Below are 72,089 nucleotides of genomic sequence, written 5' to 3' on the forward strand. Positions count from 1 at the left end.
AGGGTATGAAACTGTTTATCTTGAATAAAAAGATTTTCTTAAAAAGGTCACTCTGCATTCAGACTAGGACTGTTTTTGTTCCAGAGCTTTCAATTTAAACATCCACCATTGTCTAATATGCTTTGAAAGGTCAAGACATAATGCTGTTTTAGGTTTTGCAAGCACATCAGACCACTTGTGGCTACCATACCGCACTTTAACTAGTTAATTTGTGGAAGCCACAGCTTGTAATTTCACCCATACCTGTCACTATATTATAGGAGGGTTAGCATGCACTAATTGTAGAGACTCCATGTGTTATGAACAAGAAACTAATTCCATTCCTCAAGCACACACAATATCCAGCAGCTCAGCACTAATAGGGTTAGATATGTGCCCTCCTTCTGCTCATTTTAGAGTTGTGCCCATCATCTATAGGCTATTCCAATATGCTCCGTTACAGAAGTGTTAAATTAATCTGTGTTGTTTGTAGATTTAGCATTTGCTAATAGGATGATTTTGTCTTCTTTGCATCATAAAACATTCCACCCCCTCCCTTTATTGCTCAACATTTTCTGTCATTTGTGCTTTATATTTATTAATTACTGATTTTAATGCAGATTTCTTAAACCATTTTCCCTTTGACTCTTACGTTTTGACGTCATTAAAAGTGCAGTGTTGTAAATGTACTTTTGTGTCCTCACAATTTCCTTTTCCTCAGGAGTGCTGGTGTCTGGGGACACACACTGACACACACATACACTCACCATAGTTTGCCATTGAGCTTAGACCCCAGCACATAACTCTTTTTGTTTTCAAACAAATGCAGTAATCTAATGAATGACCCCATCTTTGTGTTTTTGCAGTCATTAACAACGTTTAACATTTAATAGCCTGATGTCCCCACACGGTAATGTTTATGGTTATGATCAACATAATTTTCCTGGACTGTGCTATACTGCATGTGGTGTTGATGTGTAAGAGCACTAGCTTGTGCTAGCCGCTCAAGTGATTTTAAAGGGGAGGTGCTGCGCTGTCCAGGACGGGACACACGGGACCTGGCAGTAAATACTCACCCCTTTAATCAGCAGTTGTGTAGGTACAGTACACAGTCAATGGAGAAAAGCGTAGGTATACAAGCATTGGTGAGCTTCTACTATTCAATCTCTCCTTTAAGTTTCTTTTTCTCTCTCATTTTCTTTTGAAACTTCTTGCCTATGGATGCTTATAAATTTAAAAAAGAGAGAACAAGCTGATTGATTATTTTTTTTTTTTTTCTTTTTTCATCTGCAAAAGAATGAGATTCTTTGTTAGTTGTTGATGTGTTGTCTTTATATACCTGTTCTGTATGTATGTAAATTAATGCATAAATGAATGTCTGGATAAAATGTAGCAGGTTTTAAGTTGTGACTGAATACATCCGTGGGTGGGTTTTTTGGTCATTGTTGTATACGTATAGGTAAGCTTTAGACTTTTACATTTGATGCTGCAGATCGAAAATGTGAAATGTGGTGAGCGCTTGAATGCGGGTGAGAAAGATTGTGTGAATGTTGCTAGCTGGTACTTGGTTGTGCAAGTGTAGATGTGTTTGAGTGTTAAACTGGATGTATGGGGACTTGTTTTGGAGAATTTGATGGCCCGCCATAACATGTCACCGTGTCACCCCTTTAGGAGAAAGAAAAATCCAAACGAGAAGAGCTGGAGAGAATTTTGGAAGAAAACAACCGAAAAATTGCAGATGCACAGGCTAAGCTGGTTCGTATTTTACATATATTACATATGTAAAAAATATATATATAGTTTATGAAACATTTAACAAGACAAGCACGTATTTTAGACAACAATAAAAACAAAAACAAAGGTGAAACATAACAGTTTAGTGCATTTTTGGTTTCAAATATGTAGACTGGGGGGAAAAAAATAGTTAATGTTGAAGCTTTTAAAACATGCTCTCTTAGAAGAGGTGGTGGGGGGATGTTTGGTATGTCCACACTAAAAGCATCTATTGGTTATATATGACAGAGTTTCATGAGAAAACCTGAAAATATCTGGTAATTTAAAAATGGCAATTTACAGGCATGTCACTTCTAAATCCAAAAGCAATCTCTTTAGAATTATCATACAGTAATCACAATTGACTAAAAAAGGTAATGTACATTCATTGGACAAGGTGAGAAACCCAGCATGAACTCTTTTATTCAGAGTACCCTTATTTATACTAGCTAGTGGGTGAACATTGAATATCAAGTGCACTGATAATTGAAAGCTCTTGAGGAACAATTCTTTATTTATTTTGAGTATGCACAAAATGACTACCTCATTCTTGACAACACTTCTGTGGGGATACTCAAGATTTTGTTATTTTACATTTTAACATTTACATTACAACATCTTTCATTTGAATGATGTGGAAGTTCTATTACCATGAAAGTAGCACTCCATCGACATGGGCTTAAAATATGTTTGACCCATGGTTATCAATGTGCTTGGCACATATGAGCATTCAGTATGGGTGCTTTGCAATGCCAACCACATCTCCGTGTGACCTCTTTTTGTATCTTATCCATTTTTTTGAAACTATTGTTTCCAAAAGTATGTACGGGGACTCTGCGACCATTTTCCAAGGTAACCATAGTTTCCGCCAAAACATCCAGTTACTGCAATTATTGTTACCTTTATTTTCATATGGTATCACCTTGAAACTGTGTAAGAAGTATTTTCCTGAATAATACTAAGTTACCACAGTTTATTTTTGGGGGAAACTATGGGTTGCTATGGTACATGTTTGAAGGGGTTAGGAAGGGTTGAGGAAGCTCAGTGCTTCGTAATATGAGATATTTTATTCCAGTTCTAACCAGATGTAATTTATCAATTTTAACTTAGACTTTTTTATATATCAACAATTTGAGAGTGAGCATGTTTGAATGCATATTCAAATGTTTAATTTCAGTTGAATTCAGTGTAAGGATAGTATTTGTCCTAAAATAATTAGTCTATATCATAACAGTTTTAGTCTTAGAAAAGTGAATAAATTAATGGATACAGCAAATAGAGCATATTGCACAGTTTAGTTAGCATGGGTCCCAGGTAAACAAAATGTCTTATTTGGGCCCTGGGCTGAGCATTTTTAAAAATCCCTGCTCTAGAGCAAGTTTTAATTAGTGTAATTTTAACAGGTTTTACATAATGCATTAACTATACATTTTTCCCACAAAAATAACACCAACCCTTAATAATGTTATAAATTATTACAAAATGCAGGGAAATTTATTATATTTTGCCTCTTAAGATATTTGTTACAAAATGGTGCAGGTTATTACAAAATGTGGTGTTATTACATAATGTGTTTTTACAGCATGCCTTTGATTTGTTTCAGGCTGAGGATCAGCTACGTATAGTGGAAGAACAAAGGAAGATCCATGAGGAACGACTGAAACTTGAGCAGGAGAGGCAGAAACAACAGAAAGAGGAGCAGAAGATTATATTGGGGAAGGGCAAGTCCCGACCTCGCCTCTCCTTCACTCTCAAAGCTGTGGAGTGATTCTCTCCTCTTTCCTCTCTTCTTTCCTCTCCTCTTGTTGGATGTGTGCTTCATGTTGAAGTGAATCGGTTGGAGTCTCAAGGAGAGGTCTACCCTTTGTGCTGTTTTCCACAAAAAACTGCCCTCAGTAGATCTAGTGTAAAATGACCCCTTGAATCCTCACGCTTCAAAACTGGACTTACAGATCAGCTGCCATTTTGCTTTTTATCAGTGTGTTATATAGATATTTGACACTGTTATGCTGGGTGCACGTCCTTCAGAAACATCAGGCTTTTTTTTCTTTTTTTTTTTCTTTTTCAATGAGCAAAAAAAAAAATGAAATGTATGTATGAGTGTGTGGTCAGTTGGTCATTTTATGTCAGTGGTTTGGGAGCTCTCTTGGAACAAACTTTAAAATAAACCTGGAATTAACTTTAACCACTTTTTCTGTTCATAACATCCAGCTGTTGTAGATGTATTAAAAATTGTAAAATGTTGTTTAAATTGAGTTTGTTAGGGCTTATTTAATTGCGGTCTTATTCAAGACACCTCAAAACCTTGAAGAGCTCCTAAACTGCTGCTTTACACATTGTTCCTATAATCACTAATGATATGCGCTGCATTTATTGCATTGTAACTTAACTCAAATTTGTCTTTTTTGATACAACTCACTCATAATGCTCGAAGCGTAGAAAGGAATGTGCGACCAGCACTTGTTCAGCATTTTCAGTGCAAACATTTTAGTGGAAAAGGTTCAAATATGCAAGTCTTGTAATGTCTAGTGCTCTGTTGGTACCTTAAGGAAATCGGGAATCACAGGTAAGACTAGTTAGGGTGTGTATGCGAGCGAGCTTGTGTGGGTGTATGAGAGTATGCTAGAGGGTGGTATTCTCTTGTGGTAAATTTACCCCTTTTCTTGTGAACTGGGACATTTCGTGTGTTCACCAATAAATCCCATGAATGCAACTTTACCCGAGTCTTGTTTTTTGAGCCCTCTGTAAACCATAAAAGAGGTTGTTTAGAGCCCTAAGCTTATCTGTGAATTAATTGAACACATTTGTAATCATTAAAGTGAACACTTGCTTAATTTGACCACTTATTTTAATAATACAGATCCTACAACACTCCTGCCATGTTTTATGTGGTAGGATATGTAGTATTCAAATATAATATATTTCTAGTATATATTCAAATACCTTTAGTTTAATAATGGACACTAGGAAGAAACCCCAGATTCACGTCACCTTCCGAACATCATTTGTTTTAAACTGAAAATGCTGTCATAATTTATCGTGGAACACAAAAGGAGTACAAGGAAAATGGTGATCACTGGCTCTTAAGTTCAGATCAGATTTTGCATGGCTTTATTTTAAAATACATATATTAGGTCTGAACTTGAGTCCTGGTTCCATAGACAGACATTATTCAGATTAGCGCCTTATTTGATTTTTGATGGGAATGAAAACAAGGCTGTGAGAAATAGCTTTGCAGTCTAAAGGTCATAAATAACATCTAATTTTTTTTGGCTAAAATACACCAATCGGTACAACAGTAAAACCACATGCCTAATATTGTATAGGTCCCCCTCATGCCGCCGAAACAGCGCCAACCCACATCTCAGAATAGCATTCTAAGATTATATTCTCACCACAATTGTACAGAGCAGTTGTCTGAGTTACTGTAGACTTTGTCATTGCGAACCAGTCTGGCCATTGTCTGTTGCCCTCTCTCATCAACGAGGTGTTTCCATCCGCAGAACTGCCCCTCACTGAAAGTTTTTTGTTTTTGGCACCATTCGGAGTAAACTCTAGAGACTGTTGTGCATGAAAATTCCAGGAGATCCGCAGTTACAGAAATAGTCAAACCAGCCCAACTGGCACCAACAATCATGCCACGCTCCATATCACTGAGATCGCATTTCTTTCCCCATTCTGATGGTTGATGTGAACATTAACTGAAGCTCCTGACCCATATCTGCGTAATTTTATGCACTGAACTGCTGCCACACGACTGGGTGATTAGATAATCGCATGGATGATTGTTGGTGCCAGACGGTCTGGTTTGAGTATTTCTGTAACTGCTGATCTCCTGGGATTTTCATGCACAACAGTCTCTAGAATTTACTCCAAATGGTGCCAAAAAAAAAAAAAAAAAAACATCCAGTGAGAAGTTCTGTGGATGGAAACACCTTGTTGATGAGAGAGGTCACTACACAATAGAGGGGGGGGGACCTACACAATATATTAGGCAGGTGGTTTTAATGTTGTGGCTGATTGGTGTGTGTGTGTATGTGTGTGTGTGTGTGTGTGTGTGTGTGTGTGTGTGTATATATATAATGTGTGTGTGTGTTTTTTTTTTAATTATTTTTTTTTTAGGAAATATGTATTTGTACCAATGTTTCATCTGAACGATCAACAACGGAAACCCACTGAACAAACTCCGTCTATCCTTCACTGCCTCGTTTTCATTCCCGTCAAAAATGAAACAAGACACGACTTTAAATAAGGTTGTTAAAGTGTTCCCCTTTGGTTAGGACTGCCACCCTTTCAATAATAATATTTAATAAAAATTACAAAAAAGGATGTATTTGGCCTAAGATAATATCCCTGTAACTGAATTCCCTATTTTGAACTTCGTCACCTGTGTTCCTTTGGGTTGAAGATGTCACAACCAGTACTGGGCCTGTCTGTTGTGTTCTGATGTTTACGTTCGTTTATCACTAGACTCTGTCCTCGAGGTTACTTCTGACCGCTGTCTCAGGTTCTCAGGTGGCCTGTAAGACACTAATGGAAATGTTGGCAAACTCTTCTGTCACAGACGTGTGTTTTTTTGACAAGCCCGCATTATGCAGTCTTGCATGTGTTAGTCACTGTCAGTTTAAACAATGCTGCGCTGATGAACGACTGATCTAACACTGTTCGTATGTTAGCCAGGACAGGCATTATCATGACGAGGAAGACTGAACGACCCCTCCGCGCGCTGTTTTAGAATTATTGTATTGACATAAATACAAAGTGTAAAGCGCAACACGGTTATGATGCAGCGTATCTGTTCTGAGATTATAAGTAACGTTCGACCAAGTATGCGCTTACTTGACTGATGCCTACGCGTGTAGAGAGGCCAACACTTACGTGTGTTTTCTCTTAAATGTAATGTGTTTGATCACTCTATGCTCTGAGGGAGCCACGGCGTGAGATTATTCTTGCGCAACTGAATAAACATCGATTTGACCTGTGATTTCAAGAGTTGAGAGTTGCTCAGAGTTTATCTTAAAGGTGTGAATGGTTGTTTGTTTTTAATTTAAGTAGTGTCACTTAGGCATTGGGAACATTTAGAATGGGGCAAAAAAATAAAAATAAATAAATAATAAAAATAAAAAAATATCTTTTTTTTTTTTTTTTTTTTTTTAAAGGTCTCAGGACAGTCATGAAAATTACATGGTAACTCAAAAATTTGAGAAATAATAATAATAATAATAATAATAATAAAACAAAAAACTTTAGGACACTGGATATTTATTTTATTTTTTCGTTTTCCCTCTGTTTGTCTATGTGATTTATATGTATGCTGTTAATTATTTAATTCGAGTACATTTTAATTTTTCATAAATAATTTGCTGCTAACAGTACTTAGGTTTAATTAATTAATAAATATATATAAAAAATGTAATACGCTTTTCTTACTCTTACTAGTTTTAATAAAGTTACTGATGTTCGCATAGAAATAATAAAAAGGTAATTGAACATATAATATAAGCTAAAACGTTTGTTTATTTGCCAGGTCTTAACAACTCATCTTCTTTGGCTCTTATTAAGAACGCTCAGGAACTTGTCGTTTCCTTATTATTCCCGTAGGGAAGACTTTTTCTGGAGTTGTATTAGTTCGTCCTATTGTTTGCTTTTGTCTGGTAGTGTGGGAGCATTTTCAAAAAATCTAATAATTTATAGTTGTCAACGTCTGTTCAGCTGGTCTTTCCGCACATATGGGACTTTAGAAACAATTGTAATGCCCATTTTGTAAATCAAAAACAAAATGTAATACATTTATTTGATACCCAGACAGACAGACGTCGTTATTAGACAATTGGTCTATCTTTGATTAAGTTAGTAAAAAAAACACCCTCGTTAATGCATGGACCACAGGCAATCCCTCAGTATGTTTATTCAGCGTGTGGTGTCTTAATGATCGCTTCGATGTTGGATCTACTCGTTTGAAGATCTCATAAACCAGCAGAGCAATACACAGTGATAGCAGTAAATATGCGCTGATTCAGTTAAAGCCGTTGGAAAGTGTGAATGCTTTTCACACCATCTCTTCTTCACACTTACGTCGTAATTTAGTTTCAATTGTTGCTGTTTCCATAAGGGTGCACGTGCCGACAATACATTTCATGAAGTAATGCAGTTTTCCTGAAGTTAAATAGTTAAACAGACCAATTGAATTAGCAGTAATACCATACTATGTTATAATATAGTATATATCTGTATTGGTAATATATAGTGTTAAATGTTGATTATATTTATAGTTTATATTTATTTGCTGTAAAGTTTTACAGTTAAAGTGAGCCATATATTTTATTTTATAATTATTGTGTCTATACACTTATAATACGATGTTTTTTTTTTTTTTTTATATATAACTTATTTTCATCCGAGTTAAATTAGTGAGTTAATAAATAAGTTAATTTATTAATTTATAAATTAATGAGCCATTGCATTTCATTCCCAAGTCTGCGTTTTTGTGCATTTTAATTCTATATAGCAACTATAACATACCATAATGTCTGTTTTAAACACAAATTAAGACCTTAAAATGCTAAATTACTGTAATTAATATGTTATTAATTCTTAAACAAATAAAATAATACAGCAGCCTAACCAGAAAGCACTCACTTTGATGCATTCAGTGAAATCTAGATGACCGCTAGTGGGCGCTGTTGTCCGTTAAATGAATCCTTCACGCAGTCTGGAAGCGGCTTCGACCTCAACCTAAATACACCTCTTTATTTTAAGATGATTGGCCAAACGAGCTTTGTAAATGCCGTGGAACCTAGACAATAAAGTAATTATTTAAATAAAAGCTATATATCATAATTAAATTATAATTGAGAAAGAATAGTTTTCACACGTGATACTAATTATTTGGATGCACGTAGCATCTTTTTGCATCTAATTCTACATTATAAGTAGGCCTACGGGTTGCTGCTTTTCGTAGTAGTTAATGCAATAGTTGCGATTTCCCAAATATTTTTTGAAATGCAGAAATTGCATTAATCCCTAAGCATTTAAATCTGGATATACAATATTCTCTCATTACTCAACCAGTCGCCGGGCGACCGCTTGATTGACAGGTTTCTCTCCATCGCTACCTGTCCAATGAGACGCTAGGTGGGAGGAGTCAGCAAAAAAACTCGCCCTAACAAATATTCCGTCTCGTAGACGCTCACTGCTACTTGCAGTACAGACTCGCGTACAGCTCTAAGCAACCCTGCGATTCACGCGCACAGCATTTCAATCCGGACCTGAAGGGTTCGAGCCGCAGCTGTTCTCTGCTACAGTGCGGGTTCCACGGCGACCCATGAGAACTTTCATTTGACTTCATCATTTCTTTTTTATTTTCAGCCATTTGTCATTCTTATTTTTTCATTCATCCAATTATTGAATTCTTGCTCATCTTTTCCAAACTGCCTCATCCATTGTGGGAACTCTGGTCATTTTCCTTAATTGTCTGAACGGAATAGCTACCTCGAGACGAGCATTTGCTTCACGCATTTGGAATTGGTACCTGCTTGGCTTGTTATCCACACCGGGGGGATTAACTTCCATGTCTCCACGGACATCCACAACGGCGGCGACGACACGGGTCGCCTTCCTCTGAGGGGAATGTACGTTCTTCTCACGGCTGGTTGATCGGAGAGTGCTCCACTCTGTCATATATTTTACCGAATGAGAAACTGCCTGCTGTCCGCGGTGCTGCTATCTCTCACCTCGAGCGGGACTATTAGAGGAGTAGTTCTTCTCATCGGGATGGCTCACTGTTAACCGGGTTCATATTAAACAGTGTTTTCCTTTCTCTCCTGGAACGGGGATATTTAGTTTGTATTGTTATAATCAGCACTCCCTTTTTTTTTTTTTTTTTTTTTTTCTTTTCTTTTCTTTTACTTTTTTTTTTTTCCTTTTTTTTTTTCAAAGTAGAAATTCCCTTGAAACGGAATTTGACCGTAACGGTCATAACGGACCATGGGCGACTCTCTGTGGAGGTATTGCTTTGGAGTTTTATTCATCGCGTGCAAGGTGAACCTGTCCCGCGCGCTCATCCTCGACTCTGTATACTGGAACACGACGAATACCAAGTAAGTGCTCGAGCCCAGTCACATATAACCGTACCTCAACGTCTCCCCCTCTCCCCCAGACATTCAAATCCTGAAAGCGATTAATGTAGGTAGATATTTTACAGTAAAGCAGGATAAATGTGTTTGTACATTGCTAACGCGTTCATCCTGCCTTACTGTAAATGAAAAAGAACAGAAGGTGATGTGGTGCTTCGAGCACTATTAGAAAATGACGCGTTGTCTCCATTCACAGGGATTTTGGACGTTAAAAAAAAAAAAAAAAAAAAAATAGTCGCGTTTCCCAATAATTAAAAATCCACTGTGCTCTCTTATAAATTGGGGGGGGGGGGAATTCTTAGAAGTGAATTGTTTTGAATGGCCCCTCAGGACCGCAGGTCAATAACTCCGAGGAGATTTTTACGCACAATGGTTTCATGTATTTCACGGCACTTATTATTATTATTATTATTATTATTTGTATACATATTTGACACTTGTAATAAAACTACATTTGAGAAATTGGCTTTTGTGTTTATAGAGACACAAATGTTGTTAAGCAACCTGAAATCTCTAGCTATTTATGTTTTATTGAAAGGCTTAGGCCCCAAGTCCAATACCTCAGGAAATGTTTGTGTAATTCTCACTATCATCATCCTCTTACAGAAAACGAAATCTCAATATAGTTATTTTAGCATTTCCCTGGTAGATTTCACTGGTCTTGATTTACCTGTATTTTTTAGGCCTCTTTACCCCCCCCCCCCCCCCCCCCCCATTATCAAATGAACATTGAACATTGTAATTCTTTTTCTGAAAAAAACATCCAACAGTAGTCGCATTTAAACGGAGACTCATAACGTTGACTTTTTTATTTCTTGATATGTGGTATTTATTAATTTTTTCGATGCGAATTCAGTCGTGGACATTTGAAGATGAGCACACACATGTAGCCCATAGGCGTTCAATAATGCATTAGAAAACATCGAAACATCCACTAAATGCTGAAATTCAGAGAGCAGCCCAGAGCAGCAGTCAGTACAGATTTATGTATGCGAAACTCCAGCTCGTTTAATAATTCAGCTTTATCTCTCGACTCAACCCTTCTCTTTTACCTCATGCATGGGGCAAGGCCGGGTGTGCAGAATATACCGCATAACAGGTGTCCCGTGTTGATAATCATGGTCTTGATTACTCAGGTAATGGAGCTGCTATCTTAGCCCTCTCGCAGGTGTCACAAGCGTCCTTAAGTTAGTTAATTAATAAATGTGTGATTTCTCATAAAGGCGCTCTGCTCGCCACAGGAAGCTCTGGGATTGAATCTTTGTTGAAAGAATGCTCGGCCTACGTTACAGCGCTTTACGCGTAATACTTTTTCTCAGCTGTGAAAAAGCGCAAAACGTAATAACTTGAAAAGTAATTTTTAAAAAGTCGCCCACATTGCTCTGGGTCTAAATGATCTGAGGGAGCTGATGCTTTAAAGTAAAATACTGTAGTTTGGACGCACGAGGAAGGAAATTTGCGAATGTTCATCGTTGTATTTGTAAAATTTTGCCTTGAAAGGACAAACATAAAGAATATGACGTGTTGCATTGAGAAACCCAATGTTTTTTGTTTGTTTGTTTGTTTGTTTGTAAGTTTTTTTGCTGAATGTGCCCATGACCCTTGGCCTCCACTTACTTTTACATTATTCATATATCAGGGCTTGTTATATGGCCAATTTAGTACTCACAATTGCAATAATTAACATTATTAAAACATTTAAATATATTTGAATATGTGCATTTAACAGACGTGGATTGGATTGGTGAATCTTAATATATCACCAGCTATATATATATATATATATATATATATATATATATATATATATATATATATATATATATATATATATCTATCTCACTGTTTCAATCATTGTTTCTAATAATCCAAGAGATATCATTGAGTATTTTAGATGTCCAGTAATTTATAATAGATTTAAGTAAGCCGTGTCAGCCGCACTTTACATTAGTGCAATGTAATTATATGTAAGTACTGAGTAGAAGCTACTAAACCACTACATGTACTTAATATGTAATTATTTTGTAGAGCAGTTTGTAATTGTAGCTTGTTTTGTAATTTATTATATTAAGATGTGAAACGTGGACACTGAAATGTCAAGTGTTGCCACCCTGTCTATATATTGTGACATCTTCATTGGTAGAGACCCAGAGCGACCATGGAGTGACCTCTAACTGCCTGTCTCTCTATTATGTGTCACTGTAAATATGCGACACATGTTTGCTGTAGGCCAGTGGTTTCAACCATGGGGCCGGGACCCACTATGGGGCCTCAGCACATTTCCAAGGGGGCCTCAAATTGTCTTCAAGTTGATTTAAAATAAAAAGTATTAAAATAAGTTAAATAATTCAACTTAATTAAAATGTAAATAAATAAATAAATACTTTAAGATGTATGCCTACAAATTATAAACAGACTCTTTCTGAAACTTCTAGAATAAAAAATGATCTATGATTAATTATTTTAATCAGACGCATCTAGTTTCGGGTGAGGGGGCCTTCAAATATTGTCTTGGACAGTGGGGGTCCTTAGAGTCAAAAAGGTTGAGAACCACTGCTATAGGCCTCATTCTCCCTGGGCCAGTCGGCGTTCCATGGAATTTCCCACTGTGCACATTCCTGAAGTTTAGTTAGGGTGACGGGTTCAAATGTATGATTCTTGTTATCACAGGACCTAGAATGAAGGCACTGATAGCATTGTTATGGCTGGCAGCTGTATTTTTTCCTCATTTAAAGCTGTTTTCCACCTTTATCCAGTGTTATTATAGTTTTGGATTTTTAATTATTTTTTTATTTCTATTTTATATTCAATTTGTCATTACAATTTAGCTTAGTTTTCATTAGTTTTCACAGTTTGTCTGCAAGTTTTAGTTTAGTTTTCATTTTCTCAGTGTTTTTTTAGTTGCAGTTTAGTTTAGTTTTAGTTTTATTTTAGTTTTAGTATTTTTTATGGCTGCCAAAGATAAGCATTTACTGGTGTAATTTAAAAAGTCTAACATAATTACGGTTCTCTGGGCAGTCTTGTATTACGTCTATCTAGTGATATTTTCATGTTTAATGTGGAATATAAATGTTGCAAAAAATTTTAATATAGGGCGAATATGGGCAAAGTGACAAAATGCATTTAAGCTTGATCCACATTGTATCCATATGTATTTAATTAAATGATTACAAATCATTACTAAACTAATCTTTGGGGAGTAAACAATTAAAGGGATAGTTCTCAAATCATTTTCTCAACCTCATGCCATCCCAGATGTATATGAGTTACTTTCTTCTGCTGAACACAAATGAAGATTTTTAGGAGAATATCTCAGCTCTATAGGTCCATACAATGCAAGTCAATAGGGGCCAAAACTTTGAAGTTCCAAAAAGCACATAAAGGCAGCATAAAAGTTATGCATATGACTCCAGTGGTTAAATCCATATCTTTAGAAACAATATGATAGGTGTGAGTGAGAAACAGATCAATATTTAAGTCCCTTTTTACTGTAAATCTTGACATCAGCAATCTCCTTGATAATCATGATTTCAATCTCAGTTATATTTCCCAGTGCCATCTAGCACTCTGCGAATTGTACTAGGAAGTATAATCGAGCTTGAAATCATGATCGTTCCTGTAGACTACAATTGCAAGATGTACAGTGAAAAAGGAGTTACATTTTGGTCTGTTCTCACCCAAAAAAATTAGATTACTTCAGAAGACATGGATTAAACCACTGGAGTTTTATAGATGATGCTATGCTGCTTTTATGTGCTTTTTAGAGATTCAAGGTTTAGACCCCATTCACTTGCATTGTATTGATCTAAAGAGCTGAAATACTCTACTAAAAATCTACGTTTGTGTTCAGCTGAAGAAAGAAAGTCATACACATCTGGGATGGCATGAGTGTGAGTAAATGATAAGAGAGTTTTGGGTCAATGATCCCTTTTTCTTTTTGAGGTTTAAAATTTATGATTTTACTTTGTGATGTATGGCAGAACTCATTTCATGTCCACTGGTGTGAAAAGCAATGTTAAAGAAAATGACAGAAATTTGAAGTAAATCTAGTTAAGCTTATAAACAAGTAAACGTTACCTTAATGTAATGATGTGAAAGTGTAGAAGAAATTATAAAAATGTATTTAAAAAATATATATATATTTTCTAGAGAATATTTTTGATTTTGTCCCACTTTAACAGTAGGTCCTGCTGCTTAAACACACTTGGGATTTGGTCAAAAGAGGATCTTGAAAGGTTCTACTTCCCAGTATTGAATATTTCTTAATTTTTGCTTTTGACTAAGGTAGAAGACATCCTAAGCTTTCTTCAGTGTTAGGTTATGTGTCGTTTGGATCATAATTCAAAGTGTCAAGAAAAGAAACATTTCCATAATTGTCCCACTTTGCCCATATTTTCCATATTATGTCAAAAACTGAAACTAAAATGAATTTGAGATCATTTTTGTTTTATTTTAGTTAATTTTAGAGTTATTAAAAATGATAACTTGCTTGTTTGAAAAATGAAAATTAATGAAAAATTATTTTAGTTTTTTCCAATAATTTCAGTTTTGTTTTTATTTTAGTTAACGAAAATGATTTCAGTTAGTTTTCATTTTCGTTAACTATAATAACACTGCCTTTATCTCAACAAGATAAACAGGCAAAACTCTGAGATAAGACGTGGCAAGAATCTTTTCTTATTCAAATATGTTTTAAGGCATTTGCATATTTTCTTTCTTTCTTTCTTTCTTTGCGAAAACTTTGTGAGCATTTAGGCATATACAGTATGCCTTCTCTCTACTGTATCAGTTCATAGCTATATTTTGGGAGGAGCGCGTTTAAAATCAGTTCTCTACTCCCTATGGCCTGCTGTACATGATACAACACACTCCCATAAAACTGAATCGCTGTTTGTGTGACGCTCAAAAACCACACGTCTCTATTATCTTTTCCTCCCATTGCAAAAATGTGTGTCAATTTATTGCACACCACCATTTACCCTTCAACTACTTCACTTCTGATATATGAGGCAGGTACAAACTCCTTTCCCCTTTCTCTCTCCCTCTCTTTCTCGTGCCATTTTGTCTAAGGTGAAGAAACAAAAGCAGTCTGCTCTACACATTTTCAGTCAATGGAGATTCCCCCTCTCTTCATTAAGAGATTACATCTCTTAGCAGGGTTCTGACGGGAGCACATCCATGGCTTCATACACATGCAGATACAGCATGAATGAATGAGAACGAGTGGGCCATGAATAATAACTACCCCTCCCCCCATCTGCGTTTAGAGGCGAAGGAACGTGTGCTTCTAATAGACTGCCACTGAAAGGCTGTCATGAAGTAGATGCTTCTCATGGTGGGATTGTTTCTCAGCTGTGGGAGAGAAAAGGGACTGAGGGAAAATTATGAGGTCTAGCTGTACAGATGGAGTGTGCTAAACAGTAGTTGCATTTGTGTTGCTCTGAAAGGTGAGGAGGGCTCTGGGCTACATAGTTCAGGATTACAGAATGAATGAATGAGGGAAAGAAAGACACGATAGGGTGACAACAGTCAAGCATATAAAGGGTTAAGGCGCCTGTATGGTCACTTTGCCCTCTCACCCGGCACAGGTCTCAGCTGCAGAGCATGATGGAGTGATTAAACCGTGAGATGTCTGTTGCCTTCTTTTGTCCTCTGCATTATATCCATGTCTTTCTGTGCCCAGTGGATCTCCATATTGGTCAGATGATTGAAAGTCAAACGGCTTATGTTCCCTCCTCCCCAATGCGTCCATCCCTTGTGTTGTTTCAGAACTTTGGGTTAGAGCGCTGTGGTCCTATTGGGGAAGGATTAGGCTATTGATGTCACCGTGTTACGGCTCGGCCCACACAACAAAAGGCTGAGATTAACAGGGAAAAATAAGAGAGAGAAAGAGAGAGCGAGAGAGAGAGAGAGAGGAAAGGGAGCAGCCAGATGAAAGCTGATTGACACAAATGTATATACGGAGGCACCAGGGAGAGGGAGCAAGATATCTGAAAACAAGAAGAGCTGTTCCATGACTCGGTGACGGAGCTAAAACTCTGCTTTAGTTTTAGCATGTGCATCACAGAGAGTCCTAAAATTTACACTCATTAGCTGGTGTAAGCGAGTGTCTCTTTTCTAGGTCTTTTATGTCTGTGGCCAACAGTTTTAGTTAGATTACTTCTTTTTGAAGTACTTTAGCGTTTTTAGTAGTGTTGCCAAAAACAAATATTTCTATCTGAGAGTAAGTGAATGAGTCATTGTAGAAGACAATGACAAAAGACAAAACAGCTGTCCTGTGTGCAAGAGACATAGATAGTAAATGAAAGAATGTGGACCGCAAATAAAATTATGGAGAAACGTCCGCAAATAGCACAGTCAGGTCTTCGTAGATGTTGTGCACATGTTCTGACTGTTCTCTCTTGCACACACACTCTCTCAGACTTAATGGCTTCTCTGTGTGCAGCTGCAGTCTTGTTAACAGAATGAGTACTTGTGCAAACCCTCATTCTGTCATCCTTTTCTTTTTCACATTCACATGTCTCAGAATATTTACGAACACTGGGAGAGTTGCCGACGCTGAAGTTGGGGGGGTTAAAGTGTGTTTTTTACATGAGAATTAAAGCCATTTACAAACATAAGTGTGACCTCTGGCTTTATTTATTCAACCACCCCCCACTTTTACACCCGCACCCCTCCAAAACTAAAACTACCAAGGACTGGGTAACAGTGACTCCTGTAAAATACTGACACCGTAATCACTGCTTTAATAGCAGAATGTGTGTGTTTGTATGTAGGGGTTGTGGGGTGACCTTGAATACCCTGTGGTTTAGGATAATGACTGTCTGTGGGGATGTTAGTGAGCTAAAAGATATGTATCGTAACTGGCAGGCTGCATTTGCCCTCTCCATTTCTCTGCTCTGCGTCGTACCAATCTTGTTTGCCCTGCATTAAATGCAATTTTTTTTAAATGCATCTGCCATTTTTTTAATGGCTGATGCTGATATATAGAGATCAAGGTGGCAGAGATCAGATGTAACACCGATATAAGAAGGCATGCTCAGAAATGATGATATACATATTACAATGTCACTTAATGGAATTAGAATGTCTGAAATGAAAAAATGCAGTCAATGTATTTTTTAATTTCTAGTTTCTAGAAACATTTCTAAGCAAATGTTTAGCATTTAGCAGGAAAACGGAATTGCTAAGTCAGTCATTAGTTTGCAGATTTGTAGGTTTGTAGGAATATGTAAAACCTTTAAGGTGTGAACATGTTTGACTCAGATAATTTACCAGTCTCACCCGTTCTTTTCAATGAACCCTAAGCAAATATTTAAACTCACCACACACACACACGAACACACTGTTTGTCTGTTCTTGGCTTTTCAAATAAGCCTGCGTAAAGATAAGACATGAACGAGATAACGATCCAGTGTTCAGAGTTTTGATGCCGAGAATGGCTCGAGAGGATTTGTCTGACTAGATCTGTCCTACAGATAGTCCTGACAGCTTCCCTGCAGCACATCTACTGCACACACACTCCAGAGCAGTTTTCCCAGCTACTCTTGTTTTAGTCCCTCGAGGCGAATGACTGGGAGCGTCGCCTGATGCCATCCACAGAGCCACATTGCATGTGTGTTCGGTTGCAGCGTTTTTCCTCCGTATTTCCCATGACATCATTTTCTTATTGCAGCGCTGTTGTTTGAGCGCTTGGCATCAGAGACACTGACATTTGCCTTCATTCTTAATTCAGCCGTAAGTCAACACCTTTGTCTCATTCTAGTTGCGCCGCTTTGTTTTCATTTTCTCATAAAGGATCTCGAAAACACTCTGAATACCCATTTAGGCCGAAAGCAGTTTAAGACCACGTCAGTTACTCACCCACAGTTTCATTAACCAGCACAACTTGTTCAGAACCTGCTTTATTTTTCATAATCACTGCTAAATAATTGATTTGCCTCTTTTAATTATTGATCACTCCATGCTGTACCATCCAGCATATTTCTGATCCATAGAGTGGTGCAGATATGAATTATTAGCTGTGAAGTGTCTCACTCTCTCTTTCTGTCTCTCTTTCAAAGGTTTGTGCCAGGACAGGGTCTGGTGCTGTACCCACAGATCGGGGATAAGATGGACATAGTTTGCCCTCGTGTAGAGGGTGGCTCAATGGAAGGAGTGGAGTATTATAAACTCTATATGGTTCCCCGGGAACAGCTGGAGTCCTGTACAGTCACAAAGGCGGACACGCCTTTACTCAACTGCGTGAAACCGGACCAGGATGTCAAATTCACCCTCAAATTCCAGGAGTTCAGCCCAAACCTCTGGGGCTTGGAGTTCTTTAGGGGAAAAGACTACTACATTATCTGTGAGTATGAAAGGGGATGGGTGATTCTCATAAAACCTGTCAGGAAAATGTCCTCGTCCTATATTACTCCAAAATCAAAAGAAACAAAAAAAAATATTTTTATTTTGCATATAGCAAATTAAGCCTATTTTTAGGGCCATTTTACCCCAATTTTCGTTACCACAATGCAAAAAAGATTGTCATTACGAAATTCTCTTTACAGCAACGTGAAAAAAATGGTATATTATTTAAATTGTAAAGTATTTATACATTGTAGTAGTACTAACTTTAATTTTTATAATTTTAACAGCATATTTTTTACTTTAATACAGTAAAAAAATAATTATGTGACAGTAATGAAAATCATTATTGAATACAACGGGAATAATAAAAGTAAACCATCCGGACGTGTTATGGGATAGAGAATTGGGGAGCAAAATGTGCCTGAAGTGTCCTGAAAATAATGTCACGATGCAAAAATATTTACAAATCCTTTTCTTAATACGAAATGTTTTGTTCAATAATTCATAAATTCAATAATTTGGGGCTAAATATGCCCAGGACAGTGCAAGCCACAGTTCAAGACCACTAGATCACTTTGCTGCACTGTTCTGGCCAATTAGGTTAGCTTTGGTTTGTTTATGGTCAGATTTATGTGGTTTCGAGTAACGAGGCATATGCTGACATTGTGTCATAAAATACATTAGTTATGTTTTTGTGAGCTAGTTGCTGTGTTCACGGATGTAACTAATTATAGATTTATATCATAGTTGTTTGTTTATGTTGACTGAAATGGTAGTTCCAGAGTTACTGAAACAGAAAGTTTCTGTTTGTGAAGTGCGAGGGGCGTTTTACATTGAATGCATAAAACACAGCAAGCACAAATAACTTCTCATGTTCACGTTTGCAGTGTATCGTTTTGCATGTGGGTTGAGTTTTTGCATTTGCCAGCACAATATCTGCACACCTGGCCTCTACACACTTACACACAGACACATACAAGCTTCAGGCTCAAAGCAAGCTGTATAAACAAAGTTGGTTAGTTTGGAGAGGAGCAAAGGGATATAGCAAATGGAATAACTGAGACACACACACACATAAACAGAGGCTGCTTTGATGCACAGCGTCAATCTCATTCCCCTTCACTAAGTTATGAGCCGTTCTCTCTCTCTCTCACTTTTAGTGAGAGTTCACTTCTAGCATAAGGAGAAAATTCAATTTTGCAGTTCTGGGAAATTCGCTGTTTATTTTGTTCTCTCTCAGTTTCTCTTAAACGATTCTAATTTGTGGAGAGAAAAGTGAAATAGAGGAAAAGGAGGAGGAGAAAGAGAACTTAGTTCATTTTACTGCATTGTAAATGTTAATTGCCCTGTTGTACTGCTGGAATCATGTGTGTGTGTGTGTGTGTGTGTGTGTAGAGTTGTGAAGTGCAAAATTGTACAACTGCTGTGTGTGTGCAAGTCTGTGTTGGGGTAGTTTATTCAATAAGTCATTAATTAAAAAGTTTAATCCTAATAGCTCAATTTAATCACTCTGTCTTTATCAATTGGATCTGCTTAGAAAGCAATTAGATGATTTCATTGCCTTACAAACGTGTTCAGCAAGCCAAACCTATGTGTGTGTATGTGTGTGCTGGACAAACTTTCAAATGGCTTTCTCATTGTTCATCTGCCGTGTTTGTGTGTGTGAAGATGAGTTTGATGTGATCTTGTCTGACAGATTGCACTAGAGCCACAAGCTAGGAGAGAGAGAGAGATACATGATCTAAATATGGCGAGAGAGAAAAAGAGAGAGAGCGGAAATGTTTGGTAAAACTGAAAGAACACAAGCCAAAGAACTATGTGATAAAAAAAAATGGACAATGAGAAGTATTTTGTAAATCTTAAAGGTGCACTCATCAGTGGACTAGGAAAGCCATTTCTTTTTCTCTTCTTAAGTGTGCTCCCCCCTGATGATAGCCACCGTGTTAAAATCACATGACCAGCTGTGTCTTGCAGAGTTAATAAATGCTGATAGTCCAAGTCGACCATCGTATCATCCAGTGAAACATAATCAAAACATTCTTAGGGTACGTTTACACGACAACGATGTACTAAAAACGGAAAAGTTTTTCCTTTGCGTTTTTGAAAAGTTTCGCGTAAAGATGACAACGTTATCAAAACGATACCCGTTCACACTTATCCGTGAAAACGACTAAAAACACTGTATTATGCATGCCAGGCCAGTAGTTGGCGATGTCACTTTGTAAAGAAACACTACGCGGCTGCGCACAGCATTCTTCCACAGAGCGGTGAATACAAACAATGAAGCTGGCGATCGCTGGTCATAGTAGTGATGCAGTAAATCTACACTTTGCTGGAGAAGCGTCAATAAACTCAAAATCGTGAGCAGCACAAACACAGTCCTGTTTTGAATGTCTCGTGCAAGTACTGCGCGCATGCCTTCAAGAGCATGCCTATAGACTGAACTCTCAAGATTATTCAATAAACTCTGCTCATTTTTACCATCACTTCGTCTCCTGCTTTCTCCTGTATTCCACCTGCTGACTCTTGGGCTGGCAGGAGAGTAAGTTAACATAACAAGCTGTTGATGTTGACTGGTTCTGGATATCAGACAGAACTCTGAGATATGGATATCTTCTGACGGAGAGAGAGGTCTTGTGTACACTGGATCTAACATGCCTTTTCACTGCTTCATGTTTTCATATTCTAAGCATATCACTGAATACTGTACATTACATCACATCTCTGTCTATAGGCTATATACATAAGCGGTAAAGGTACATCAAATAAAAGTAAATAAATAAATAACATTTAAAATACAAATACATTTTTCCCATCTGAATCCATACATTAATTTCAAGATTTTCAAATTGCAGGTTCTACCTACTGTACAATGTTCACACTCTATAGAAAACACTCCAGATTAATAAATTGTTGATAATTGTTGTTTGCACAGACACCAGTATTCATATTGATAATTATACATCTCAAATTGATGCCGATCAAGCAATCATTCTTTATATAACACGTAATACCCGTGCGCATGACGTCATCATTTTCACAACCTTGCACTTTGAAACCCGTTTTCAAAAGTTTGCATTTTCAGGCCCCAAAACGCCGTTGTCGTGTAAACGAACAGCCAAAATACATAAAAAGTTTTCCGTTTTTAGTTGAAAACGTTGTCGTGTAAACGGCCCCTTAGAGTACCTTCCACTGGTAACAGCAGAAAGAGAACAAAATGCAAAGGAAGAATAGTGCTTAAAGAGCTGAAAGAGAGAGAGAATCTGTCCATCTGCAGTTTTAATTAGTGTTTCATTGGTTTTATTAAGGACTGAGATGAAAGGCTGGGCCCAGTTGCAAGAAACCCCTTAAGTTAAGAAAAACCTTAATTATAATTATAAGTGTATTGTCAGTAAAGCTTTTCTTAACTGATGGGGGTCCTTGCAACCTGGCCCTGTTCTTTAAGACAATCTACTGTCCTAATCTTATAGAACATGTTCACAAGGGTGTGTGTGTGTGTGTGTGTGTTTGTTTGCTGCTATTGGCAGAAACTCAACGGCCTTTAGCAGCTACAGTATGTATCAGCATGATATTGCAGAGCACAGTACCAGCATGTCAGTAGGCACTACCAGTGATGAGCATTTATTGCTTTAATGGGTGATTTATCACTTTTATAAGTGATTTATTACTGTAAACCATATTTTGTTTGTATTGTTGTATATATTGTATTCTATTTTCAATTTTCTAACTGTGTCCCTTTCTTTTATTTTATTAATTTCTTTATTTACGTCGCTATATTTCTTTTCGGTATCTGTATCTATTCTATCCATTTTCTGCACTACTCTGAGAGACACACGTAGAGGGAGAGACAGAAATTGTTTGCCTTTGGTCAAAGGCTTTTCGAGGTGCTGTGCCATATCTTATTAGAGAAGATGTGCAATGTTTTTGTGTGTGTATATACTGTTGTGTTTCAGCTCTCATTTTTGTCTTGAGCGCTGCTCACCACTCAGTGACCCTGATGCCATGTTGATCAGGTCAAACAACAGCTCATCACACTCATTCAGATTCAAATAGCATTACTACTGGTAAAAAAGCCTGACACTGCACAACGCATAAGTAATTTTATATACACTTCACTGAACACTATGGTCCTAATAAAGTGCCCAATGTTGTCTTCTGCTGTTGTAGCTCATCCGCCTAAAGGTTCGACATGTTGTGCCTTCTGAGATGCTATTCTGCTCACTACAATTTTACAGAGCAGTTACCTGAGTTACCTTAGCCTTTCTGTCAGCTTGAACCAGTCTGGCCATTCTCCATTGACCTTTCTCATTAACAAGGTGTTTCCATCCGCAGAACTGCCGCTCAGTGGATGTTTTTTTGTTTTTGTTTTTAGCACCATTCTGAGTAAACTCTAGAGTCTGTTGTGTGTGAAAATCTCAGGAGATCAGCAGTTTCAGAAATACTCAAACCAGCCCGTCTGGCACCAACAATCATGCCACGGTCTAAATCACTGAGATCACAATTTTTCCCCATTCTGATGGTTGATGTGAACATTACCTGAAGCTCCTGACCCGAATCTGCATGATTTTATGCATTGCACTGCTGCCACATGATTGACCAATTAGATAATCGCATGAACAAACAGGTGTACAGGTGTTCCTACTAATAAAGTGTTCAGTGTGTATACATTACACAGTATATATACAGTACATTACATTTACATTTATGCATTTGGCAGATAGTAAGAAATAGCTTTACAAGGTAACAAGGTTACCACTTTTTATGGTGTAGCTGCCCTTTTCTTGTGGCAGGAATGAGAATTGCCTTGTTTTTTAAGATGGAAATCTTTGTGATGGGTTGTGAAATAAATCCATTTGTGGGTTATCTGTCAGTATTGGGACTTTGTGTGTGCCTGTAACACAGATACACACTTAATAGTCTTTACCAGCTGGTCTGTCAATTCCAAGTCAAACACTCTAATTACATCTAAACTTCTGGTCGAATAGACAAGTTTTCACAAGGGCTTAATACATATTATTGTTTGTGTGTGAACGACTGAGTGTGTGTGTGTGTGTGTGTGTGTGTGTGTGTGTGGTTTGTTTGATTACAAGAAAGCTTTGAAGAAGTGGTTCAAAAATAGTTATCCTTTTCAAGTTTCAAAAAACACACATCTCATGTGACCATGACTACTGTTGACCTGGAATGTTCAGCTCATCATGTGATTATTATGTGTGTGTGTGTGTGTGTGTGTGTGTGTGTGTGTGTGTGTGTGTTTAGGCTCATTAATTTCATGACTTATGAAATGAACACTGAAGGAACACAAGCTTTTAAGGAGCTTTTGATGTAATGAGCTTGTCTTCTACTCAGCACTAAAAAGCCACAGGTCAGAGAAAGATAGAGAGATCAAGACAAACAGAGATTCAGATTGAGTGATGTCGCTGCTGCTGTCCCTAAAACAGAAAAAGATGAAAAGTAGAATAAGAGAAGCAGAGAGATGACAGACAGAGTAAAGGAAAGACACTGCCACATTCATGAACCCACATGGCACTGTCCTACAAACTCACTCACACTCTTTCTGCTTCATGAAAGTGTCAGAATTGGAAAAAGTGATGATGGGGGGATAGGCGCCTTATAGACTGCAACCCCCCAATCCCCCCCACCCTCTCTCTCTCTCTCTCTCTCTCTATATCTGCTTCTCTCTCTCTCTCTCTCTCTTGCTGTGAATGCAGGCCACATTGTTCTGGAAGCTGACCAGAAGTTAAGCCCTTGGCAGCTCGTTAGCTCTGTGTTACTGACCCAATAGACCGCAAGCCTGCTGGGCGTGGACACACACACATGCACACACACTCTTATGGCATTGCTGCATTGTTCGGTTAAAAGGCCACGTGGGACACGTGGGACCAGTGGCTAGAAAACTAATGATAGTTTGTTTAGCTACACTGATGATGGCATCTTAATTCAGTTCGTAGAGTTTGTAGACCGTTTGTGCTGATGAGTATATATTTTTTTTTTTTTGCGATTTTGTTTGTTATGTAAGCCTATAAAGGAGCCTACTGACATTCATTTCAATAGAGCGCATCAATGCCCGCCCATTCTTTTAGCCGTCTTGGTTCCAGAAGTGTTTTTTTGCATACATTTTTTTAATAGGGATTTTATAAAATCATTCATAAAAGTGTTCTTAGCCATGAACCATTGTAACCAGCTTACTTAAAAAGTATTTGACAGTCTGAAAAAAGTCAAAGGTAGGCCTACAAGAGTGTGTACATAAAGTCTTTTTAATGATGGAATGAACTACAATTCTACAAAGCATTGCAGATGGCGTAATTAAAAACGATGTAAATATATAAAACTTTTGATATTAAGTTGTTGATTCTAAGTATAGAATTATTATATTTTAAGTTAATTGAAAAATATTAAGATGCATACTAATATATAAGTAGTTTAAGAGTGTAGGAATGCCGACTCAATTATGTCATTCTCAGTGCGTCATGGAAGTGGGCGGCAGAGACTATTTAGTCCCGAGATTAAAATTATTGTATTAAAATGAAAGGGAGAAATTGGAATGCCCAAAATGGTGGATGTAGAAAAGAAAATCCCGCTTTACAGGTAAAAGAGCCAATTACCTTTTAGATACAGACATCGCCTGTCAATCAACCCGAGAACACGCATGTGCATTAACTGGACCAGTCTGATTTTAAAAATTTTTTTTTAGCTGTGATCTAAATGAAATAAGCATAATTTATGATACCATTGTTTTCAGATTTTACTGCTGATTTGAAATGTGTTTTTTATCATAATCTTGGCCAACCATGTTAGAGATTTCTGTCTTTCCCCATGTAAGTAGATAGGATCTGTACTTTTATGCCGCTTATATCCATAGAAAATAGCTGCCTGGGAGTGTTTCCAAAGATAAGGCATAAGGAGTGGACTAACTTGCCTTAAAAAGGGACCTTGGTGGGTGGTCACTGCTGGGATCTTTTGCTGCAATTCTCAGATAGATGGACCTTTCTCATTGATTGTGTAGTTCTTCACCACAAATTCTGCTAATAAACACTTTTTTGAAATAATGCAGACTGACAATGACTACAAGGAAGACAGTTTTTTAATTGTGCATTTTTTTCTTGCTCACTTGTTTCTTGATAGACATCTGCTGTGGCTAAATAGTTATGCACTCTTAAATGCGCCCTAAACCTCACATTCATTAATAGCACTCTCTGTGCCTTCTTTGTTAAATTATTAAAGCCCTCTGCTGGTGCTGAATGCCTCTGCTTCAACTGCGAACAAAATTGTCTTTTAATTATTCCTTTATTCCTTCTTATATCTTGGTGATATGTTAAAGTGCATCACTACATGTTCAGCGGGGGTTCTGGCCATCTTTCAACACAAAAACAAACACGATTTTGGCCAATACAAATTTCAAACAGTGGTCCATGTCAGACTTAAGTTTAAGAGCTATTTAAAGTTTGGTTACATGATTTATGAAGGTGCTGCACGAAGACTTGTTAAGATGCTTACCATTTTATAATGATTCATGAATATGCATTTGTTACATTAATTATGCAGTAACATCATCTAGATTGATCAAAGGTGGTAAATGAGATGTACAATCTCAGTTATGTATTTGCATACATAAAAGCAACACTTGCGTATATAGATGCTAAAGTTGTTTTTGTTGTAATTGTCTTCCAGCTACATCTAATGGAACAATGGAGGGGCTGGAGAATCAGGAAGGAGGGGTGTGTAAAACCAAGTCGATGAAAATTGTCATGAAGGTTGGACAAAGTGAGTAAGATTTTCTGCTAGTGTTTGTATGTGGGTGTGTAATAGCTGTTTTACTGTGCACATACATGAGGGTGTAGAACAATAGTATAACGGTTCAAGAGCCATGCAGACCTTCAGTGGACTCTGCACTGTAATTTATGATGATTATAACCAGTGACATCCACAGTAATTACCATAGCCCACACCTACCAACACGAGCTGGTGAATTTCTCGCTCTCTCACAAACACATGCTGAAGGTCACTGGATTAATCATGGCTGCCTGTGTTTTAATTAAGAACACACACATACGGGTGCTATCAGTCACAAATGCACATACACACTTTTATTTCCTAGAGCAGCATGAAAGTAATAGCTCTCCACATGGAAATACACAAACTCATATCAAAGTGATGAATGTGTTTCTTATCTGTGTTTTGCAGACCCCTCTGATCCCATTTTCCCCAAAGACTACCCCACCAGATACCCCCCCAAACATCCCGAAACAGGAGCCAAGGACACCAAATCGAATGAAGTACTTGACAAGCATGGTACGTCACATATTTTATCACTTAACACACCTGTGATTCATAGAGACCTAAATGTGTGATATGAGAGGCGTGCGAGGGGAGCGTCACCGATTCATCATCCTTTATACTTGTCTCTCTGTCTTTCTTTCTGGATTTTCATCCCTTTTTTTTTTTTTTTTTGCTTAGCAAATGACCCTCATCCTGTCACAATGGCCTGCACTCATAAACATATACACACACATATCTCTGATGCGTTCTCATAAAATCCTTCTGACAAGCAGCCATTAATGTGACAGAGCAAGATGGACACGCTGGATTTCGTTCATTGCTCTCTCTCTCTCTCTCTCTCTCTCTCTCTCTCTCTCTCTCTCTCACACACTCTCTCTCTCTTCTCTCTCACACTCTCTCTCTCTTCTCTCTCACTCACTCTCTTCCAACTAGAAGCATATGGCCATCAAAGTCATTTGAGTGTCTTAGGAAAAATAATCCACTTGTAAAAACTGCTCGGGTGTGAGTGTTAGCAGCTCATCCATTCCGCCCACCTCACACCGCCCAGAACAACTCTTTGGAGTCAAAGCCATACAAGGTTACTCTGTCCATATATTTCCATGTCCTCTGACTGTGCATAGATTCTGAGATGTTATCTGCTGAAATCTGAATTTGGCTTTGCCTTAATATGCTTTTTTGAAAGCTCAGGATGTATTTCGGAAAACATTTGAAGACACCTCTTCATTAACAAAACTCTTGCTAGGTTTTGAAATTAACACTAGACAGAATGACTATCTCCAACACAGTTATCAGCCGCAGATGCAGATAATCTCAAAATGGCCAAATGCCAACCCAATAATTGGCCTGGATGGGATCGGTCTATCAATAGTGTCACTTCGTCATATTCTAATGGATTTCTTTTTTTTGGTTTTTGTTTTCTTCTTAGATGCATCTCATCACGGAGAAGAAAAAGGAGAAGGAAATAAATCCTCCGTCATCGGCTCAGAGGTTGCTCTGTTTGCCTGCATCGCATCAGCCAGCATCATCGTCATCATTATCATCATCATGCTGGTTTTCTTCCTGCTGAAGTATCGAAGACGCCATCGCAAACACTCACCTCAGCATGCCACCACGCTGTCACTCAGCACGCTAGCCACGCCCAAACGAGGTGGTGGCAGCGGCAACAACAACGGCTCGGAGCCTAGTGACATCATCATCCCACTGCGGACTGCCGACAGTGTCTTCTGCCCACATTACGAGAAAGTGAGCGGTGATTACGGACACCCCGTTTACATCGTACAGGAAATGCCACCACAGAGCCCAGCGAATATCTATTATAAAGTGTGAAAACAGACATGCTTTATTTGTGACGTTTTAACTCTAACCCCCACAAGCCCCTCGATGACCCCCCTGTAGTGCGGGATTGAGCTCACCCTCATCCCGCCCCCTCGTGGCTGTCTTATTTTTTGTTCTTGTTTATTTTACGATATTCCTGATTATTTCTCTCAGTATAGATGTTGCTGATGGTGGAGTGAAGCTCCTGATTTGCTGCTCTTGCACCTGCAAAAACAAAACAAGCAAAATTGAAGAAAACAGATATCCCATTGGGGGATTGGCATGCACTATAACGGACGTTTAGGATACTATAGTGTGTTTATGAGGGAGTGTTTGTGAATCAGATGAGCAGGGGAGAGGGGGGTTGAGAGGGTGGTCATGAAAAGAGATTTTATTTCTCTTTTATTTCACTACATCATTCTCCCTTAAAGACACAACACGCTGAGATATTGGGAGAGAAGGAGATGGAGAAGAGAAGTGATGTAAGAATATGACAAAGCAAGAAGTACGTTGGGCATGGCTAATTGGCTGATCCATCACAAAAACAGGAAGTGAATGAATCAAATTGGTCACTGCTAAAGGAAGTGGATTTATCGAGGAAGCTGTCATCCACAATTCATTCGATGTTCAGAGCTTACTATAGGACATTTGAATGGACATAACCTGTTTTCGTGCATTCACTTGTACTGTTTCATTTACATTAAAACACTCCTCATTTCCCACCTCTTTCTCTTCTACAAAATGACTTTCACAATGTTTACTTGAAGTCTTTTTGTATGGTCATACGTCTTGCATTTCTTTCTGTTATTCCCAGTGCAGTCCACTTGCAAATTTGTTTGGTAGAAGACTTAATAGGTATCATCATAGAGATCCTTTTGTGCTGGTATAACGTGGTATGGGAGATTCAAACACATTTCATTTCGTGTATGTTAGCTGCCAAGGGCTGGAAGAAGGAGAGAGACAGTGCAGGAGAAAAAGAGAGGAATGTTAGGTGAAATGATCAATATTTTGGTACAGTTGTTGCTGTCCTGTTAACTGCTGGGAAGGTGGAGGACCCGCATGAACACTTTAGCAGCACTTTGAAAGCCTCATCAGCTCGCCCATGTGGAGTACACACTTAAGTACAACACATTTACAGTAAAGAAACAGACAGAGACAGCAGGAAACACATTTTAAAATAAGGCTTATTGAGCTGTGGTGAGATCTGTCATTTTTGAAGCAAAATGGCCACCTTCCCCATGCCCGTTTGCTAGAGATGCATGTCACTGCAAAGATTCCTGTTCCTGAAATACAAGTATTTCTGCCATCACGCATTCAAACACATGCTCATTTACCAGTGGCCAATGTGGGCCATTGATAGTTGATCTGGTGCCCTCCTTTTTGCTCAAAAGCACATGGATGTCAAAATACATTGTTATTATTATAATTGTGATTTATTTACTTTTGAATTAGACACAAAAAAATGTAATTAGCATTGCTTTATGAATTTGTTTAGAAGTAGATCAAAACGGATGGAAATAGTTCAAGTAGAATTTATTTATGTTACATACAGCACCCAAACAGGTAGGCGTAAAACAGCAAGAATATGAATAATTTATGGTAAATCTGATAAATTATGCAAGATAGATAGAGTTGTCCTTTTTTGTTAAAATACAGATTTCTCCATTTTGTTATTTGCTTTTTTCCATCGATCCCTACACAAATAGCTGCCTTTCAACCACAAACACACTCTCACACAAGCGCATGTGCTTTATTGCCAGGGAAGGGGCGGGCTATGGAAGGAGCCATCTGAGAAAACAGCATGTTGTGTTTTAAAATAGCCGAAAGGAATGAGATGGAAGGGCCAGAAATGGCCCAAAGGAAGGGCACATTTAACGGAGTCCTGACTAAACCAACTTCTCCAGCCTGCCTGTCTCTCTTGATGAAGCTCAGATGTGCTCTGGGTTGAAATTAGGCCTCCTAATCTGGATGAAAAGCAGTAGACGTGGGTTAGCAGGCATACCAGATGAGAATGAGTACAGGCTAAATGTAGTCAATTGCATGAAACAAGATTTTTTATGCTCATATTGTGGGAGGTTTCTGGAGAGAGAAAAAAACACATTATGATTTGTGACTGATGGAGGTCATAAGTGGACTTAGTATCCCACAACTCCCAAAGGATTTCAGAACTCCCATATTCCCTCCAGTCAGTCCTCTCCTAGTGGTTATGTGTGTTGTTAATAGTGCAAACCTCTTCCTAAACAATGCCAGCCTACCAGCCCATTTTCATTTATTTCTTACATTGACTTCAAATCTAAATCGCTTTCAAAATGTCCACAAATTGTATGAGGACATTTGACTGTGCATTGCCATGGTCACACATTAACTGTTCATCCATTTTGTTTTCATTTGTTCATGGAGGTTCTTCAATCTCACCAAGAAGCCAAGACTTGTGTGATCGGAGCTTTGTGTCTCTGTAAGAGGCCACAAAATCTGCAAATATGCAATTTTTATTTATTTTTATAACAATTGAGAAAAAAAGATGATATACGTAACTATGGAAAGTGTTCTTAACCATTGAAATGAGTGAAAAAATTAAACAAAAAAATACAGCATACGAAAATACAACAACCCCAGTGTGTTATTATTATTATTTTTTTTTATTAGTATTTTGTGCTGTAGGTTCGAGGTAAACTGTGAAAACATGCACACTTACACACATAGAAGTCTGAGCAGTTGGTTGAAACTATAGAAGACACACATACTAAAAAAATGACAAACATGTTGCTGTTTGGTTGCTGTCCCATGTGGGCTAAATATGACAATCTCCTTAGTTTCTTTGAATCTGAAGACACCTTCCCAGCGAGCAGGTTGCAAACTTTCCAGTAACATTGTAGGAATGATAGGACTTAACTAGTAGCTAAAGATGTTGCACCAATGTTGACGGAATGTTTGTGAAACTCTGAGGGAAATGTCTTCAGGCCACTGTAAAATGCCTTGCTTGTATGGTCACCCTGAGTTTACGAGACTCTAATTTTTGCACCGTACATCTGTATGTAAGAGGCTGTAAATACGTTATTGTTTCTATTGTATATGGATCCCTGGTCTTTACGATAGCCTTATTCTCACATTTCTAGCAAATAAAAAGATATGAAAAAAAAAAAAAAACACACAAAAAAAAACATGAATCACTTCAGTTTAAAGAGAACATACTAATTTTTTTTTTGGTAAATAACTTGTGTAAATATTGACAACGAACCCAATAAATTGTTTTTTATAAACTCTTAAAGTAAGATGTTTTGTATAGAATTTGAATTTTTTGCTATGTATTTTAGCTAGCACTCGTCAGAACCCTCCCACTCAACCCTTTTGCACTGTTCCCATGGTGATCTGGTTTAAAAATGAAAAAGAGATAAGAGAATTGCCAAACTGACTGCTTGCTGCATATTTGTGCCATACATGTGTACCATAGATATTTATTTAATTAGTTTTTTGTTTCTACCCAGTTTGTACGCAAATTCAGTATTATCATTTGAGTTTTTCCAACTTCTCAGTTTCCTGTTGTTATTTTTTTTCTGTTGCTGTCTTTTCCCGGTGGCAGACACACCCACCCTTCTCTCGCAGTGAGATCTGGTCAGGACGTGCGACATTATAAAAGTCATAGAAATGAAATGGCACACATTCCACCAGTCTGTTACAAACTGAAAATGTTTTTCAATAAAATGTTTTTCCTGTGGAACTTTCAGTTATCATTTATGTTTATTTAATGTGTTTTGACACATTGTGTCAGGTAGAGTTTGTCTGTTTACAACTGGACTTTAATTCTCATTAAATCTTTATTTCATGTTACTGGAATTTATTTCTCATCATCTCTTGGTAAGTGAACAAACTCGATTTAACATTCAACAACCTGAATGAATGAAAAATTCATTCTGGATTGGTAATCAGTTAATAAAACACAAAAATATTAATTCGGTCAAAAGTTTTGAAACACTTACTCATTCTTTATTATAATTTTTTTTTTTTTTCACATTTTAGAATAATAGTCAAGTCATCAAAACTATGGAATAACATAAATGTAACTACGGGAATTATGTTGTGACTAAACAAAATCCAAAATAAATCAAAACTGTGTTATATTTTAGCATCTTCAAAGTAGTCACCCTTTGCCTAGAATTTGCAGACATGTCCTCTTGACATTTTCTCAACCAACTTCTTGAGGTTTCACCCTGGAATGCCTTTTAAACAGTATTGAAGGAGTTCCCATCTATGTTGGGCACTTATTGGCTGCTTTTCTTTATTATTTGGTCCAAGTCATCAATTTCAAAAACTTTTTTTTTTTATTATTACATTTTAGTTTCATAATGAAATCAATTAATATGGTGGCACAATTATATTTTTGTCTACAAAACTAATTTCAAACATTTAAGCATATGCCTTCAGATCAAAAGATTTCTAAGATCTTGAGAAACATTTCAGTCAAGTGTTTCAAAACTTTTGACCGGTATATATATATATAAACTTAGAGGCTTAGGAACGTCCTGATTACTTTCGTAACCTCCATTCCCTGATGTAGTGACACTAGGGGTCACACTCGTGAGCCCCAAACACCTCTGCTTTTTGAAAAATGCCAATGGGAATTGGCGAGTGGAATTTGCATGCCACTCCCCCGGACATACAGGTATAAAAGGAGCTGGTATGCAACCACTCATTCAGGTTTTGTGCTGAGCAAGACAAGGTCCCGGCCATTTCAGCGTGTAGTTCAGTGTTGTGGCAAGAGGGACACAACGTCTCATTCCCTCCATCAGGGAACGGAGGTTACGAAAGTAACCAGGATGTTCCCTATTTGTCACTCACTCAACGTTGTGTCAATGTAGTGACACTAGGGGTCCCCTATACAAACGCCACAACTAGCTGAACTGTGTTACGTGGACTGGCGGTGCGAGACGGGCAGACCGCTGTGTGCCTCGTAGCCAGCGCACCAGGCCATCACATAACCTCCCCTAACGCTCTTATGAGCATCGAACTGTCCTTCGGAACAAGTCGACTGCCCAACAAATAGGGACAGGCTAGCCCAGCCCAGGAGCGTGAGGTCCGAGAACCACGTCTGGGTGGGCCAGTAGGGTGCTACTAGGATGACCTGCTCCTCATCCTCCCTGACCTTGGACAGAGTCTGTGCAAGTAGGCTCACTGGGGGAAACGCATATTTGTGTAATCGCTGTGTGCCAGCGCGTCTATACCGAGGGGTGCCTCAGTCAGGGCGTACCAAAGCGGGAAGTCGGAGGATTCCCGGGAAGCAAACAGGTCTACCTGTGCTCGACCGAATAGACTCCAAATCAGCTGGACCACCTGGGGGTGGAGTCTCCACTCTCCCCTGAGTGTAGCCTGTCATGACAGCACGTCCACCCCGGTGTTGAGGTCGCCCGGGATGTGAGCGGCTCGCAGCGTATGAGTGTAGACGCTCTCTGTTAATGCCACTCTTTTAAGAAAGGAAAATATACTCTTTTATATACCCAGGGGCGTTCTCTGCACTTCACCAGTGCAAGAGGGGGAGAAACCGCTGTAATGTGCCGTAAATCCAACAGCTTTTCGAGGTGAATGGATCGGCAGCGTAATTCAGCTCGCTGAACACAACCGCTCTGCTCCGGAGAAAAAATCTGAATGAGTGGTTGCATACCAGCTCCTTTTATACTGGTGTGTCTGGAGAGTGGCTTGCAAATTCAACTCGCCAATTCCCATTGGCCTTTTTTCAAAAAGCAGAGGTGTTTGGGGCTCCCAAGAGTGACCCCTAGTGTCACTACATTGATACAACATCGAGTGAGTGACAGATAGGGAACTTAAGTTCATAGAGGCTCATAAATTAAATGTTGTACATAAATAATGAGTGGTATGTTATTCTGTAATTTCTAGTGGCAGCTGTAAAATGTAGCTGTGTCAGCGCCTAGAGGTCTATTTTTAATATCTTTTGTTTTGTTTGATTAAAGCAATATTCCAGATTCAATACAAGTTAAGCTCAATCAACAGCATTTGTGGTGTAATACTGATTACTGCAAAATTAATTTTGACTTGTCCCACTTACAGTCGAAATGAATGGGGGCCAATCCTTAAACATTAAGATACTCACTGTTTCAAAAGTATAGCCACAAGACATAACCAATATGCCTGTTTACATGATTTTAGTCTGATAAAATTACTTACTAACCTTTTCTGTGTAAAGTAATTGCCAATTTTACAACTTTGTTGCCATGATGATGAAATATCAACAAACCATAAAATGACAGTAAAAAATATGATTTAAACATCTTTACAGCTCAAATAATACATGAGGTGTAACAGAAAATTTAAGCTTTGCATTATTGGTCCCATTCACTTCCATTGTGCTTCACTGTAACCTCGATTTTTTTAAAGAAAAAGGGATGAGTCGAAATAAATTTTTGTGGTACTAAACATCATGCCACAAATGCTGTTGTTTGTGCTTAACTTGTATTGAACCTGGAATATTGCTTTAAGGCAAAGTTCACCTAAAGTGTGTACCATCTGTAAACTTTGGCATGTGAGGAGAAACAGAAAAGGAAGTGATGAATTATACAGAGAGGGTTTCGTCTTTTTCCACAAGTTTATCTGAAGATCATCGCTCAGGCTGTACAAACATTCACTTCTTTGATGGCATGCTGAGTTTTGACGTTCTGTGCACTTTCTTGTTTTTCCATGTTGTGAAGGAGTGGAGGATCTATATGGTGGTCTCTCCACAGTACTTCCGTCCAGCACTCAGGAGAGGATCTTCACTGTTCTTCTTTTCCCCTCCACATTCTTCTTTGAAGTAAAAAATGATAGAAAAAGAATGACATTTATAGAGGTTTCTATAAAACTTCCAAAGATTTCATGAAGAATAATCAGGGAGCTTATGAGTTTCAGGGAGGTTATGACTTATATTAAGTCCTTAAAATCAATGACTAGTAGAAACGTCTGGGAATATAAGTGGTGTTCTTCTGATGTGTCACATAAACAAAACAAAACATGATTTCACCAGATCTTGACCTTGGGTGAAACACGGATTAAAAGTTCCACTTGTTTGTACCAACCTGTCAAACCACCAGTATTCATTTTGCATACTGCAAGCATACGTGTGAATTTGAAATATTTTTGTGAAAAAAAAAAAAAAAGTAATTATGAATCTGTTGGCAGGGAGAGAGATTGCAGTCACTAGATTTCTTCTCGAAAGTAATCTATGCCGATTTCTGCCATTGGCTCGCGTTTAGAAAAGCCACATGGCACAGTTGAACTCTTTGTTTGTGGAAGTCTCTAGTGGGGGAGAGTAAATAGAGCAAGCATCAAACTAAATAAAAGATAATAATGTTATTGTTTCAAACCTCCGTATGTTGATTCTTTCTTCGTATGATTAACACAATGCGCTCTGCTCTCTGGGATTTGGTGTTCAGGGAGTGTCTAGCTCTCTTATCACTATGTGCTGATAGTTCAGAGCTTAACTGAAAACCCAGGATGGATGTGGGCTGGGAAACAATGCTCATATTGTGTCAGAGAAGCCCAGAGGTACAGCACGGTCACATCATCAATAAAACCAAAACACTGTACTATAATAAGAATACTTTGAATGATTCTACACTCATTCAACAAATTGGTACGAATTCGCCACCTCATAGTATTGAGACTATGTTGCCAAGAAGTTTTATCCTGCAATTGTGTCCTTAGAAGCTATTTCTACCTGATTTAACCCTTAAAATGTGTTTTGTTGTTGTAACCTAATGTATTCAGGTTGATTCAGTAATATTAAATACCATTTTTAACTTACACTCACTGAGCACTTTATTAGGAACACCTGTACCCCTACTTATTCATGCGATTATCTAATCAGCCAATCATGTGGCAGCAGTGCAGTGCATAAAATCATTCAGATATGGGTCAGAATGGCAAAAAAACAAAAACAAAAAAAAAAACCATCAGAATGGCAAAAAAAATGTGATCTCAGTGATTTCTTCCTTGGCATGATTGTTGGTGCCAGACAGGCTGGTTTGAGTATTTCTGAAACTGCTGATCTCCTGGGATTTTCATGCACAACAGTCTCTAGAGTTTACTCAGAATGGTGCCAAAAACAAAAAACATCCAGTGAGTGGCAGTTCTGCAGACGGAAACACCTTGTTGATGAGAGAGGTCAACGGAGACTGGCCAGACTGGTTCAAGCTGACAGAAAGGCTATGGTAACTCAGATACCCACTCTGTACAATTGTAGTGAGCAGAATAGCATCTCAGAATGCACAACACGTCAAACCTTGAGGCGGATGAGCTACAACAGCAGAGGACCACGTTGGAACTTTATTAGGACCATAGTGTTCCTAATAAAGTGCTCAGTGAGTGTAACTATGATATTTATGGTTTAAGCCCTGATGTGTAATATGAAAGAAAGCGAAACTTCTGTGTTCCGAACATGTGAAGCATATGTAATTGGTTGATATACAAGTCATAGGTTTTCCTAGGAATGAAGTTGTACGAATTGGTACGAATTCGCCACCTTGTACTATTGTGATGAATTCTCATGAGATGTTTGCCAAAAAGTTGCAGTTGTCCCCTTAGGAGCTATTTCTACCAGATTTAACCCTTGTTATTGTAACCTAATGTGTTCAGGTTGATTCAGTGATATTAAATAATATTTTTGATTTATATAAAAGCAGTTTCTTTAGATGTTATCCCATGAAGTAAATTTTTAGGTTAACATGTTTCTCACTATAATATGAACCATATGAAATGCCTTTTCATATGGGTCATGACCAATTTCCACATATTTACACTAAACAGGTACAGTGTTAAAATTTCCAAATACCACTTGACAAGAGTAAGGCAATATTCAGCCCATCAGTAAGTCATTGTTTTTGAAAACAGAAACTAAACAAAAGCAGTGAGAGAGGGTGAGCTGTAAGAACTGATGTATCACTCTGTGATGAACCCAGTTTCAGGTCTGCAATGTTGCCGTCACAGGATTGGTCTCCACACCTCAGCTTTACAGAGAGCATGCATCTGTCTATTTGTAGCCATTGGTTGCGTTTCACCTCCGTCTGAATCCCCAGCCTGTTTAACTGCTATTGTGCACCTAGAGACAACACATACACACACACCCTCCTCTGGAGAAGACAAATGTTGAGTGTGTTTAAGCAAATGGCTTGTCACCAAGAGGTGTGCTGGGTGTGTTTGGGTGTGTGTGGATCAGTATTTGCTTTGAGCAAGTGCAGTTTCAAGTTGGGCAATGTGAAAATGATTATCTATCACTGAAATATGCTGATACAGGAATGTAGTAAGTGTGACTAAATCATTTCAAAATTTAATCCCATAGGACTTGAGGTAAGCCCACTCAGAATTTGTCAAATTTGTAATTTTGCACAGTGAAACTATTAGTATGTTTATGCACTTAAAAATTCAATTTCAGTCAGACTAAAACAATAATATGTAAACGCTTTAGTCAGACTAAAATCGTACCAGTCTGATTTTTGCAAAGTTGAACTGACAGACCTAGACAATGCGATTGTAGCTCAATTTCATCCGGCAGATACACATTTATCAGACCACAATTGGACCTCAGTGTTGTCAGGGTTAGTTTTGAAATGTATTCCACTACAGATTACAGAATACATGCTGTAAAATGTAATTTGTAACGTATTCCGTTACATTACTCAAGGTCAGTAACGTATTCTAAATACTTTGGATTACTTCTTCAGCACTGGTAGATTTTTTCACTTGTTTTGACTATAAAAACTCTGCCAGTACAGAAAGACAAAATACACGTTAAAAACACATTCTCTGAAAAACCTAAATATCGTATGCAGTGTTGTTTCTAAAACAAGATTAATCAAATTGATCTTGTTTTAAGGATTTTTAGATATTTTTACAGAAAAACAATAAAAATATTATTATCAAGAATACGATTTTTGCACTAATATCAAAGGTCTTACTAGAAAAAAGAAATTATGATCCAACGTGAATTTTCTTGATAAAAAATATGAACGTGCCTGGTATCGTGCATGTAAAATGGCTAGAAATAGCATTTTAGCTTAGCGTAAAGCTGACAATTTAAACAAGGTTTATTTCTATTTCTTCTGCTCCAAACATACTTTAAACTTACTTCTCTGTCTGCTCGTATGAATGTAACACATCATGAGAAAGTGTTTCACTGCTGTTCAAATGCACTTTGGATCGCATCATTTATATGTATAAATGTTTTCCATCTGAAAGGACTAAATATTAAATGAAACAAATGACAATAAAATGCAAAGTAATCTCTTCAGTAATCAAAATACTTTTTGAATGTAACTGTATTCTAAATATCAATGATTTAAATTGTAACTGTAGTGGAATACAGTTACTTATATTTTGTATTTTAAATACTTATTCCCGTTACTTGTATTTCGTTACTCCCCAACCTTGAGTGTTGTGTGCAAGCTCCAAAAGACAGAGGTGATATGTGACATGAATTTATCCCAGCGTATTTGACGTCCTTCCTTGAAATATTAAATAACACGTAGCTCAGCAACGCAAAAACCTGCTGTAGATCTATTATAACTGCGCATGAAACACGATGTTAAAGGTGAAGTGTGTAGTTTCTGCACAACTAGTGACACCAAACAAAATTACAAGTTTCAAAACACGTTCTCCATCAGACATAAAGGATATGTGTGTAAACATGATTTTAGTGTGATAAAATCCCTTATAAACCTTTTCTGTGTAAAGTTATAGCTAATTTTACAACTTTGTTGCCATGATGATGTAATGTCAACAAACCCTAAAACCCTAAAACAACTGTTAAAATGACAATTTAAACAACTTTACAGCTCAAATAATACACAAGTTTTAACAGTAGAATTAAAATTATAAGCTTCACATTTCTGTATTAAAACCCTCAAAAAAAATTGGCCACCTTCACTTTCATTGACCCCATTCATTTCCATTGTAAGGATTGAGGAACAAGTCGAGATTAATTTTTGTGGTAATCAACATTATGCCACAAATGCTGTCGATTTAGCTTAACTTGTATTGAACCCGGAACATTCCTTTAATGTGGCCATGTAAACACACAAGCACCATTCTAACAGGTTTTTTTGAAGAGTGCGAATGTTCGTGAACAGACTGGAAAACAAAGTCATAGGATGGAGCCCCACAACAAGTCAACAAATTGGAAATATTTCAGAATTTGTGTGAGTACAGTGGGAAAAGCACATACAGTACACTATAAACTATATCCCATTTATACACTCCAATGGGGGAATCCCGGAGATTTAGGTAAGAGAGAAACCCCACTAATGAAGTGCAATTCCACTGCAGCTTGTAATAGAAAGTTAAGGAAAAAAAAAAAAAAAAAACAGTAACATCTCTGAAATATCTGGAAATAAAACAATGCAATGGAGAATAACACAAGCGTTGTGGGGAAGTTTCATTGCTGAGGAGAAAGTTGCTTACTGACTGAGCTGCATGTATACAGGAGTAAAGAGTATGCTGCTTATACAGTGCATGTAAACAGGAACGCTACTTTCTCACGTTATGGTGCTTTCTTGCAATAAGCCGCTTTCTGGCGCCCATGTAAATGCAGACAATTTTGCTATGTCCGGTCCAATTGTAATTCCATTTGGTGCTGATAGTGGCACATAAATTACACACTTCAACTTAAATGATTAGTCCCGGTGAATGCGGATGACTGCGAAAGTGACCAGCTTCTCTTTGTAGTCTTGAATGTGATCTTATTAGTTTACGAAATGGCATGTTTTGATGCTTTCATTCCCACGATGGCTTCGCTTCCATCATCATCGACTTAAAAATGTTATCCCAAAAAAATGTGCTTCATGTGGTTACATCTAAATCAACTGGTATTATTTAAGTCAAAAATATGATTTAGCATATCTGAATCAACCTGAATACATTAGGATACAACAACAAAACCATTTTTAAGGGTTAGATCAGGTAGAAACAGCTCATTACTCTAACAATGTAAAAAATTATTTTTTACAATATACAATGCCCAAACATTGAGAGAGCTTCAGTTTACTGAGGCCTACCAATCAATATGATTGACAGCTTCCAGGAGGCATGTCCTAATAGGAAATGGCATGTCCCACCTTCGGTCACTTGTGCCTGTTATTGAAGAAGCTTTGAGCTATCCATCAAAGTGTTGTCATAGTAATCACACTGTTGCAATTCAGTGTGACGGAATTTGCATACAAGCAATTAATAATCATAAAACCTGATTTTGAAACCCCTGTGAGACTGGCCTACTGCTTGAATAGCACGCAGGATACGCTCTGAGTAGCTGTCCCCCTATGAGCACATTTTAATATCAAAATTATGCATTTATTAATATCTTTTTATTTCTCGAATTCCCTCATGTGTGGCATAAGCTGAGGTTGTGATTCAAGGCTATACATATAAATTGATGAATTAGCTCCTAGTCTCTGTGATCAGATAGTATTAATAAAGGCTTTGATCATGTGTGTGTCCCAAGGTATCTACTATAGGTATAAAATTACCTGTTGGATTATCACACTTACTTGTGTGCGTGAATGTGGGTCAGGTTTTGCCTACATTGTGGGGAAAAAATCTGGGCTGCACACGAACAGTCCACGTAGACTGTGATGATGAAATTTGCATCACGCATGCTATATGTGATCCGATCCGGAATGCGGAAAACCAAAGTATACTTTGGCCTTTACCCTCTGGGGTCGACGGATGCGCCGGTGCGTCCTGCTGGATTTTTTCTGCATAACAGCGGAAACAACTTAAAATACATTTTTGGGCATACAGATAAGTGTAAGACATCATTAGAAACTATAAAGGGTCTACTTTTATTTGTGTACACTCACAATAACAACAAAACCTTGTGCTTTTGTAAAATAAAGAAAATAAACAGGGTCCGCTTTCAGCCGTCTCTGTCTCCGCGAGCATCTTTCTGAAACATCACACAAACATGAAACATATGTCTAAAGAAAGTTTAAAATGTTAAAATAAAACCATTCAAATGTTCAAATTAAAACAAATATTCTCCTGCAATGTAATCTGTATGAAACAAAGTGATGTACAGTTTCTCCTGGCTCAGCTCAGGAGAACTAACAGAGCGCACTATTCATACGGTAATGTGCTGAGGCGATCAATGCAAATATGCAAATGGTAAACGCCCCCACAACAATGCCTTAAAAAACATCAAGTTTCATCATCAGATTCATTCATTTTCCTGCGCATTTGGAAGATGGCACGCTACACAGGTGAGGAAGAGTTCACATTTTCCTCAGAAGAAGAGCGGGACTCCGACGATGAACGTTTGCATTTTGAAGAGCGACTTGATCCAGCCGAGGATACAATTTCGGATGAGTAAGTCATTTAGTTTTACTTACATTAGCTGACATGCTATTTTATATAAACATGGACATATTTTACTAGCTGGACTATTTCCAGACTTGCCAGTCAGGATTCAGAGTATTGACATTTGAAATATGTCCTAATAGGCAAGTTTTAGTTACATTTAAATGTTTTGGCTAAAGCAGGTATTTAAATTGTATGCTGTATGATATGAATATATGATATGTAATATGATATAAAAATAATATGAATGTTTAGATTATATTTTATCTAGTGTTTATGCTGCCTCATTATTATCAATGAAGCTTGTGCTTGCAAATATCTGTTCGGGTGTAAATGTGTAAAATGTGCTGTAAATATGCCCATATTAGAAAATCAGCATATTAGAATGATTTCTGAAGGATCATGTGACACTGACAATTTTTTTTTTTACTTCAAAAACCACGCATAAACGTTGTTTACGTTTAATGACTTTAGCCGTTAATATGTTTTTAAGCAACTGAAAAAAGCAAAAATGTCAAGGCATGTCAAAACTTCTCCAGGGCCCAAAACACCCTCAGACCCCAGAAGGTTAAAGGAATAGTTCACCGAAAAATGTAAATTATCTCATCATTTACTCAATCTCATGCCATCCCAGATATGAGATCCCAGTGTATGACTGACCTTCTTCTGCTGAACACAAACAAATAATTTTTAAAAGAATGTCTCAGCTCTGTAGGTCCTCACAATGCAAGTGAATATGGGTACCAAAATTTAGAAGCTCCCAAAGGAGATAAAGGCAGCATAAAAGTTATTCATATGACTCCAGTGGTTAAATCCATATTTTCAGAAGCAATATGATAAGTCTGGGTGAGAAACAGATCAATATTTAAGTCTTGTTTTTACTATCAATCTCTACTTTCACTTTCACAATTACATTTTTCTTTTGTTTTTGGTGATTCACATTTGTTGTTCATTTCACCACCTACTGTGCAGGAAGGAGGATTTATGGTAAAAAAAGTACTTAAATATTGATCTGTTTCTCACCCACACCTATCATATAGCTTCTGAAGATATAGATTTTACCACTGGGGTCTTATGGATTAGTTTTATGCTGCCTTTATGTGCTTTTTTGAGGTTAACATTTTTGGTACCCATTCACTTGAACTGCGAGGACCTACAGAGCTGAAAAGTTCTTCAAAAAATATTTTTATTTGTGTTCAGCAGAAGAAAAAAGTCATACACATCTGGGATGGCATGAGGGTGATGAATAATGAGAAAATTTTCATTTTTGGGTGAACTATCCCTTTAAGGCTCGGGTATACTTCGTTCCCTATCTGTCACTCACTCGACATTGTGTCAGTGTAGAGACACTAGGGGTCACTCTAGGGAGCCCCAAACACCTCCAATGGGAATTGGCAAGTGGAATTTGCATGCCACTCCCCAGGACATACGGGTATAAAAGGAGCTGGTATGCAACCAATCATTCAGATTTTCTCTTCAGAGCCGAGCGGTTCTATTCATTGAGCTGAATTCTCTGCGATTCTCATTCACCTCCTCTACTGGATTCTATGGCACATTTCAGCGGCTTCTCCCCCCTCTGCACTGGTGCAGTGCAGAGAATGCCCCTGGGCGCTTCGGCAGAAATAACTAAAACAGAAAGAGTATATTCTAAAAGAGTATATTTTCTTCTAAAAGAGCAGCACACACGGAACGTCTTTTTAAAGATGCCTTTCCGTTTGTGTGTTATTCCTGGTTGCAGTTGTTATCTCTCGGCTTCTGATGGCCACTATCGCTGTCTTACGTGTCTGGGCAATGCCCACGTGGAGACATCGTTCGTGGATGGGTCTTGTCCTCACTGCAAGAACATGACCATGACAACGTTGTGGTCGCGGCTTGCCTTCGTGAGAAAGAAAGCCACCCCAGCAGCTCCCCGCCTCGGTCCTTCTACCTACGGGTATGAGGCCGCGGCGGTTAGCACTGGGGGCGATTTGGGGACCTCAATGGGAACACCTCTGCTGGGTATCCCCCCACGGACCTCCCATTCCTCAGCAGGCTTGCTTGCCCCGGTCGGGCTCTCGGATGAGACCGCCGGCTCGTCTCAGGGCGAGTTCGACCTCTTATTCGGAGCCCGGGAAGATGATGAGCTCTTGAGGCCAGCATCGGAGAGCGGGCTCATTCAGTCCGATGCAGAGGCTTTGGCTGGGCTTCCTCCCTTGGGTACGGTCGCTCAGTCGCAAGCCGACGCGGAGCTGGCCGACATGCTTGCTCGGACAGCTGCGAGCGTCGGGTTAGACTGGAACCCTCCACTCTCCCCTGAACCCTCGCGGCTCGATGATTGGTTCCTCGGCTCAGAGCGCTGCTCACGGCTGGACCCAGCCCCGGTTCCTTTCTTCCCGGAGGTGCATGAGGAGCTGACAAGATCCTGGAGGGCACTTTTCATGACCCGATCCCAATCTCTCAGCTCCCCTGCCCTCACTGGGGCGGCCAGGGGCTATTCGGGGATCCACCAGGTGGATAAGGCGCTCATGGTGCACTTGTGCCCGCAGAGTGCCACCACCTGGTATGGGTTCACGTCATCTCTGACGTCTAAGGCCCACGGCACCACTGGACAAGCCGCCTCCACCCTGCATGTCATGGCTCTCCTGCAGGTACACCAAGCCAAGGCACTGAAAGAACTGCACGAGGGTAGTTCCGACCCAGGATTGTTGCAGCAACTGCGCTTGGCGACCGACCTCGCTCTCTGGGCGACGAAGGTCATGGTGCGGTCTCTCGGGCAGGCGATGACCACCCTGGTGGTCCAGGAATGCCACCTTTGGCTCAACCTGGTCGAGATGAGAGAGGCTGACAAGGCACGGTTGCTTGACGCCCCAATCTCCCAGGTTGGCCTGTTCGGTGACACCATCGAGGACTTTGCCCAGCAGTTCTCGGCGGTGAAGCAGCAGACGGAGGCCATTCAACATATCCTGCCCCGGCATGGCTAAAGACCCCACACCCCATCTGCTCATCACCAAGGGCGTCTTCCTGCAGCAACAGCACCGGCTCTGCCGCAGCCCGCCCCCATGGCCCGGCCCTGGCGTGGAACCCACTGTCTGAAGGCGTTCAGACGGAAGACAGCGGTCCCACTGAAACTTTTGCAGAGGCTCCTGGGGCAAATGGCATCCTCAGCGGTGGCCACACCGCTTGGGTTGATGCATATGAGACCGCTTCAGCACTGGCTTCAGACTCGATTCCCGAGATGGGCATGGCACCGCGGGACACATCACGTGGTTGTCACGCCGATCTGTCGCCGCCTTTTCAACCCTTGGACCGACCTGACATTTCTACGGGCAGGGGTTCCCCTAGAACAGGTCTCCAGGTGCATCATGGTTATGACAGATGCCTCCAAGACGGGCTGGGGTGCTGTATGCAACAGGCACACAGCTGCCGGCTCCTGGACTGGCCCACGGCTACGTTGGCACATCAACTGCCTTGCGTTGTTGGCAGTACTGCTCGCCCTGCGGAGGCTTCGGCCATTGATCCAGGGCAAGCATGTGTTGGATCGGAAAAACAACATGGCAATGGTGGCATACATCAATCGCCATGGTGGTCTACGCTCCCATTGCATGTCACAACTCGCCCGCCGTCTCCTCCTCTGGAGTCAGCAGCACCTCAAGTTGCTGCGAGCCACTCACATCCCGGGCGACCTCAACACCACAGCGGACGCGCTGTCACGACAGGTTATGCTCAGGGGAGAGTGGAGACTCCACCCCAGGTAGTCCAGCTGATTTGGAGTCAATTCGGTCGAGCACAGGTAGACCTGTTTGCTTCCCGGGAGTCCTCCCACTGCCCGCTTTAGTACACCCTGACCGAGGCACCCCTCGGTATAGACGTGCTGGCACACAGCATGCCCCCAGGATTACGCAAATATGCATTTCCCCCAGTGAGCCTACTTACACAGACCCTGTGCAAGGTCAAGGAGGACGAGGAGCATGTCGTCCTGGTAGCACCTTACTGGCCCACACAGACGTGGTTCTCAGACCTCACGCTCCTCACGGCTGGCTACAAGGCACACAGTGGTCTGCCCGTCTTGCACCGCCAGTCCATGTAACACAGTTCAGCTAGTTGTGGCATTTTGTATAAGGACCCCTAGTGTCACTACATCGACACAACATAGAGTGAGTGACAGATAGGGAACATCCTGGTTTCTTTCGTAACCTCCGTTCCCTGATAGAGGGAATGAGACGTTGTGTCCTTCTTACCACAAAACTGAACTACCTACTGAAATGGCCGGGACCTGGTCTCGGCTCCTCAGCACAAAACCTGAATGAGTGGTTGCATACCAGCTCCTTTCATACCCGTATGTCCGGGGGATTGGCATGCAAATTCCACTCGCCAATTCCCATTGGCCTATTTTTCAAAGATCAGAGGTGTTTGGGGCTCCCAAAAGTGACCCCTAGTGTCACTACATCGACACAACGTCTCGTTCCCTCCATCAGGGAATGGAGGTTACGAAAGTAACCAGGACGTTTTTCTGTGTGCTGGATCATTTCAAACATGGTTGTGTGCTCAGCCTTTCAATGTATACTATTTTGACCAATGCGGACGCATTCAGCGCATGCACACTACGTCGACTTAGTGACACCCATTATTACATTCAGTGACAGCCACGTGCACTGATGATGTGCACAGAGGAGGACTGTACGAATGTCAAGAAAAACTGGGCTGGACAAGGACAGTTAGCGCAGATTGTGCTGATGACTACATTTTCGTCACACATACTATAAGTCATCCGATCCGGAATGCAGAAAAAAAAGTATACTTTGGCCTTATCTCACCCTCATGTTGTTCCAAACAAGTATGACTTCCTTTCTTGGAACACAAAAGGAGATCAAGCAGAATGTTAGTCTTTTTCATCATTCACTTTCATTGCATACTTTTGTCCATACAATGCAAAATTACTTTGATTTTAGAGCCACAAAGTACTGATTCTGTCTCCAAAAAAAGAATATAGTAACTTCATTGTGATGAGGAGGGGGACATGGCCAGGCCGTGATGACGCACGCCTGGCGTTGAATTGAGTAATCGGTAGGAGAGAGATAAGTGGGGCCGGAGACACCAGTTCGCGAGATAGAGAAAGAGCCACATGAAGCTGTGTGTGTGCGTCTTTGTTTAGCAGTTTCTGTTATGTTTGAGTTCAGTTTGTTATTAAAGTTTTACATTGACTGTTCAGCTGGCTCCCGCCTCCTCCTTCCCATCTTAAGAACCTCGTTACACTGGTGCCAAAACCCGGGGAGGAGGAGGGACACATTGTTGTGGAGTCCTCGCCGCTGCCGTCTGCCAAGGGACAGAGGACTTGCTGCCGTCCGCCAGGGGAGGAGAGCTATTGTCCACCAGGGGGCGGAGGAGTGGCAGAGGACCAGGCGACAGTGTGTCCAGGGACTGGCGAGCCACTTTTTTTCTCTCTCTCACTCTCTCCTCTCTCTCTCTCTCTCTCTCTCGCTGTGTCTCTCCCACTCACTCTTTCTCTCTTCCCTCACCCTCCCCTCATCTCTTTTAGTTTCCCAGGAGGTGGAGTAGGCTGGCTGGAGGAAGGACGGCTGAAAGGGCAACACCTCCCCTCCAGGAAGGGAGGGGGGGAATAAGTCACGCCGGAGGTCTCCCTGGCCTGAATCTGGTTTGAGGAGTGTGATGAGGAGGGGGCGTGGCCGGGCTGTGATGATGCGCGCCTGGCACTGAGTTGAGTAATCGGCTGGAGACAGATAAGTGGGGCCAGAGACACCAGTTTGAGAGAGAGAGCCGCACGAAGCTATGTGTGTGTCTTTGTTTGTTTTGCAGATTATGTTATGTTTGAGTTCAGTTTGTTATTAAAGTTTTACGTCGATTGTTCAGGTGGTTCCCACCTCCTCCATGCCCATCTTAAGAATCTTGTTACAGTCATCATGGGACTCTAGTTGAGCCACCTCTATCTTTTGCAGCAATATTAACATGACTGAGATTAGCATGAGCAACAAGTCTCTTCAAGTAATGTCAACCATAGACCTTATTTTACTCATAAATTGAAAACCTCAATTCTAAAAGCCCATTTGAAATTCTAGAGGGAACATATGGTGAATTAGCCTTCTTGGTTGGTCTTCAAATTGACGTCATAACTAAACAGTTCTATTTCACTTCATTTTTTGTTTCAGCACTACTAGTCAGTTTTGTTATGACTGAATCTCGTACTTTGGACCATAAACTCTATGTCTGTTTTTCTCCGACTGTATTACAACATTCTTGTAGTGATGGCAGGGCAGTAGCTGGTGGGGTGAAAGGTGGTAACGATTCTAGGGGCCCACAGGTCCAGGGGGGCCCACAACAAATTCTAAACTGTATTTTTTTAATAGGAAAGGGGTCTTGACCAATATACAGTCAGGGGGCCCAGAATACGTTCCTACGGCCCTGAGTGATGGACACCACTATCATCGCCACACTGCTCCTGTCACGCTTCTGTCAGTCTGCCATCTCATGGCAGGTCATCTGAAGACAGTCAGGAATGGAGCGAGGAAACACAGTGAAAGACGAGTGTGAGAGGAGGAGAACAGAACAATGCGAGGGCTGTTTTGGGTAAAGAATCACATTATCCAGGAAGAGACAAACAAAGGGAGAAAGAGAGACTGCTAAAGATGATAGTACAGATTACACAAAAATGGAATGAAAGGACACCTGTGGAAGATTGAATCTGAATGTGGGAATCCAAGGGTTTAGGTGAAGTGGGTGGGGTGGGCAGTGGGGAGCAATCACTAATGGGTTTTTCTCCTATAATCCTTAGGCTCAAATGCACTATTATATCAAATCTAAATAAATCATGCCAGTATTCTAAAAAAAAAAAAAAAAAAAAAATCAATACGGTTTAAAGGTTTTTATTTTGCTAAATTAATTAAGCTCGGTTTGTTGAATTGCCTCACTTGGGCATCAAGGTCAGATTGATTTGCATTTGCATAAAAATGCATTTTAAAGTTTTAAAGAAAAGTAACACTTGGTATGGTAGTGCTGATGTTAGTGTGTAAGATCCTGTGGCATAATGACTCAACCTGAGATGGATCAAGATCGCTTACAAAAAAGGACTGTGGCGATGGTGTAGTGATGGTATCAGATAATAGTATCATGGTACTTGGATAAAAACCATGCTATTGATTGATTATCTGTGGTATTTACGTGGTATACGTGGTAAATATATATATATATATATATATATATATATAGTGCATATAATTTCCATTATATTATATTACATTATATTATATTATGGGGGGCCAAGCAGGAAATAATTACAGAAATTCTGAACATATTCATGTACAGTATCTCTGAATATATTGTTTTAAGTCTAAATATTGTAAAGCCAAATATATATTTATAAAAAAACAAATATATACTTGTAATTAGGGGTGTGCAGCGAAGACATTATCTGTATTTGTATCTGTATCTGTTCATGTGACAAAATTATCTGTATCTGTCTCTATTCGGATAGAACCGGGTACGGGCGGGGCTTAACCTGGAAGTGAAATGCCCATTTATAAGCGTTACTCATAGGTTTATAGTTTCTATTAATAAAAATATGCCTTGTATATGCCTTTTCATAATAATAGCCTAATAATAATAATAATAATAATAATAATATTATTATTATTATATAATTATTATTTAAAAATATATTATATTATTTTTTTTTTCTTACCAGATGAAGCTGAATTTCTAGGCTACATTAACTGGAGGAATATGTTGTTAACTGTGGTTTCTCCTGGTATTTCTGATATTAATATCTGCATGAAACAGAATTTTTGTTTGTCTATTCATGTATTACAACATTATTCTGAAGGCAGGACGTGTCAAGCAAAATGTGAAATGTCAAGCACACATTTGCAGTGAATAATAAATACATATTCAAACATTAAAAGAACTAAAAATAAAATCAATATAGCATACAAACGGTTGAAAGTCCAGTAAGTCTATCAGGATTTTTAACGATAAGACACCATTATTTTGTTAAATAATAATAATAATAATAATAATAATAATAATAATAATAATAATAAGGTTAAATTTATATAGCTCCTTGCCAGAGGTAGCACAGTTTAAAGAAGAAGAAAAAAAAGAAAAAGATGGAGTTTCAGTTTCTTAAATTTACATAAGGAAGAATATTCCTAATAGATGAATCCCCTATGGAGCATTTTAACTTTTTTTCAGAATAAAGTCTTAACCAGTTAATAACCTTAATTGCTGATGTGGATATAAATGTGGTCAACTTTAAGAGACGGCTAGATGAGCTCCGTCTTGAAATAACTTAAGGTCAGGAATTTAACATTGCGCTCAAGTTTAGGCTATACATAAATACACAGGAATCACCTGTGAATTGTGTGAGACATTAACATAGACATTTCAAGAAGTGGAATGTATATATGATGTCATATCTTAATTAATGTTACACTTGACAAGCTCCAGACATGCACAATTAATGGAGACCGCAAATGGAGTTGAGACCATGCCCATCTGATCTGAAATCACAATGTGCGCATTTTCATTCATAAGGTTTACACTTTAGAAATATTGGCTGCATAGATTCATAAATTCTTTGTAATTTTGGATATGTTTTTAAAATGTCGCTTTATCCTAGTGCTTTTTGGATAATCAGTCATACAAATATATTTTTTATATTATTCGGATGAAACTGTTATTGGTTTTGAAATCATTATTTGTGCCTTTCCGAATAAGGTATTCGGCTTCGGGCACATCCCTACTTGTAATTATATTATATTTTATTTATTATATTTATATTATATTATATTATATTATACTGTGGGGGACCAGGTAGGAAATAATTACATAAATTCTGAATATATAACTGTAAAGACAAGCACTTGGTACTTCTCATGCACTTTAAAGTCTAGCCGATCCCACAAAAGCTCAATGGGGTTAAGATCCATAACACTCTTTTCCAATTATCTGTTGTCCAGTGTCTGTGTTTCTTTGCCTACTCTAACCTTTTCTTTTTGTTTTTCTGTTTCAAAACTAGCTTTTTCTTTACAATTCTTCCCATAAGGCCTGCACCCCTGAGTCTTCTCATGTACTCACTGTTGTACATGAAGCTGGTGTTGAGCAGGTAGAATTCAATGAAGCTGTCAGGTGAGGACATATGAGGCATCTATTCCTCAAACAAGAGACTCTGATGTACTTATCCTCTTGTTTTGTTGTACATCTGGCCTTCTACATCTCTTTCTGTCCTTATTAGAGCCAGTTCTCCTTTGTCTTTGAAGACTGTAGTGTACACCTTTGTATGAAGTCTTCAGTTTTTTGGGGGAGAGGAAATTTCAAGCATTGTATAGCCTTCATTCCTCAAAACAATGATTGACTGACAAGATTCTTGAGGAAGCTGTTTTATTTTTTGCCATTTTTGACCAAATATTGACCTTAAGACATGCCAGTCTATTGCGTACTGTGGCAACTCAAAACAAACACAAAGACAATGTTAAACTTCATTTACTCAAGGATAAGGTGTTGGAGTGATGGCTGCTGGAAATGGGGCCTTTATAGATTTGATCCAAAATGTATTTTTTTCAAAGGTGCTGTTTTTTTCATCAGTAATGTCCTGATATACTTTGTGATCAGTTGAATGGCACTTTGGTGAATTAAAGTACCAATTTCCTTCCGAAACAGCAAAATCTGTACATTATTGCAAACTTTTGGCTGCCAGTATATACAGTATATATATATATATATATATATATATATATATATATATATATATATATATATATATATATATATATATATATATATATATATATATTATTATAAAGATGTTTATTGTTTAATTATAATATAATGTCCATTGCTAATATATCTTATAAAGATTTGAGTTCAATATTCATCTTTTTCAAAACTTTTTATTTATTTTTGTATTTTATTAACTCTATTGATTCATAGAGTACATTTTAAATTGTGTGAGTTAGGCAGGCTATAGATGCTAGGCTCACAATGGGCAACATTGTTAAGACACGCTCACATACTTATATATGTGCATTGAGGAGTGAATGAAGACAGATGGAGGAAAAGGGGAGGAGCAGGAGGGGGATGAACAACTTTACAGTAAAGAGCTGTAATGCCTCCCAGCTTTAGCTTACATTTCTGTGGAAAGATAGCATCTCAAAAGCGCCGAGTTGAATCTATAAGGCCGCATATATTTTTCCTTTTATTTCCCTCTCGCCAGTGTTATAAATTGAGAACTGGAGAAACTGCACTTAATAGCTAAAACGGGTGTTAGCTATGAAAAGAGGTAGATTTCAGCAGTAAAACTGAAGCAGCTGCCTTTAAATTGGCCTAAATGTGACGCCGTTGCTGGTGCATGGAGCCCTTACTCGTAACTGTGCACACACACATTCACTGCCTAATAATTGAATTTAAGGTTTAAGATTGTCAGTGGATTGCTTAAAGACTAATTCTTACAATTTATAATGCAAAGACACATATCATACCATGTTCACACTGCTCTATTTTCGTGTGTGGTCTGTACACACTACATCATACTAATGCTCTTTCATGTTTAGTGTCACAACACACAATGGGACCCTGGGCTATGTTTCAGCTGTGGGTTTAACACCTTTCTTGTTGCCATGGGCACACTCTGGACTGTGGAATCCACCCCAGGAGTGTGTGTGTGTGTGTGTGTGTGTGTATTTGTGTGTGTGCCTACTACCCAACAGAGATCAGAGGAGCATCACTCTCAAGTTAAGATCGATATCTTACCCCCCACCCTTCTGAACTTCTACCCCTCATCACACAAACAAACACACAGGCAATTGCAATTGCAATTTATTTCCTCTTCAGAGCTCCTGAGGTGAAAGAGAAACAGAGATAAAGAGGGGAATCCTTTAATATTCACAGCCATAAGATAAGATGAGAGAATGCAGTCATACCTTCAAGTCCATGACCATATGAGCTTTTTATTTCACCATGTGTGTGGATGTGACCATTGTGGTCATGAATTAAAAGTATCTACGTTTGAATGCTCTCCATCATAATTTATGTGTTCATATAGAAGCATGTGTCTTTCTCTATCTCTAAGTCTCTTAAGTCGTGGCTCATCATTTATGAGAGTGAAATAACTGATGTCTCATTTCTGCAGTGGGGAACCTTTTTCACACACTGATTCTTTGATCAGTCCTTTAGTACACATTTTCTAAAGAATAGCTTATTCATCATTGAGAGATTAATTAATGTGTCTCTTGAAGTTTGTGGGCCTTGTGATACATGGCCCTGCCTTTAGTCAACTAGAAAAAGCACACGACTGGTCGATAAACAAGTGGTCCTGCCCCCAAACTCATGCCATTGGTTGAGTCAATGTTGCTGTGTCGGGCTGATTGGGCTGCTCAAACAACCAGAGCAAGTGACACATAGCACTTTTCAGATGAATAAACCTTCAATTGACTTATTGTTTTTTCTGTACAATTAACTGAGATAGGACAATGTGTTTTATCATTGATAAACTACTCACAACTTCAATTAGATCTCACACCACTGTACATAAACCTGCAGGATGTGTTTTCTTCCCTGCAAAGGCGAAAAACACAGAAATTACACATTTTGTCAAAATCGAGCTATGACCCATTTATTTATTTTAATTTATCCCCTTTTCTCCCCAATTATGGAATTCCCAATTCCCACTACTTACTAGGTCTTCGTGGTGTCATGGTTACTCACATCAATCCAGGTGGCAGAGGACAAGTCTCAGTTGCCTCCGCTTCCGAGCATCTTATCACGTAGCTCATTGTGCATGACACCGCGGAGACTCACAGCATGTGGAGGCTCATGCTACTCTCCGCGATCCATGAGCAACTTACCATGTGCCCCATTGAGAGCGTGAACCCCTAATTGCGACCACAAGGAGGTTACCCCATGTGACTCTACCCTCCCTAGCAACCGGGCAAATTTGGTTGCTTAGGAGACCTGGCTGGAGTCACTCAGCACACCCTGTATTCGAACTCGTGACTCCAGGGGTGGTAGTCAGCGTCAATACTCTCTGAGCTAACCAGGCCCCCCAAATTGGCTCTCTTAGACTATGATCTGTCCTGTTACTGACAGGTTTGGCTCAAGGTTTGGCCCTAACCCTAACTCTATGCACAGGTTCAAAGAAAACAGTGCTGACAATTTAATAATATGAGGCCGCAGCAGTGGTTTAAACTCCGCTCCCACAGGAGCAACCCCCTCCCCCCGTTTTTACTGTTCCATCTCCTCTACTCCACTGCCACAGCACCGCCTTAACTCTGCTCTCACAGGAGGACCACTTTAATCTACTGCCGCAGCAGTAGTTTAAACTCTGCTCCTGCAGGAGACCCACGTAGTCTTCCGTCGAAGCCTTTTGTCTTTGCTTCTCAGCAGCTGCAGCTAGCATTACAGGAGATAGTGATCACCACCTCCTCTTCTCAAAGCACCATATTTCCCTATCTATGGGTATTCTATTGAGTGAGGCTACCTCTGCAAACAAGCCCCGTTCGATTGCTTGCTGGGCTTACCCGTTCTAATGCAGTGAGCTCTCTCTCTTTATAGAACAGTCTCCCATTCGAATCGCAGTGTGAGCCCTCCCTTTCGAACGCAGCGTGACCAAATCTTGTGCTCATTTTCTCCGGTTGATTGCTTACTGGGCTTACCCGTTTGAATGCTGTGAGCTCTCACTCTCAGTAGAACAGTCTCCCATTCGAATCGCAATGTGAGCCCTCCCTTTCGAATGCAGTACGAGTCAACGCTAGCTCTTATTTTCCCAGTTCGATTGCTTGTTGGGCTTACCCGTTTGAATGCCGTGAGCCCTCTCTCCACAGAACAGTCACCCATTCGAATCGCAGTGTGAGCCCTCCCTTTCGAAAGCAGCACGACCAACTAGTGCTCACTTTCCATGTTCAATTGCTTGCTGGGCTTACCTGTTCGAATGCCGTGAGCTCTCTCTTTCCATAGAGCAGTCTCCCATTCGAATCGTAGTTGAGCCCTCCCTTTCAAACACAGCGCAAGCCAATTCTCATTCTTACCTTCCCCATTCGAATGCATGCTGGGCTTACTCGTTCAAATGCCAGGAGCTAAACCTCTCTCTCTTAGAACAGTCTCCTATTTGAATCACAGTGTGAGCCCTCCCTTTCGAACGCAGCACAAGCCAACTCTCATTTTCATCTTCCCTGTTCACATACCGTGAGCCCATCCACTTCTATGACGAGTGGTGGTCTCTCATTCGAATCACAGCGTAGCTCTCTCAACCATCCATCGTACAAGAACGCACCTTCAAACAAATGCGTAAAGCACTCCCTCTGTACAGATTTTGGGGGGGAAATACAATTCAGAAGCATCCGCCAAGCCAATTACCAAATAGAATTGTTGCTGGCTTGCTGTCCTAAACACTTCCTGCCATAGTCATGGTACTGCTCTTTCATCTTAACGCCTTTTTGGGGGTAATCAGGACTCAAGTCGAGTCTCGAGCTCCGAGCCCTCCAGTATATGGACAGCAAGCCAAATACCTTTACAGCTTCAATTTAAGATTACATTAACATACGAACTACTGAAATTGAGTTAATTAACAGAGGTTCGGGAGGAGCATGTTAATTTTAATCTGACAAATCACAGCCAATGAGCAGGAGTATATAAGCCGCTGCTTACCTGCTTCATGTGACAACTCTCCTGACATCCCACCTCCACCCCATCTCCATCTATTCTCTAGATTAATTATCTAAATAAGTAAAGTCCAGGGGGAGTATTCAGGACTCGAGTCAAGTCTCGAGCTCCGAGCCCTCCAGTATACGGACAGCAAGCCAAATACTTTTACTGCTTCAACACAAGATTACATTAACATACGAACTACTGAACCACATTTGGTTGGACAATCAAACAGCTCTGAAGCCAGTTATCAATTTCAGTATTGGCGTACTTACTGCATTTTAGTTTTGATAAATATCAGCACATTAAAGGCACATTAGAACCAATCGCTGTTCTATTCTGTTCTATAGTCTTTCTGTCAATTTCAATTTAGTGAGTTTTATTGGCGTGACTGTACATTTGTATTTGCCAAAGTATTTGCAACATATCTGTGGACAATGAGAAAGTGTAAAATAAAGTAAAATAACAACAGGGCAAATTAACAATATTACAGTAACAAATAAATAAAAAAAATAAATAAATAAAAATAATCTGCCATGCAAAATAAAATGAAAAAAAAGAGTGCATAGTAAACTTTAAAAAATTAGAATTTAATGAATATAAACAAAAATAAATAAAGTAAAGAAATAATATTAAGAAGACAAGTCATTAAGAAAGATAAACTAAAGAGGACGAATAGGACTAAATGTGCCAGTAAGGGTGAAGTTCTGTGTCTTTTTCATATATGCACATAAACACTTCAATAGATGGATAGAGCGGCATTTGTAAATCAATAGATCAGCGTGTAATATCTCTGACTGCTAATGATCGATCACCAAGGTCCTGTTATGCTGCATTAGTTTGAGACCTACCGCCGACAAGCCCTTTTAAAATAATCTCGTCTACAGGGAAGCAAAAACTTTCTCATCTCATCGATTCAGTGCACTTAAACACATATAAGCCATTAGTGAAAATGTGTTCAACAACCTAAATGTACCACTCCATCACTTATCAGAACTATAATTTAACTCAAATTTGTATTTATTGTTTCACTAAATTTTAGCAAACCAACAGTAAGCATTAACATTATGCCAAAATCTATTGGATGTCACTTACCAAATAAATAGCCAAACAAAAGTAGAATTATAATTTCTTTAATGGATATAATTTGATATTATATTAAAAGGCCTCTAAACTGATGACTTTTCTAACCCTCATTTAAGATGGTTTAAAGGCTATCATATTATATACATAATCTTTGATTTTGTAACTATGTATTTTAGTGAACAGGTTGTCTGCTAGGGAAAAAAAAAAAAAAAAAAAATGGGGAAAAAGTCCAAATGACTCATAATTTCATCAGTGGTCTGTAAGGGTTAGGGTTAAGGCTCCAAACCCTAATGAGCTTCCTTGCTGTTAACTGTCTACATAGGCAGCTATCTTCTATGGCAACAACCAATATGGTACCTCATAAGCAAATTATTTGAAACACTCCTTATACAAATAGCGCTCCTCGCTTGAGACTTGACTTAAATTTGATTGCATCAGAATCTGATGTTACTGTAGCATGTAGCTAAGCTTACAATTCAATACTTTAAAAGCACAGAACATAGCCTACATAGCAGACACAAACAGGTAAAGCAGTTTGTCTTATCTCAAAACTCTGAATAAAATACACTTATAATCAACATTTTATCACTGACCTTGTCATAATGCATTCTAGAGATGACTTTAGCTGTGAAAGACACTTACGATGCTATTTTATAATTTGGTCAAAACAAAGTATATAGAAGGGGAATAATTATGCCACTTACACGTCCAGTATGTGTTTTTGGATATGTGTGTGAATAGTTGCGATGATAAAAAACAAAAGGAACATAAATATGTTCATCAATGTTATAATGAACATTATTATGTGGAGTACTGCCTCTTAAAACACTTTCAATATTGTTTTGTTCTCATCTGCTCTTTGTACAAACTCAGTGAAATCACCATTTAAATGAAAAATTATATAAAAGAAAAACAGAGGAATAGACAGAAAGCTCATGATGAGGGTCTCTCCTCTCCTTCTCTCTCTCTCTCTCTCTCTCTGTCTCCCTCTCTCTCCCACTCTTTTTACATGGGTCTACAATTTACAGATGTACTCATTTGGTACATATGTCAGCTAAGATCATGTTCTGTTTCCTTTATGTTATGGTGAATTAATTAACCATCAATCTGCCCTGAGATGACCTGAACATGTTCATAAACCTCATGAATAAATACTCATACTGTTAAAAAAGTTTTTATTTAATTATTATATGCCTCTCTGAAATAGTTGATTCTGATAAATATTTTGGTATAAAAACCACTAAAATAGGGTGACCATACGTCCTCTTTTTCCTGGACATGTCCTCTTTTTCAGACCTTAAAAAACGTCCAGCCGGGATTTCTAAATTTGCAAAAATGTCCGGGATTTGGCTTTAGTTGCATTATGATGTGCATCATGCTTTTGTCCAGGTCAAGATCAGTGGGAAGCAGAATGTATGACATGTAAAGCTGGCACTTATGTGTCAGTTGCTAATAAAGGTGCAAGTGATTTAGAAGCACACATTAGCTCTGCGAAGCATAAAGGGTCAGCAAAAGGTGAAAGTTCATCAGGTAAATTAACTTGACTACTTTTTGCGACCAGGTAAAATTGTTATCACATTGCTTCATTTTCCATGGCCATTCAAAATAATAGTAATAGAAAATGAAGGTGCACTCATGGCATCAAATATTTTACTTTAGTGCATGGACATTCAAAAGAATGTTGGAAGTTTTTATGTATTTATATATATTTATGTTATGATAATAGAGTGTCGTAGTTATGTAAGTAAAGTGGGCCTCCTGTGAGAGCAGAGTTAAGGCGGTGCTGTGGCAGTGGAGTAGAAGAGATGGAACAGTAAAGGGGGGGCGGGGGTGCTCCTGCGGGTGTGAAGTTTAAACCACTGCTGCGGCAGTAGAGTAAAGTGTGCCTCCCATGGGAGCAGAGTTAAGGCAGTGCTGTGGCAGTGGAGTAGAAGAGATGGAATAGTAAAAAGGGGGGGATGGGGTTTCTCCTGCAGGAGTGGAGTTTAAACCACTCATATTATTAATATGAGGTATTAAAGTTTGCATTCATAGTAACACTATTTTGAACCCTATTTTGACACTTGGAGACATTTTTGTACACTAGGATAAATAATTTTGTAAAGCTATAACTTTTGATTGCTTTGTTGAATCAACACAAAATTTTACATAGTTACAGTTGACATGATTGGGAACAAAACAAAAGCAGACAAAAAGTACATTTTTGGCTCAATTTATTTTTTATTTTTTTATAATTTTTCAGCAGTTACTTAGGTGGAGACTTTCAGAATTTATCATAATCTATATAATTAAAAACTTTCTTTAAAATAATACCAAACACCCCCTTTTTTGTCCCATTTTTTTTTTTTTTTCTTTTTTTTTGTTATAAGCCTTTAATTTTGGGTATGCCACTGAAACACACTCAGAACTTAAAGGATTAATTCAGGTTTCACTTTTGCAGTTTAAATAAACCATAACTGTTACATATTTCAACAGTGCATCTTGGTCTATTAGGATTTATGATAAATATATTCATTAGTCAAGTTTCAACAACATAACAACAAGCGCACCGAGGTAATGCAGCTGTGCAGAGATGACCCTCTAAAGTGATGCGTGAGTGAGCAGGGCATTCCATTTTACAAATACATCTTGCCTCAATTCCTCCATCCTGCTTTCATTTTCCTTACATCCTTTCCTCGTTTCCTAAGAGGGAGGAACAAGGAGAGGACACAAGGCAAGAAAAGAGGATGCATAATTTCAGAAATGAGAAGCACCCACTGAGTTTTCCAATTTCTCCCATGTGTTTTGGCTAGATTCATGTCTCTCTTTCTTCTCACATAATAAGTTCAATATTTCATGTCCATTTATTTGGTTATAGTGGTAAATGTGATAATCTACTGTCACACCATCATTATCGCAAAACAATTTTGCGGTAATGATTAAAGGAATGACACATTATCCCTTACTTATTTTCGAACACATTACACATTTTATACACACCAAAGTGAGTCTGGAAAAAAAAAAAAAAAAAAAAGAATTTTTTTTTTTTTCAAAGCTCAGATCTGCTTATATACGTAGTGACAAACTAAAATTTATCCTGAAAAAATGGAAACATGAAGAAATCTAAAAACAATCTCTAAAAGGGAGAACAGAAAGAAAAATAGAGTACTGTTTACTGACTCTAGTCTCTCTCTCTTTCTCTCTTTGCCAGCAGCCCTACAGCACACTTGTCACTGTTTCACACTACAGGTGGATGGGCTGATCTCATCCTAATACAGTACATTCAGTGTATGTGTATGTGTGTGTGTGTTCACAAGAGAGAGCAATCTCCTCTCATAACAAAGAGAACAAGTCTCCATTGTCTTTTTGCTATAGATGGGCTGCAGGCTTTTATATCTGAAAATAATTGTATGTGTGAGTTTGTGTGTGTGTGTTCCTCACGGCATGCTTTATTCTAGCAGCACTCAAGCTGGTGAAATTTTTTTTCTCTATCCTCACACACACACACACACACACACACACACACACACACACACACACGCACACACACAATCCCATGCAGGTATATGGTGACAGCAATACAATGCTGAACGTGTGTGTTGAGTTAAACAGCCTGTGGCGGTAAGATAGGACGACATATCTGCTGTCCGACCCAGAACATTCCTGTAATGTAAGAATGACGTCGAACTAAGACACTTTAAAAACACACATACACACAAAGCGTTAATCAAATCTCTGATTAAGCTACATTTTTGCAGTGTGTGGGTCATGTTTTGCCTACATTTTGGGGACCAATTGGCCTCAAAAAGATAGTTAAACCTGAAATCACCTACATTGTGGAGACCAGCCAACGGTCAAGCTAAGGAAAACGGCTTAATAAAAATGCTAAATGATGTCTTTATTAAAATACAACAATGCAAAAAGGTCTCCGTGAAGGGGATTTAGGGATAACATATATCATTAGATCAGTATAAAAACAATAGAAGTCAAAGGAAAGTCCCCACCATGACAGAAAAAATAACGTGTGTGTATGGTTGGGTGTGTGAGGCTCATCAAACTTGTGGGAGTGTGTGGGAATCTGTCACAATAATCGGAAGAGTGGTATAATATTACACCTAACTGCTGTGTTCAGTAACACACACATACACACACTCTTGCACAAATGCAACATCACTCAAAACTCCAAACACACACTTTCACCCCAAAACGTTCAGGATGAGTGCCAGTGTCAAGTTACTGCATCTGTGATTAAAAAAAAAAAAAAAAAAAAAAAACTCACTAAAGCAGTTTATTGTCCTGTCCATGAGTACTGGTTTACTGTGGTAAAGACACTGCTTTTAGGCTGCTCTCAGGTGTTAACATCTCACAATGACTTAGGGCAGTAGCGGTTCTAGCTTGTATGGCGCCCTGGGCGAAACCCGCTTCAACACGCCCCCAAAGTTGTTGACTGGTGGGTGTCTGTGTGGGTGCCTCGTGCCGCCCCCTGTAAGATGCCGCCACCCTGGGAAAGTGCCCATGTCGCCCATGCCTAAATCCGCCACTGGCTTAGGGTTAGTTTTAACATTGGTTGAGACATTTTAAAATACTTTATCTTAAATGGTCCATAATTGTGCCTACATAGTAAAAGAGCATATAAGTAGCCTAAATATTTGTGTAGTACATTTTTCACATTGAATAAAAAAAAAACATGTCAAAACAAAACACTGGAATTTGATAATTTTATTCTTGTAAAGCTCTTGTTTATTTTATACAGTGTAAAAATAAATGAATTTTTAAGGTGTGTTTAAATGTGACAGTGGCAGTTGATAAAGACTCACTTTACAGCTTTATAAATGACCCAAAAAGAATCAGAAAAGTAGCCCACGTGGCTTGTGCATCATATTCCAAGTCTTCTGAAGACATCCGACAGGAATTGGTGAGAAACAACCTGAAATTGAAGTTACGTTTATATGAAAATCTTGACGTCCGTTGTGCATTTATGAGTGCATGAGAGAAGCTCATTCATAGTGTTCACTCAAGAACTAGCATCTTTTTAATGAAAAAAGTTTAGAGCCAGAGACACAGGCTGTCTAGATACCAGTTTTTAAGAGTTTTTGTTATGTTGTCCATCACCTAAATATGACCAACTATCAGTGACTACTACCAATTAATATTAAATCTGGGAAGAGTACATGTAAAGTTTGTCGAACTTCTTCATACTACTACTTCTTCGCCATCTGCAATGGTTTGTGACAGAGTATATGTGTCAAGCTTAAACAAAGCCACTCATGCACAGTCACATTTCAGTGTTGTAACTATTAATTTACTTAGTAATGAAAAAAATACAATATTTTTATTATATGAATTCAAAACTTACATTCAGTCTCAACTGCGATCACTAGAAATATTGGTAGTAATAGTTCAGAAGACTCTTAACTTTGGCAGGAACATGTCCGTGCCATCCATACCCAAATCTATGACCTTGCCATCACACTTGCATTCTACTCAGTTTTGACTGTACTTCGGTTCAGTAATTTAATATCTTGTTTTTTTTGTTGTTTTTTTTTAAGAGTTTGGGGTTAAACAGAGGTGTGTGAATGTTTATCAGGTTAGATGATATCTGCCAGACATATGATATTGAACAAAATATCTTTGTTCTCTTTTATACTGTAAACAGGGCTTAAAACGTAAGGGCTCCATTTTGACTGGCAGCTCTATTAAACGTGTTTATATTTGTAAAATATAATGACTATAAACATGAAGGATGATGAAACATGAAAGAGGTGTTGAACAGGACAGGCGAATAACAGTTCTAACAGACATACACCCTGGGGCTCAACGTATACCCACACCTGTTGTTGTTTGTGGTGTTTATATGACCTCTGACCTCTTTAAATGAAAAATAAATGACGTATGTCTGATGTGCCAAATGTACATAGTGTTTATAATGACAGAAAATGGAATGTTTGTGTGTGAGTGTGTGTGTGTGTGTGTGTGTGTGTGTGTGTGTGTGTGTGTGTGTGTGTAAGTTCATTAAACTGGTTTGGTTATTTTCTAAAACTGAATTTACTCAAGAAAAATTATATTTCATTAAATCTAGTGCATAGAGAGCATGCTGTTTAAAAGCAGCAACTTAAAAAGCTCCTTTTTGTTTATTAAAAATGGCTGAACATTAGGTCACTATGTTTCTTTTCACTCATATTTATTTGGTCAAAAAACATCAAATGGGTTGTATTGTTGTCATACAAGTTTCTTGTTTATAGCTGTGAAATGGCAATCATTACGCAGACACTGATTACGATTTTGCCTCCCCAAAACCTCTGTTCATGACCATTGATACCTCTGTGTTTTTCCATCTACAGTACCCGTATACATACACACATACACATTTGCATGTGCTATTGTGTTGCCTTTATCATCTCTCTGTCCAAAGCTGACTGATGTGTGACTAATAGCATTGCTTAAGGGCACAAATTTGCATTCCGTATGAAATCCATACTGGGCGGCATTTCTCCCATATTTTAGCATCTCACACACAAACTGCTGAGAATATTTCACAAACTGAGAGAAACGAACCTGAAACACACACCTTTTGTGTGAGCTGTTTGAGATATGTGCTGTTGCTTCATTATATGGACATCACACTTGAAAGACTTGGCCGGGAAAAAGATCAATGACAATCAGCACACGTTTTCTGACAATCAGAGCATGTTTTCTGACATGTTTTGTTTTTTTTTTTTTCAGAAGCAGGATAATTTTGTTTAATATATAGCATTAGAGTGCATGATAATTGTTTCTCACCATTGTGATTTTAAAACACCAGTCAACACACCTATTCATGATACGACATTACATTGCATATGTCTGTCAGTACGCGTTCTGCAGAGAGAGTCAGCTAAATGATGGTGAGACAAACTTCAGCACTTTTAGTACAAAAGTACAGTACAAAATATGTTGTTAAAATGCTTAACATAATTTTCGTACATTTCCCTTGTGACACTTTTTACTGCCAAAAACAACAACGCTAATCCAAGGAGAAATGCACTATATTGATGTTAAGCATTTTCTGTCCCATAATAATAATAATCCATATTGCATGGTTGCTTAAACAATATTATAACTTGCACTAAGACAGTGACCCTGGAAGGCCAAATTATTCATTAGTGATTTTTAACACATTAGTCATATACTGTCTACAAACTAATGATCCAGTTTTAAATGGAAAGCCGGTTCGTTGAGGAAAAGAAAAGGAAAAGGCTTAAGCTTATGGGAAAGAAAACACTTAACAGAGAAAAATTGTCTTTCTCCATAGATTGCAGCTTCCTTCTTTTGGCAAGAAGTAGTGTTTATTAAAAGTTAAGACTGATAGAAATTAGTTCTTCCTAGTCTTTGTTTAAAAGTTGTTTCCATTTTAAGCATGTTAGGGGCAGTTCACACTGAACAAGTTTTTGTATCCGTCCATGCTGTTTTGTAATTGTTTTCCTATTTAAACAAGCTCTAGGTGGACCTCTTTAACTGCTGTGCAGCATCTAGAGGAGGAGACCTGCTAAAAAATAAAAAATTAAAATAAAAAAAAAAATCCGTATTTAGAGTTGGAATGTTCTGTATTTGGAAGGTAGAAAGTTGGCAACCCAAGTGACTAAACACATTTCCATAAGTCTCATCTCACTGTCTCACAAAATCTCTCTCCCTCTCTCACACTCGCTTTCAGTTCACTGTAGATTCTTTATGAATGATTAGTATTCATTGTCTGTAAAATATGGAGATTTACGCACAGTATGAAATCTATCAGACATTTATGGTGGTGTCCCTCAGAGCTTTAATTTTTTGTGCCGGTTGGAGGAGAGTTTATGTTTTTGTATAACTGTTTACATAATGTCTCACTGTGCTGCTAGAAAATGATAAAATATGCATGTGTGCTAGAGTGCTAACACGGCATATATAACAGTGCGTGACGGAGGAAGCGTGAGTGTCTGCGAGTGTGGGTGTTTTGAGTTTTGTGTGTGTATGTGTGCATTTGCCTGATGAACACACACTGAAAACCCTAATAAGCTGACTCTACTAATTTGACTGAGTAAACTCATTCCCTCAATTGAACTGAGTAATGGCGCCTGCAAAACTTATGTAATTAATTGACATGTCGGGTTGCTCAAACAAACAAAACAATGTTTTGAAAGTGCCACAGAGCCACAGTGTTTGAACTCTTCAGGAAGTCAACCTACTAATTGCTTGCCTATAATTCTCTCTGCACATTAAACTCGGACAGCCGAAAGTTTTTTTAACATTCAAAAATTAAACACAGCAGCTTTAAGCTGGAATATAAGGTTATGAATGGTAGGACAGAAGAGTGGAAAAAAGTGAAAACTAAAAGAATTTGAAATATTGAGACAGAAATAGGGCCTGGAGTGAGTAAGATAGAGGATGATGGGACAGAGAGAGATGAAGAGTGAGTCTTCAGTTTGTTCTAATTACTGCAGTGCCAGCCTCAGTCTATTCCCAGAGGATAAATACATATGCTCAGAACATACATAAAATATACACTGACTCCAGACTTGTACTTCTTGTATATGATTTATTCATTCATCAGGAAAGAGCAAAGCTCAGCCTTTAGAAAGCTGAGAAGATAACAATGACAACAGTAATGATCACATGACACTTGAGTTAGCACACTCATTAACACAACCATACATATAGCAGATCTTCTGTTCTAATCTCTGCACTACTAGGGTGGGACCATTAGACAGTGATTGGAAACTTAAAGGGGTCATGAAATGGATAATCAAATTGTACTTGATATTTAGACATACAAGAGGTAACTGTACTATAAAAACATACTGTACCTTTCAGAACTCAAAACATCCTCCCCAGTCTAAAAAGAGCATTTATAGTTGCCATCCTGCTGAAACATCTCGTTTTGAAATATGTCTGTATGTGACGTAACGAAACACACATCCCACAACATGGGTCATTGCACCCTTGGCTCCGCCCACTGGCATGCAGTTAACATCAAGATGGCAGGCCTTGTGTGGATAACTATTCCTAACATAACATCAAAGCCGACCCATCTGGACTATTTTTAATTATTTTGTATATAAACATGAACTACACAGACTCTTTGACCATTGCCATGTATCTCGCCATGTATTCAGCTGCTGCTTCTGTCATGGATATATTCTTTCGCCCATCTGCACTATTTTTAATTGTTGGTGTATGTAAATGTAGGACGTTTTTGACAATGGACGCCTTTGTCTATTTCGGTGTGTTTCTGGCAATTTGCACCTCAGTGCGCCTTCAGTATGTGTGTGCATAATTTCACCGTTCTTTGAACTATGATGTGTTTGTTTTTTCGGTTCATGTCAGCATGGATTGCTTGTGAACAGTCAAAATACAATTCAAGCTTTGCAAAGGAACTGTGTTTGAAGGATGGGGCAGTAAATACACTTCAAAAACATAAGTAAAGCTTTTATTCATGAATATTTCAGATGACTGTTTGATAATTTATGGTGCCCTGTGTAAACAGTTGTGCTTGAGATGAACAGTTTAATATATTCAGATGCAATGTGTTGGATGTGTGTTATGTATAAACTCTGTAATTTTGTTTTATAATGTTGAGGTTCATTCTTGTCCGATTGGGTTTGCTTTACGTTGAAGTTTTAAGGCGGCGCTTAGGCCAAAACCGAGTGTTTCAGAAAAAGGGCAAAAATACAGGGTGGAATATATTACTAAATTGTGACTGTTTTGGTAAAAAATAAATAAATATATATATATATATCTCTCTCTCTCTCTATATATATATATATATATATATATATCATCATATATATATATATATATATATAACATTATCATTGGACCTCAGGGAAGATAATAAAATAAAATTAAAAAAAGCACTCCATGACCCCTTTAAATAGATGAATTCAAATGGATTTGAATATAAACACGTTCAAATGGACACATGCATTGTTCACTGTGTCTTGGACAGAGGACTAACCAAGATACATGTGTTCATTAAGATGGTAACTGGTAGTATGGTGCTAGCAATGTTAAGGTCGTGGGTTCAATTCCCAGGGAAAGTAAATATTGATAACATGTATAGCCTGAATGCATTGCATTCAACGTATATATGGCAAATGCAGCCAAATCTAACTTTCCCTTCTGCTCTCAATCTCCTGTCAAACAGTGCTTTGTTTTGTTCTCTGTTAGACTGAACCAACATGACAGAGGACAAACAGACAGAAGGAATAAGGGAATATAAATTCCTTGTCATCTAAGACCAAGATTATCCACTAATATACTTGCAAACAATCGCAAAACCAAGTTCAAAGAGACCAAACAACATCTGAAGTACCTCTCCATCAAACCTGGATGAAAAGAATGAAAGGAGAGATGAGTGGAGAACATTTTAAGAGAAGAAAAGTCTGAGAGGATTAAAATGGATAAATGGAATTGAGTGAAAATATAGTCTTTTGTCATGATAATACAATAAAGTGGTTTATAGATAAATATAGAAATGTATCCTTCTACAATATGACAATTTTTCAGCAGCGTATCTAATAGGAACTATCTTCATGACCTAGGTATCAGTAAGGATGGAAGCCATATTCACACTTCACTTACCTCCTCTCTTCTTCTTTCATACAGGGTCGTTCAGACCAAAGCATTCTTGTGCTAAAAAAAGCAAGATGCAACGCTAAAAGTTGAAGTTCTTTTTTATCTGACACGGCATCTAAAAATGCAGCGCTTGTCTTGTGCGAAATGCTGAAAAAACAGCTGGACACAGCACATAAGTCAACTACATCCATCTAGCACATGTTTATGTAGAAAAATAATGGAAGAAGACACAAAGCGCGGCCTTATTTTTTCTTTTGCAAGTGATTTTTATTGTTTCCACTCTATGCAACTCTATTTAATAAAATTACAAATTTTCTTAAAAAAATACAAATGTTCGAGATCTTCCAGCTCTTCACTCTGTTTCCCTATTATTTTTGGATTTTGAGAAGAAATTCTTCATGCAGGAGAACAGCATTTGTCCTACTTGATAGCATTTGCTTTAAAACAGCAATTGTCTACACAGTATGTGTAAAGGCAGCATCAAAGGTTACATGTGGTTGTACATATGATTGTACTCATTGCACACGCAAACACAAAACTGACACAGTTATGGCTAAGAAAAATCGTCACGTAACTGAGATCAGAACAGAAGATCCTGGGAAAGGTCAGAGGTCATTCACAGCTGCCACCACTCACATTAACACCTCAAGATGTGAGGAAGATTCTGATCAGACACGGTGATCCCCTGGGGAACAGGTTCAGTAAGAGAGAAAGAGAGAGCTTGAGGGGAGTGTATATTCTTGATGGACTTGCCACCACAAATGCTTGGATCTTCTAGGTGGTTGCCTGGACATTGCTCTGTGGTTGCTAGGGTCTTCTAGGTGGTTGCTAGGTAGTTACTTACTGGCTCAAGTAAAAAAAATATGTATATTTTGACCCCTAGAATGAAAACATGTATGATGGGAGATGGTGCTTATCAGTAACTTGGCAGAATGGGACCGATGTGAGGCTACTCAAACATTCGGTTGCAACACGTCGACTTCCCGTGTGTTCAAGTTGCACTCGTCGCTTGTCGCAGTCTTTGCCAGTTTGGACATTTGGAAGCTTTTATCTCATGTTTCCTTATCACATTTAACCTTTTCGCACACAAGTTTCTCCTGTACTGATGGATCCTCCAGCGTCATGCACGCTGTAATTAAAACAAATGTTACCATACACTTCACAGCAGATGCACTGAAGGTCAGATTATACTGTAAATTATCAAACATATGATGTGGTTTTTATGTTTATAATGATTGATTATGATAGATAAGATGCGATCACAAATGTGCTTGCCAGCTATGCGTGCCACCATATTGTTTACATTGCAATGCAGCATGGGACTCTGATTTCGTCATAGCATAGAAGCATAGAAGTACCTAAAAACCTAGCCCTTCCACTTTCCTAGCACTGGAAGTGGTTAGATTAAGTGATGGGACAGAATGGGAGAAGGCTGAAGTGGAAAAACTAGTTTGTATATTCTTTGTTTGACGTCAGAAAACATGGCCGCATCGCTGCATCAAAACAGTCAGCTCTGACGGTAACAGCTTTAAACTTTTATTTAGTGAATGTTTGAATGTTTGTAACAAAAAATAAATAAAGATATTGTGATGTTGAAAAGATTATTGCCAGCTGGTTCATTATAGCAACTGCTTCAAAACCTCTTTACTGGTAAACAGCAGCACGTATGAAGATCACACCGGTTTCATCGTGTGCCTCTGAGCTCAGCCTATTGAAATGAAACCGGTTTGATCATACGTGCGAAAGGGTTCGTCTAATTAGCACATAATATTACTGTGTGTTAGTTATTATGATACCTTTTCCTTCCTGTTAAAGTACACAATGCATAATTTTAAGATTCACGGATTTCAATTTCATAATAAAATTCCATCAAATTGAATGGAGTGATCTTTACTCAATAAATAAATATTTATGTTTTCTTAATTTAATTTTGTCCAAAAAAAATAAAACAAAAAAAAAAAATACACAATTCAATTTTGCTATGAAATTTAAATGCGTAAATCTTAAAAATAGGCTAAAATATTTTTTTTTGAGCGTATGATCAAAAGAAAGTGTGTGTGTGTCTGTGGAAGAATACTCTGTTCTTATCTCAAGCTCAGTAAGGAAAAACACAATCTTTTCAACAGTTGCAGAACCTCAGATGCAGAAATAAGACACAGCTGCCTCTGATTTTTTTACATTGGCTGGGTAAATCATGTTCTTCGTGCCTCAGCTCACGACTGTATGGTAGGGAGCACGCACACAAATACACACACACTGTTGGGTCACACTGACTCAATTCAGTCAGGACACGGCAGAAACATGTTATGATATGAACACATAAAACTTGTGTCAATCAATTTGACAAGCCTGTGACAATATGCAAATGAAAGACATCAAAAGTGTCATGCTCATTTAAACTGACAGTTTTTTGAAACAAGAGGATTTTGAATGCTCCCCCCTAAAAAAAAAAAAAAAAAATTCATAATAATAATACAAAAACAAAGATATTGTCCTCTCATATACATGTGTTCCTGTGTCTGTAAGATGCATTAGAGCTTTTGATAAAACTCATTTAAGTTGAGTCTGTGTTTGTGTTTGTAATTGTGTTTGTGCTTAAATTGATATTGACTGAAATCTTTTCTGTTGCAGAGACATAAACAACATAATGCTCAGCTTTCTGTATCTGACCTCATCACAATGAAAGACAGAACAAAAAGAAAGATAAAGGTATTCCAGTGAGCAGACTGTAGAAATGGAGAGAGAGAGAGAGAGAGAGAGAGAGAGAGAGAGAGAGAGAGACTAAACAGAAAGGTTAATGATAAAACACGCATGCGCACACACACACACACACACATTGGGACTAAAAGAAGCTGAGAGAGGCAAGAAATGGACAGGCGCTGGAAAATAAGTGAACATGAAGAGGTAAATTGAAGAGAAAATGTTCAATCCTCCTTGCATTCTCTTTCTTTTACTGTGTGTATTGATCTGTTCTTTGACTGATGAATTCAAGCAGAGATGATAAACAGATGCTGATAGCTCTCTCTAGCACAGCACTGACACACTTAGATGCTGTGACACTCCCCACAGCAGAATAACACCACCTGCTCTCACACACAAATCTAACTTTTTTGAGTGAGATGGAGAAAGAGAATGTAAAGAAGACCCCATGTCCCTCTCAGCTGAAAGCTATGCAATGACAGGAAAACAATGTTTAAAAAGCAGAAACAATTTGCTTGTTGATTGATTGATGCAAAAATAAACTTAACCAGGTGAACAGAGGGAATGAAGTAGGGAGAAAGATCCAGTTTTGATGTGTTTTGTTTTTTGGATGTGGTTGGCATGAGTGCTGCGTCAGATGATGATAAAAGGAATCTTCTTCAAAGCTCAGGCCAGTGTGCATGCACAATTCACACACACACACACACACACACACACACACACACACACACACCCCTGTATGGTTCATAGATCTTTGCTTGAGGTTTTAGTTTGGCATACGTTTATTAAGAAAGCATGTACATGGGCATTTGTGTGTGTGGCATTTGTACATTTGTGTGTGTGTGTGTGTGTGTGTGTGTCTGTTGGAAGATGAGGTTTGTTGAAAGTGCATTATTTATTAATTGTTGATGTCTTATGTTCCCATGAGTGTGTGAACCTTTGTACAAGTAACATAGCAGAAATATGGTTATGGGCCAACTCTAGAATCCTATCTTCTCTGTTTAATATTCATTGTGATTTCAGAATCCTAACTTGAACTTGTCAGACCTTAAAGGGATAATTCACCAAAAACAAAAATTACATTCTTTCATCATTTACTCACTTTCATGCCATCCCAAATGTGTATGACCTTCTTACCTCTGCTGAACACAAATGAAGATTTTTAGTTGAATATCTCAGCTCTGTAGGTCCTTTCAAAGCAAGTGAATTGTAGCCAGAACTTTGAAGCTCCAAAATGCACATATTGGCAGCATAAAAGTAATCAATATGACTCCAGTGATTTACTATATGTCTTCTGAAGAGATGCAATCACTTTGGGTGAGATACAGATCAATCTTTAAATCCTTTTTTGCAATAAATCTCCACTTTCACTTACAGAATATGAAAACAAAAGTGGAGATTTATAGTAAATAAGGACTTAAAGATTAATCTGTCTCTCATCCACACCTATTATTTTGCTTCTGAAGACATAGATTTAACCTCTGGAGTCATATGGATTACTTTTATGCTGCCTTTATGTGATTTTTGGAGCTTGAAAGGTCTGTTCACCATTCACTTGCATTGTATTGACCTACAGAGCTGAAATATTCTTCAAAAATCTTTGTTTATCTTCTGCAGAAGAAAGATAGTCAAACACATCTGGGATGGCATAAGGGTGAGTAAATGAAATAATTAGTATTTTTGGGCAGAGCATGTGAGCGGAGTGGAGCGAGTTGTCACTCCCCTCAAATATTCACTCATGAGTGCTCGTGCGATGACTTTTGAACTTGAATGTTGGAGTTGAGCGATCGCACATGAGCAAATATTTAAGGGGAGCGACAGCTCGCTCCACTCCGCTCACATGCTCTGCCCAAAAATAAAAAATTCTCTCATCATTTACTCACCCTTATGCCATCCCAGATGTGTTGACTTTCTTTCTTCTGCAGAAGATAAACAAAGATTTTTAGAAGAATCTGTGGATCCATACAATGCGAGCGAGAGTGATGTTGGAGCGGAGCAGCATGAAATTAGAAAGAAATTAGACATAATTTATTTGTCAACATTCTTGTTTCTTTCTTTCTTTTATTTTATTTTTATTTATTTTTTTGCATCAGGTACAAAAAACAAACAAAACAAAATCCCTCGCCATATTGGCATACGACCTAATATTTCATGGCGCAAATAACAAATGCACAAACAATGCCTTGGTGTAGGCTACTTAAAAAAATAAATAAAAAAAATCTTTGTTCTCTGCCCTATTTTGACGGGATTATTTTATATGGGGATGTGAGGTAATGTAACAGCCTAATTACCAGAGCTTCTTATTTATTTTAATCCTGTGCCAATCATTCATGTCAGTAATTTTTCTGGACTTTTTGCAGACTATGTGTTCCCTAGCCGGTGAAGACAATAGTGTCTTTTACCTACAGTATCAAAACACTGTAAAAATAACCCCTGTTATTCTTATCCCATGCGAATTGACATGCTGGTAAAAAGCACTGTCCAGCCTGTGAACCCTTTAACTCATTGTTTCTAAAGTTCATCAAGTGTCTGAAGTGGATATTGGTCAGAAAATGTAAGACGCGCTTCAAAACTTCATCTAACGCTGGCTGGAAAATTAGAAAAGGACACAAGCGGTAATTTTGTGATTTGAGCAGATTAAATGGGAAAAATTATGCTGAGCCCCGTGTTTCGCATCATATTTTGCGGAGGGACAGATAACATTGCATAATGTGAAAAGATTGTCATATTTTTAATTCAAGAGTGTACTGTAGGATTACTGGCTTGCTAATGTAACCAGTTCTGTTATATTTTGCCAGATATTCCAGTCAAATTCTTCTAATAATCTCAGATACAGCATGTGCACGTTTAATACTTACCTCCTAATTAATCAGCACAGTTTAACAGCATTCATTTTCTGATGGCTCAGTTACGTGTGACAGACTGCAGTGTGTAAATGTAGTCAACACTCTC

General features: G+C 38.5%; 2 protein-coding genes across 2 annotated transcripts in view; both read left to right on the forward strand.

Moving 5' to 3' along the window:
- The window catches only part of LOC127447143 (arginine and glutamate-rich protein 1-A), an 8,570-nt gene extending 4,100 nt beyond the window's left edge, over positions 1 to 4,470 (forward strand). Inside the window, exons 3-4 of the mRNA XM_051708757.1 lie at positions 1,651 to 1,734; positions 3,356 to 4,470. Coding sequence (XP_051564717.1) covers positions 1,651 to 1,734; positions 3,356 to 3,520 — 249 coding nt within the window. The 3' untranslated portion in view covers positions 3,521 to 4,470. The remainder of the gene's footprint in view (positions 1 to 1,650; positions 1,735 to 3,355) is intronic.
- A 4,492-nt stretch (positions 4,471 to 8,962) lies between these two features.
- Positions 8,963 to 31,545, forward strand: LOC127447133 (ephrin-B2a-like). The gene is made up of 5 exons (XM_051708745.1): positions 8,963 to 9,851; positions 17,951 to 18,234; positions 25,905 to 25,997; positions 26,418 to 26,525; positions 27,439 to 31,545. Exons 1-5 carry the CDS (start codon positions 9,739 to 9,741, stop codon positions 27,837 to 27,839), a joined length of 999 nt encoding a protein of 332 aa, XP_051564705.1. The 5' UTR covers positions 8,963 to 9,738; the 3' UTR covers positions 27,840 to 31,545.
- Positions 31,546 to 72,089: the final 40,544 nt, after the last annotated feature.

This window comes from Myxocyprinus asiaticus, chromosome 10 (genome assembly GCF_019703515.2).
Source record: "Myxocyprinus asiaticus isolate MX2 ecotype Aquarium Trade chromosome 10, UBuf_Myxa_2, whole genome shotgun sequence".
In the NCBI taxonomy this organism is placed as follows: Eukaryota; Metazoa; Chordata; class Actinopteri; order Cypriniformes; family Catostomidae; genus Myxocyprinus; species Myxocyprinus asiaticus.

Bases quoted from the DNA above. Each gene is read 5' to 3' on its own strand.
- LOC127447133 (XM_051708745.1), top strand. From the start codon at position 9,739: ATGGGCGACTCTCTGTGGAGGTATTGCTTTGGAGTTTTATTCATCGCG. The intron at 9,852-17,950 runs GTAAGTGCTCGA...TCTCTTTCAAAG, and splicing joins TGGAACACGACGAATACCAA to GTTTGTGCCAGGACAGGGTC. The intron at 18,235-25,904 runs GTGAGTATGAAA...ATTGTCTTCCAG, and splicing joins AAAAGACTACTACATTATCT to CTACATCTAATGGAACAATG.